The 72,089-nt window shown below is 35.4% G+C and overlaps 1 non-coding gene and 2 pseudogenes across 1 annotated transcript; all 3 read left to right on the top strand.

Moving 5' to 3' along the window:
• Positions 1–15,508: 15,508 nt before the first annotated feature.
• On the top strand, positions 15,509–15,667 carry LOC113919151 (annotated as a pseudogene).
• A 21,009-nt stretch (positions 15,668–36,676) lies between these two features.
• Positions 36,677–37,481, top strand: LOC113915862 (annotated as a pseudogene).
• Positions 37,482–67,708: 30,227 nt separating this feature from the next.
• LOC113919045 lies at positions 67,709–67,810 on the top strand. Its single transcript, XR_003518788.1, has one exon. It is a non-coding gene; the product is annotated as a U6 spliceosomal RNA (small nuclear RNA).
• The last annotated feature ends 4,279 nt before the right edge of the window (positions 67,811–72,089 follow it).

Consider the following 72,089-nt stretch of genomic DNA (forward strand, 5'->3'; position numbering starts at 1 on the left):
AAAAAGCTAAAAATACTAAAAAATAAAAGAAATAAAGTCTTCAGAGGAGGATTGCTCAAATTTTTAAAAAAAACAAGAAGTAACAAAAAGGAGCTGACTCCTGCAGAGCATGATTTACATAAAGCTTATAAACAGAACATTACAAAATTTTTATTTTAAAAAGTTATCATTATTGATCCAAACAATGGGAATGGGCGATATCATTATTCTTAATCAAATTCACTGGGACAAGTTAAGCAAAATTGCTGCAACTTCTAATCGTTTGATAAAGATTTCATTACTGATCAAAACAACAAGATTGAGAAAGAGAATTTTCATATCAGATGTGCAACAAATGCAACTCTGGCCTGCTATTTAGAATATAACAGAAATTAAATTCATAAAAACAAGAAACTGAGAAAAGAAAAATAAAACCTCTAGTTATTATGCTTTTCAGATTATGATTCTGGAAAACACCTATCTCATCACTCTCATAGTATGAGAATGGTTCTAGTTAAACACGATCTGACTCAAATTAAAATCTGATGAACAGGTTTTTGGATGAATGAAGAAAATTTAACATTTTATTAGACAACAAAATTATTTCAAATGAAGGAAGGAAATACAGAAGTTGAATGTTCTATTTCAGGTTGTTGTTACATGTTTTGCAGGTAATTTTTGAGATTCATTTCGGCTGAAGTTGTTACTGGAAACACTTTAGTTTTCAATTAAAATACGAAACTTCACTTACACAGAGAAAAGCGCATGCTCAATTACAAGAACTAATATAAAGGGGGCTAAAAATAGCAAATGATCAGTAGTGTTGAACAAATGTAAAGTATAATATGATGTTCTTAAAGAATATGTTATTTGGCCAATAATTAGCCAATCCTAATAATGCTTTTCAAAGCACAATGATTATAGAAAATAATAGAAATCTGGTTTAGTAGAAATCATTTCAAAATTGGTGTTAAAATGGCCAAACATGTACAATATATTTCTTCAAATATAACTATCACTTAGAGGAATCAAAATCAGATGATTAACTTAGTGGATAATAAAGTGAGAGAAGAAATTTTACAAAAATTAAAAAGTAAGTACTATTTACCAGTTCAACCAGATTGCACAGGAAAATGAGAACCCAAGCTGAAAATGATATTTATTGTGCGTATCACAGAATTATCAGGGGGCAGAAAACAAGGAGGTTGAAATTATGAGTATTTTAATGTTTTTGCACTTGTTATTTTAAAAAGTCCACATTTTTACTTAAAAGAAGAACTGAAAAAACAGCTGGCATTTTTAAGCCTTGAATAAAAAGATTATGGAGGACAACACTATGAAAATGTCACTAGAATGATTAAGAAAGAGGCTTTACACGATGATCCTGAAACATTCTTATGACATGTGCAGCACATAGTTTGAATTTGTTATCAGGAGACCTCAAGTGGACTCAAAGAAATGAAATACTTTGGAAGAATTTGAAATCTATATGTGCTATTTTCTGCATGTGCCTAAAAATGTAATATCTTGAAGAAATATATCAATTTTACAAACATTCTTGGAGGCATGATAAGAATGCTAAGTACTGTTAAAAAGATCCAAAATTAAAAATGCACTTGAAAAAATAAACAAAACCAAAGAACCTCAAGCTAAAGGAAAATTTGGTCTTCCATAAAAAATGCAAGAATGCTGAATTTGCATAATTCAAAATTATTTGATATTAACTGTTGAAAATTTTTAATATTTTCTTAAAAGTTACAAAAATAATGTATATGTTTGTTTCACTTTTATAAGGATTAAAATTTACATTTTTAAAGGTTTATAGAGAATGTTCTTCCATAAAAGAAATTGCCTATGAAATATATAATAAAAGTGGTATTCCAATATAATATAATGCAACTAGAATAAGAAAATATTTTTTGCATGACTATGTAGGAAATAATAGATAGATGATAGATAGATAGATAGATAGATAATCCTAAAACTAATGTTAATAGAGACTAATTTCTGGCCATTACAGATCAAGGTATAGTCCCAAATTTGCTGTCTTCTGAATTCTTCATAATACCACAGCACAAAAGTTTTAAAAGAAAAAATATTTAGTAAATATTCTATCAAACTAGATATTACTTTAAGAGATGGTGAGATGCATTATATAAATGATACAGATTTATATGATGAAATTAAAATATGGTAGTATCTGAAATAATAAGTTCTTAGTTGTAGCCTCATAATGTTTTAAGACAAGGTAGCTGAAGGGACCCCATGAAAAGAAGCCATTTCTTTTTCTTTCTCCTTTCCTGCTTCTATTCTTTCTAGGACCTGCACCCTCCTCCTTACAGATGCCTTAAGATATGTCCTCCTTGTAAAGGCCAAGGAATTAATGATTTCCTTAGAGTCTTCCAGCATACTAAATGACAGCTAAGGAGTGACAGGGTGAGGTTGTCATGAATTCATGAACGCTCTCCAAGACCATTGACTCCAAACATCTTGATGCCAAGATCCCTGGCTCCAGGGCATAAGTGACAAAGAGGACACCTGAGCACTCGTCCTTGTTCAGCTAGTTCCTGAATGCCTGAAAGGGCACATACACTAGACTACCATCCTCAATAAAAGCTCCAGACCCCCAAGCAAAGATGAGACTCATCTCATGCTCCTTTTCCTTTCTGAGTCTCTCAGGTGCTCTGTCTGTATCTGCTCTATGTCTTCAACAAACTCTGCCGGCTCGCATTTGATTTCCATCCTGCATAAAGCCAAGGACCCTCTTGGCTGGTCCTGTGCGACCCACTCTGGGTCCTCAGACATGGACTGCCTGCATCATCTTATCATGATATAAAAAATTTATGGTTTATTTCTCCATCTTAGTTTTAAGAATTTGTTGACCATTCTATTAGCTACTGACTCAACAAAATAAAGCTCCTCCAAATTCAAATAACATTAATCAGAAAAAATTATTTTGGCATTGATGTTAATAGAAGATAAGTTACTTGAAGATATTGATTATGAAAACATAACAAGTGAATTTCCTAAAAAGGCATGAAAAATTAATTTTATGAAATTTATGATTTATGAATATCCTAATTTTATTCTCATCCAAACATCACTGCCCATCAACAAAACATGCAGACAAGTACAATATTTAAAATCATTCATCTTTGGTATTTTGCCAACTTTCAGTCATAAAATACCACAAATGCACACACTTATTGATAATGTTGTTATGAAGGTATATTTGTCAAGATAAAAGAATAAGCTGTATTTTAATAATTTTTAGCTTTATATATATATATGTATATGTATATATATCTTTTTAATAATTAGACTCATGGCATGTGGGCCTCCATTTGTACTATGCCCCAGAGTCTGAAAATGGTTTGTTTTAGGATTTGTTTTGTTTTTTTCAGAGTCTGAAAATGTTAATGGCAGTCCTAATCATTGGTGTCTCTTAAAAAAAAGTTATTTGCATTCTGGGGCTGCCTTGGGAAGGAAGAGGTTTTGGTAGAGAGAAACAACCCAAAGGAACCCACAGGACTAAATCCCGGGGAATAAATACTTAACTGGCTCTCTTTCTTCCCTCATATTTTTTGTGAGACTCCCATTGGATGAAAGCAATCATAAACCAGAGGGCAAGAGAGCTCATTGACATAATCCATATAGATTATCCTCTCAGGACATAGATTAGGGTAAAGAAGGACAGAGAGTAGATCTAGCGGGGGGGGGGCGGCGGGGAGAAGTTATCTGGTATAGTACATCCTTTCTTCCCTTAGAGTCCACTCTTATCCTTCATCTGTTTGAATTTGTATTCGCCACATAGGAGACATACAAATATCACCAGGTACCATATCATTGTGGTGATATTAATTTGGCCATATGCCCAACCTGAAACCTAAAATATTAACTAAAACTCATATTCTTCATTTAAAAAAATGGAAGGAAATAAGTGGAGGGGTAATTTAACATTAAAATAGCTGTAACATTCTGCTTCTATAGCTGATTCAAAGCCCTGAGTTAGTAAACGTAATTGTTTACCTCACAACCTATTCCATGTTCCCTTACACTCTCAGCAACTCCACTCAGACCACTCTTGACACGTATTGTCACAGACTGAGTACTCTTGAAAAAAAACTCTGAGATCATGATTTATGTACAGAAAGTTTATTTGGACATGCTCAATATCAACAGTTATGAAGTGAAGAAGCAGAACTGGGCAGAGGGAGAATCTGAACAGTGACACAGTCTCAACAGACCTTAGATGATTCCATAGCTAACTTTAGAGCTGGGATGGTTCTTCTGAGATGTTCTATATTGTGGCATGGAGGCAGATCTTAATGCATGTATGACCAATTATTGAATTGTATCTGTATGACCAATTATTGAATTGAGCTCTCTCTAGGAAGGGGGCATGCCTTTAGGTAGGTAGAATATCTTCAGCTAAGACAAAGTCTTGGACAAGAACTCAACTGAGAACAGCTGGTTGCCAAGACTCCCAGGAGCAGAAGAAATGAACACTTCAGTCTTAGAGGATAGTCACTGGATCATGACCTCTATACAGCCACTCTTTCAGGACCACCTTGGGAGCTGCTGTCTACTAATAACTGATGCTGATGTAACAATCAGATCTACCCGTAAACCATGTTCATTCTTTTTCCTTCTGCATGGTGGCAAAGAAATGGAGGAAGTACCATGTTCAACTGATTCATTCATTGTGCTGTTTACTGTGTCTACGAAAGTAGCTTGGCTTGGGCTTAGTCTATTATATACCACCTCCATTTTATAAAGTAATGCTGCTGTTTATATCCAAATGTTATAGTTGGGCTCATTCTGGATAACATACAGCTAGCTCATCTTGGACAATTTGATTCACATAATCACAGGATTTTACAAGGTCAAGCATCTACTTTCTACCACAGTCCAGTGACAAGCTAGAAACAGTTGATAGAAGAATATGGAGAGTATCACATCACTCCTAAACTGTAGCTGCCTGGGCTATGATTTCTCTTATTTGAGTTTGGAAGAGTCTCATACAATATTGTGTCTGTCACAAATACTTGAAAAAATCATTGGGTATGTTAGGTTATTAGACCCAAATTATAAAATGGCTTGAGCCTAAACCAGCCTTGTTTCAGAGTTCTTTATAATTCAAGACATGTATCAATACTAGCACCTTTACTGGTCTGGATAAATAAACAGGTTAAAGAAAGAAGATGATTTGGAATATATTGCCTCCCAAATCCAAAAAGATCCACCACGCTGTGTCTCTTTCACTAGGTTAGGTGGAATAATTTGTTTCATTGTTTAGAAGGGCTATCTTATCATGAACCCCTAAAAATTTCACTGATGTGGCATACCACTTAAATTTTTCAGCATTTATCTACCATTCTCTGGCACACATATAGCTTACTCAGACATTTATGGCACTTGTAATTTCTTGTTCACAATTTTCAATTAACACAATGTGTTTGTTGTAAAGAATTGAGATGATTGGGGCACCTGGGTGGCTCAGTCGTTAAGCGTCTGCCTTCAGCTCAGGTCATGGTCCCAGGGTCCTGGGATCGAGCCCCACATCGGGCTCCCTGCTCGGCGGGAAGCCTGCTTCTCCCTCTCCCACTCCCCCTGCTTGTGTTCCCTCTCTCACTATGTCTCCATCTGTCAAATAAATAAATAAAATCTTAAAAGATAAAAAAAAGAATTGAGATGATTTTCCACACCCAGCCCACACCCCAGACTGAATCTAAATCTGCATTTTAAGGATTCCCAGGTGATTCACACGCACATTAAAATTTGAGAAACACTTCCCCAGACTACATCATGTAAGACAGCAGATTTGACACAGCCTTGAGGCAAAACAGGTAAGTACACTTTTGTCCTACCATGGAAATATCCCCATCCCTACATAAAAGTCCTATCCTTCCACACTATGGTCCTTATCTTGGTGTGAAATAATTAGCAAGGTCGAGTATTTCATTGATGTTTACAATCAAACCCTGTTGGTCTTCAGTCTTACATCTCCTATGAATTCATGAGATGAAGGATTCCTTCAAAACTGCCAAAAGGCCTTCCAGATCTCCACAGGGTTCATAATTGTCTGTTCATAGCTGGTATTTTCACTTTTCCTATACATACATCTATAAAACTATAAATTGAATCCAAGAAATCCAACAATCGTATAATCACTACCATTGCCATAACTACTAAGTGCCACAGCCACCAGATCTCCCTCCATCTATGCTTCATCTAATGATTTGATTTGATCAATTATAATGCCATGCTATGCCAGGGACCCCCCAGGCCTCAACCCATTGGGCAAAGAGTTATTATCCCTGTGTTTTTTTGCATATATGAATGATTCCATTCTAGAATTCCATTTTGAGAATCTGTTTCCTGGAGTTATTTCCTGAAATAATTACTATATTAGTCAAGACCAAATATGGCTAATCTAAGCCTCGGTATGGTCCCAGTAAGGCATACTCTATCTAGGATATTTTGAAAAGGGCTGAATAAAGTGAAACCATAAGGGGACACTGCATTACCCCAGGCCTAGTAACAGTGGACTGTTAACATGTCTGGGCAGGAGAAAGGAGGGCGGGTAGAGATATTACCAGTATCCAGAAGTGGAGAGTGTTATAGACAAGAACACCTTGAAAGAATTAGTAACTTTTCGTTAAGTGTCACAGAAAGCACATAAGCATCATAGGCACAGGGAGGAATAATAGTCTGACCCCTTAATTGTCCTGCCCTCTTATCTACTATTAGGGCTTTTCCACTGGCCGAATACAACAAGAAGCCAATGGACAAAAGAACCCATTGATGTATAGTATTTAAATCAGTCACTTGGGGCAAATAATCAGGTGCAAAAAAAATGGAAAACACATCTGGGGGGAAACATAACTATACAACACATCACAGTTCAATATCTAGGATACAATGAGAGATAGGAGTGCCAAGAGCTGGAGAGGCTTAAGTCCTCAGCAGAATATTTTCTGCTGGAAGGCAAATTACCACAGGAAGGGAAGGGAAATTATAACCAGAAATTTGCTTGATGAAAAAAGAAGTAAGAACAAGTATGTTCATTAGATTAATTTAATGATTATTAACACTAAGTTGTAATAACCTGATGTACTCATCTTCACTATAGTGACAGTCTTCATTCCTTTTTTTAAATAAGGTTTTGAATTCTGCCCATGTCTTCAAGGAGCTCACAGTGATGTGAAAAAACAGTCACAGATAATGTAATGCACCACAATAAGTGCTATGTCAGAGTTAAACACAAAGTGCATGAGACCTCAGGTAAAGTCACATAGACTAATGGATCAAGGGAGTTTCTTGGTAAGGATTATCTGTGCAGAGTGTTAAGGATTAGTAGGTGTTAACTAGGAAAGAAGAATGAGAAGTATATTGAGCAAAAACAACATTGTATGCAAAAGTAGTATGGACTACATGGAAAATTTCAAATTGCAATCTATTATGTCTGGGATGTGTGTGTAATCAGTGTGACAAGGGATGTTCATGTAGCCAGGAACAAAATCAAGCCAAGGCTTTTACATGCTAAGAAATTTATACTTTACCCTGGAGTTAACTGGGAAGCTATAGAAAAAATGTAAAGCTTGAGAATAGCCTGAATCCTGAAAGAAATCCACCCACTAATTAGCTATTCTTTCTCCTAGATAGTGTTAAAGACATTCTGGCAAATCTTTGTGCTGCTTCAGGGTCTACTTTTTTAGAATAAAAGCTAATGATTGCCCTTCTGTTTATATGTTCTCCTTTCTGACAGTGGTTAACTAACTTGTTAAATTTAATTTTCTGTTACAATCAATTTCCAAATTTTCTGAAGTAACCTTGACTGAAAATGGATATCCAAGATCTCCTCAGTCACATAATTATGTATTTTTTTCCATGGAGTCAGTTACTTACAGGATAGCGTACCTCTGTCAGTCACCCCAAGAACACATTTCACAGATTTTATTCTTAGGTAATATCTTTCGGGTTTAGGATTTAATTGCTCTTATTCTCAGGTATTTGTTAAAATTAAACGAAGAATTCAGAACATTAGATCAGCTCTTTAGGAAGCTTATCTCTGAATGGAAGAAAATATTTTTATATTCTTATTATATCATACCATAAGAAGTATCAGAATTATGAATATATACATTATAGATAGACATTATTAGATGGATGGAGAGATAAAAGGATATACAGAGATTGAGACTGACTGCTTCCAAATGGGAAGGAACTTGTGGAAGGCTAAGATTGACCAATATATGAAGAGACAAGTTCACAAAATAAAAAATTAATTTTGTATATAAATGAGAGAAAAACCAGGGCAAGAAAAAAAAATCTCCATATATCTTTCTCTGAGAAATAAAAAAACAGAAGTAGCAAGTGAAGATATAGAACACTTCTAAAATATGATGTAAAACAGAGCAATTTCTCACAACAACCTTTTTTTTAAAGTTTTATTTATTTTAGGGGGGACAGAGGGAAAGGGAGACGGAGAGAATCTCAAACAAGGAGACTCCCCACTGAATGCTGAGCCGATCTCAGGACCCTCAGATCACTACCTGAGCAGAAATCAAAGAGTTGGGTGCTTAACCCACTGAGCCACCCAGGTGCCACTCTCACAACAGCCTTATCTGTTGCCTATCTCAATCAACAGCCTTATCTGAGCTGATCTCAATCAAATGGGAAAATAAGGTTATGCTACTAGATAATCTTATCATCTGAATAATGAATGTAACACAACAAAATAGAAGTACTGCGAGATACAGAAACATGTTAGTAGGGAATATAAGAACCTAATATTAACTAAAGCATTATTGACCAAGAGTGAAAAAGTTGACTAAAATTAAACAGAATAACCTACATTCAACCTGCAGTTAATTTTCTCTAGCAAGCTGTAATAGCAAGAAGCTAAACTAGAAAAAGGCGGTAAATAAATTAGCCTGGTATGTAAGGTTAGAAAAGAAAATTTTAAAGATATTTTAAAAAATAAATTTCATTCTCTTTTAATTATAAAACAACAGCAACAAGCAACCTAGCTTTCAGTCTGAGGTCTTATATTGGGGAAATAAAAGTCATAATTTATAGGATAATACAGAAAAAAATTCAGTTAAGGAATGAAGTATTATCTACATCATTGTCTTTTATGTTCAAAGATAGTTATTAATACAGTGGTTATCCAAAAAGAATGATAAAAATGAAAGCTACAACTGATGGGGTCACAGGCTTTTTCTCCCTTTTCAATAACAAAAGTGATATACTGTGAGGGTCAATGCTTTTACAGAGTAATACCAGATTGTTTCAACAACTATGTTCTTCAAAATGAGTGTCTTCATTGAATATCAATATGCCCGTGTTATGAGCTGAATCATATCCTCATAAAATTCATACTGTGAAGCTCTAATGTCCAGTATTTCAGAATATGACTGTATATGGAGACGGGGCCTTGAAAGAGGTGATTAAGTTAAAATGAGGGCAGAGGGTGGTCCTTAATCCAGTCTGACTAGTGTCCTTATAAGAGAGAAAATTTGGGCACACAAAGAGATACCAGTGATGATGCACACGAAGAAAAACCATGTGAGGACACAGCAAAAAGATGGCCATTTGCAAGCTGAGAAGAAGGCCTCAGGAGAAACCAAACCTGTTGACACCTTGATTTTGGACTTCTATCCATAACAGAAAGAAAAGAAATTGCTGTTGTTTAAGCCACCTAGTTAGTGGTATTTGGTTATGGCAACCCTAGCAATTAATACAGATTTTGGTACTGAGAAGTGGGGTGCTACTGTAAAAAATATTTAAAAATGTAGAAGTGGCTTTAAAACAGAGTAATGGGTCAAGGTTGGAAGAATTTTGAGGTGCATGTTAGAAAAAGCCACAGTTACTTTAAAAGAGAGTGTTGGTAAAAATACAAAAGATGCTTCTGGTCAAGTCATTCAAATGAAAATGAGGAACATGTATTGGACTGATGGAAGGGCAATTCTTATTAGAAAGAACTTGTCTGAATTGTGTTCTAGTTTTTGTGGACGATAGAATTTATGAGCAATGAAACCCAATGTTTAGCTGAGGTGATTTCAAAGCAAAATGTTGAAGGTATGGGCTGATTTCTCCTCATGGTTTGTAGTAAAATACAAGAAAGAGATGAACTGAAGGAATTATTAAACACAAAGAGAGAACTTGAAGCTTTGAAAAATTCTCCACCTATCCATACTGCAAAAAATGAAAAACTATATTCTGAAGAGAACACTAAGGGTATGGCTGAGCAATCATTTGATAAAGAGATTATGGGTGTGACTTACATGTGTGAGTCATATGTGTGAATCATATATGACTCATATATGGTTGTATCCAATAGAACATCTTAGGACATTTTAGGAATTTCCAATTCTTTATAATGGGCTACAAGAAAGCCTGCTCCACCTTTGCTCTTTGGAGAGATGCATTATCTTTATTATACTTGACAATAAAGAAAACTGTCCTCTGCTCTACAGAAATGATGCTTTCTCTATCTTGCAAGGCTGTTTCACTATCCATACCTCCTGAAAAAGATAGTTTTAAAAAACTGAATGCCTCTACTTGCAAGATGTTCATAAATGAGACACCCATGGAAAATTCTCTCCCAACAACAATTAGTAGAAAAGTTTTCTGACTTTTGTTCTGCACTCTTGAATTCGTGCTATGTTTGTTTCTTTAGGTCCTTTCTGGACAATTCCTCATCATCAAAGCCATTTGTGGAAGGACGAAAAAATTAGTCCTCCTTTTTAAAGTCTTATGTCATGAAATCATACCTGGTTTTCCTCTGAAGCTTTGGAATTTGCCTCCCCGTAGCTGTATTTACCCAAGTAATTATAATCCAAAGAATGAGGTAAGTGCTACATGAGTGGTACAAATTGTGATAAAAGAACCACAAAAGGAAAAAGTAATAATAATTTACATGGAAAGGATCTGGAATGTCTTCTCAGAAAATAGGGTTTAAAGAAGAAGGCCTGAAAGAACAGTTGAGGCATTGACAATCTAAATTTCAGCGCTAGGGAGAGAATTACATGAGCAAAGAAAGCAGGTTGTAGGAAGCAAGGTGGGTACTTAGAACAGCAAGGAACAAATCTGCAAGGTTAGGTCAAAGCAATAGGATATGAACATACTTTTTCATATTGTTTTGTGATTCAAATTCTGTTCCTGCTAAAATGTCTGGGACATATTGTGTGTACATTACGCAGAACAGGAAGGAAAAGGCAGAGTCAGCAAAAAGAAGTCCAAGATAGCCTGCTGTGACAAGCAAAGCAAATGAGAAGCTTGTTTGACAAAAATAGATTCTACAGTCCAGTGCCTGTTCCTGATGTTGATAGAGGCAGAGGAGATGTGCATAATATAGAGCATTTATCAAGGTGATGTCAAAGGATGGTGGTTCCCACCTGGGTACTCGGTCTAGGATTATGATTTACGAAAGGCAAAGAAAGAATTCTGAATGTGTAGTTCATTGCAAAAAAAAAAAAATCTATCATTTAAATTTATCATAATAGAATTTCTTAAATTTTTCACAAAATTTGAAAGCTATCCTAAAAAGTGGATGTTTTGAAATTATGTATAAAAATTTTTGAAGGAACTTGAGGTAAAAAAAAATCTTCCAGTTTTACCAGGCTATGACAAGTATGTAATAATTTCATTAACTCTATAGTCTCATAGAAAATCTAGTCATATGATTTTTAAGAGCATTGCAAGTTACATATTAATATTTAATTCCCTTCTTTTTATATCTGCATGGTTATCTTATATCATTTCCATATGCAGTAGCTATAAGTCTCAATCCTAAACTTGAATGCTCAAGAAATAATACTTCATTTTCTGCAACTCAATGTTATTTCTGATTCTAAGTCCCTTTCCCTTCAGATACTCAGCCTTTCCCCCATCCTTCAGGCCGTTCTATAGTTCTTATATCTTGACTCCGCACCAAGGCATTACAGGAGGCGAACCAATCATTTCCCTTCATAGACAAGCTCTTATTCCTGATTACGTGGCTGCTCCAGGACCATCAATTCTCTTCAGCTCCCATGCCTTGATTGCAACCCAGTCACTTTGAAAGGCTGTCTTTGGTTCTTTTTACTAGAATCACCACATAGTTTTCTTTTTCTCACTTCATTAATGCCATAATTGTATGAGTCTGTGAGAAAAATGCCTCTTCAAAATGCTCTAGCTAGCTCCTTCCCTTCTCCTTTCCTGTGGAAACTCAGCTGTGCTATGGCGTGAGTCACTGGCTTGTGAGCTGGAGAGGAATATTTAGTTAGCATAACTGGCATGTTTCATAAGGTCGACACTAAGGAAACAGTCCAGAGCATTGCAGGACTAGTTAAAGTCAAGCAAACTGACCAAATAAGTAAATCTATTCAGAATAATAGGTGTTAGGGTTCTACTGTTGGATAAAGAAGGTACAAATATTAAAGGGGACAAAGGCTAGAGCAAATCTGAGGTACCCATGTGAACATATGGTTTTTACATAGAAATAGATACAGATACATGTATGCGTACATTTGTGTGTCACCCTGGAGGTAATGAACACACATTTGGTTCCCAGATTGGGGTTTCTAAATCCATTCTCCAGTTAAAAAACAACAACAAAATGATTCCAGGGCCTCAGTTAGGAAAGTATAAGATTAACCTAAAACATTCTGTTATGACAGAAAAAAAGGGAGCTTATTCAAAGATTGATAGGGATATTTCAAAAGAATAGAGGAGTTGACCTTAAATTTGCCCTACTGACTAACCCTGGGAAAAAAATTAATATCAAAATAAATAACGATAGTAATCTATTGTAGCCCATTGAAAATTAAAAATGGAAGAGAAATCTCTACCTTATAGTAGAATGCCAACTAACAAATATAGAAGGCATAGTGAAATTAGAAAATCACCATTCCATGATCATCATCATAATAAGTGATTCAGGAAAGAATCATCAATGGATGTGAAAATTAGTAGATCAATGTTTGATGCAAAACAGGATATTTACATAGTCTCAAAGTATCTTCTTACAAAATATTTTTTATTTATTTATAAGTACAGGTTACTTATTTATTAACCTTAGAAAGGAAAAATCTGGCAGACACAATTTTAAACAAGTGGTAAAAAATTTTTCTTTTTTAAGGATTTTATTTATTTCTTTAATTGACAGAGAGAGACACACACAGCGAGAGAGGGAACACAAGCAGGGGCAGTGGGAGAGGGAGAAGCAGGCTTCCCACTGAGCAGGGAACCCAATGCGGGGCTCGATCCCAGGACCCTGGGATCATGACCTGAGCCAAGGGCAGTTGCTCAACCAACTGAGCCACCCAGGTGCCCCACAAGTGGTAAAAATTAACCTTACTAACTGTAGGACAAACTGTATGCCCTCCAATAAGACAGACTAAGAAGAACACTATATTACTTTTGTGGTATTCCCAAAATGCACAGCTGGAAACAAATTATAAGAAAACATTATAGAATACATACACCTTAAAAAAAAAATCAGGCCATGAAAGATAAAGATTGAAAGAGTCTAAAGACACATGGCCTCTAAAGGCAATGTGTAATCTGGATTGGTTTATAGACCAGAAAAGAAATGAACAAAAATTTAAAAAAAATATTTTACTCTATAAAGGTCATTATCAGAAAAACTGATAAAATTTGTATGCGTGGGGATTGGATGATAGTATTGTATTCATGTTAATTTCCTTATTTTATTGGGTATACTAGAATTATGAAGGACAGTGCCTTTGCTTTTAAGAAACACTGAAAATTTTGGGAATCCAGGTCATTGTATCTACAACTTATTCACAAATGGCTCAAGACAGAAAGAGACAGAGAAGGAAATGTAAAGTGCTAAAAATTTTGGAATACAGGTGAAGGTTTGTGTTAGTCAGGATTAGTCAGAGAAAAAAGAACCAATAGTTTATAAATAGATACGTAAGAGGAGATTTATTATGGGATTTGGCTCACATGATTATGGAGGCTGAGATAAGCCATCTGCAAACTGGAGCACCAGGAAAACCAATGGAATAATTTAGTCCAAGTCTGAAGGCCCAAGACTAAATTCTATACCTGAAACTAATATTACACTGTATGTTAGCTAACTGAAATTTAAATGAAATCTTGAAAAAAAAAAAAATGAAGGCCCAAGAACCAGAGGAACCGATGGTGTAACTCTCAGTCCTGTCAAAGTCCCAAGAACTAGGAGCTCTGATGTCCAAAGTGGGAGTAAACAGATGTCCCAATTCAACAAGAGAGAGAGAGTTTACCCTTCTTCCACTTTTTTGTTCTTTTCAGGCACTCACCAGCTTGGATGATAGACACCATGTTAGTGAAAGCAGATCTCTTTATTCAGTCCATTGATTCAAATGCTAATCTCTTCCAGAAATATCCTCACAGACACACCCAGAAATAATGTTTACCAGCTATCTGGGCATTCCTTAGCCCAGTCAACTTGACACATAAAGTTGACCTTCACAAGGTTGTATCAAAGTTCTTTGTACTGTTCTGAGGATTCTTCTGAATTTTTAAAATTATTTTAAAAGTAAAAGTTAATGCCAGATACTGTTATTGCTCTGCCCTGAAACCCAATCTCTTTTACCTCCTTACTGTTCGTCTTAATTATCCTAAGGGCTTACAAGTTTGTAAAACACATGCCAGGAAATGTTGCAGACAACTTTTACTTTCTACCCTTCCATATAGCTCTTCTCACAAGACGCATGTTATCACATGAGAATCTTTTCCCTTATCTTAGCCATTATATAAAACAAGTATATAAATCTGTAAAATCTATAGAACACCAATTACTGGGTTATAATATTTTGTAGTTAGAAAATTAAGATATGATGAAAAATAACAGAAAAATGCTTAATGAGCAAGTATTAATGTCAGTATTTGATTGAAGATAAAGCCAAAGTCAAATAACAACAACATAGGATAAACTTCCAGAGTAAAAAAAAAGAAAAAAAACACAGAAATTTTATTAAAATTAAATAAATAAAATTAAAGTTTATTATTAAAATTTTACTGGTCAGAGTTCTGAATTTTGACATGACCATGAAAGAACAATTATTTTTCGACATACCGAACAGTTAGATTGCTCCTGTAGGCACAGTAATGTGCACTATGAAGCTAAACATACGCTTACTTTCAACTGAAGTCATTGAAAAAACAAGATAGTTTTTGGCTCACTCTGGTACTATATATGTTACTGCTGATGATGAAGTCAGCCCCCCAGGTTATTCATCATTACTTTTTTTTCATATGAAATAACAAGCACTTATTTTTCATTTCTGGACTCAAGCATTTGGTTGATGGTGTGATGCAATGTCATTGAAGCGATCCCACAAATTAAAGCTTTCTGCAATACTGAGGATGCCTTCTGATTATTTTCAGAAGCAGGTTTAAAATAACTGCCCTCAAAGATAAGCAATTCTGGAATGGCAGAGTAAAGAACTTCAAAATTTGATTCCTTTTTATAAGCAATAAAAACACTGGATGAATTGTCAAAATCAACTTTTTCAGAAATCTAGAAATTCACATCGCTTCTCGGCCTTTTGGCTAAGATCAAGTGTAGAAATCTAGAAATTCACTAAATGCTTAGAATAATCCAAGGAGCATTTATCAAGAAAAAAAGGTGAATCTTGGTAAGAACAGTAGTAAGTTTTGAGGCACTTTCACTTACCCTACTCCCAGTCTCCTTTCCCCGGTTTCATGAGAACCTTGGAAATCAGCAATCTCAAACATGGTAGCTGTGGAAAACAGCAGATTAACACTCAATGGGGTAAGTATAGAAGACTTTTGGAGTCTCCCCCAAAGCTGCATCATCAGAGAACTTTCAGTGTTTGACCTATCAAGTAATTCCCTGAAAAGTCCCATTCACAGGGCTTCTCTTCATTTGACTGGACTAAGAGCCCCCTCAGTGTGAAAAGCACTTTCTCCAGGGCATTTCTTTAAAAACAAAACAAAACAAAACAAAACAAAACAAGAAAAAAGACAAGACAAGACAAGAAAAGAAAAGAAAAAAGCTTGGGCAATTACATAACATCACAGCTGCCTGAAGCAGCAATACCAATTGGGGCAAACAACAGACCAAAAACCATGAAAGAAAAATATAGGCAATTAGGTAATTAAAAGTAATAAAAAAGACATTCAAATTGAAAAGAAGGAAGTAAAACTATCTCTATGTACTGATGATATGCACTTGTATGAAAAAAAAGAAAATCCTAAGGAATTTACAAACAAACACTCTGTGCACTCATGCCCATGCGCACACACATACACATAAATGCTGTTAGAACTAATAAATGAGTTCAGATAAGTTTCAGAATCAATATACAAACAGCAATTGCATTCCTATACACTAGCAATGAATACTCTAGACATGAAATTAAGAAAACAATTCCATTTACAATAGCATCAAAAAGAACAAAGTACTTAGAAATAACTTGAACAAAAGAAGTGCAAGACTTATACACTGAAAACCACAAAACACTGTTGAAGTAAAAGATCTAAATAAATGGGAAGACATCATGTTCATTAGTTGGAAGACTTGATAGTGTTAAGATGACTGTACTCCTCAAACTGATCTATAGATTCAACACAATACCTGTCAAAATCCCAATTGCTTTTTTACAGAAACTGAGAAGATAGTCCTCAAATTCAGATGGAAATGCAACAGGCCTAGAATAGGTAAAACGATCTTAAAAAAAAAAAAAGTTGGAGCACTCATTCTTCCTGGTTTGAACTTACTACAAAATTACAATAAGCATGACAGTGTGGTACTGGCATAAATACATAAAATAGATATAATGTGTGTGTGTATATATAATATATATGATGTGGGAAACAAAAGCAGAAGAAAAATTATTACATTTCCTTACTATTTACAGCCCATTGACAAGTCCTTGAAATAGGCAGAGTGACATTCCTCTAGAGACTCACCTGCCTCAATGTTAATACTTTGCTACAGGCAAAAGGCAATCTTAGCCCAAACCCCAGGATCCTGTAAGTCTACTTTAATATATAAAAATTCCTTTGGAAACTTCCTTTATCTCTGCCCCCCCGCCCCACCAAGATACATGTTGGCAATCATCCCCCAAGCATATGACCCACTGATATACATCTGAAGGGTCTCATGACTAAGGTTTTATTAGACATTAATAAATGACCTTTTCCCAACAACAGCTAGCCCCCTCAAGGCCCTGGAAACCTTGCTTCCAAAATTCCTTAGAGACTTACACTATCCCTAACCCCCTCCCAACTTGAAAGTATATAATGGGCCACTCCTCATGACTCCAGTGCAGCTCTTTCTACCCACAGGTCCTATCCCCTTGCTTTAATACAACTACCTTTTTGCACCAAAGACTCAAGAATTCTTTCTTAGCAGTTGGTTTTGAACCCTAAGGTCTTTCCTACATCAATATATATACAAAATACATAATATACGTAAAATACATAAAAGGAATAGGATTGAGAATCCAGATATAAACCCATTTTGTTAGGTTCAACAATTTACATTTATTGTCAATTGATTTTTGACATGGGTACCACAACAATTAAAGAGGAAAGGATACTTTCAATTCCTGATGCTGGGATAACTGGATATCCATATAGAACTCTCTCTGTCAAATAAAAATAAATAAAACCTTTAAAAAATATCTCACATCACACACAAAAATAAACTCAGTATGGATTATACACTTAAGAGCTAAAACTATAAAACTCTTAAAAAAGAACATAGAAATAAATCTGTTACCTTCTAATAAGCAACAGTTTCTCATATATGACTTCAGAACTATAAGCAATATCAAAATTAAAAATTTATGTGCCTCAAAAAACATCTTTTAATTTTCTAATTTTTAAATTTATTATTTATTGAAATATATTTGATATATAACACTGTGTAAATTTACAGTGTACAACATGTTAATTTGTTGCATTTATATATTGTAGTATGACAGCCATTGCAGTGCTAATTAGCACCTCTATCATGTCACATAATTATCATCTCTTTTTAGTGGTTGGAATAATTAAGACCGAGTCTTTTAGCAAGTTTGATAATTATAATACAATATTATTGATGTCAAAGAACATCATCAATAAAGTAAAAGACACTCCATAAAATGTAAGAAAATATTTGCAAATCATATATCTGCTAAGGAACTTGTACCCAGAATTATCAAAAAAACACAGTTCAACAATACAGAGACAAATGATCCAATTAGAATAATGGGGAAAGAATTTAGATAAACAATTCTCCCAAGAATAAATACAAATACCTAATAAACACATCAAAAGATGTTCAACATCACTTATCACTATGGAAATGCAAATATAAACCACAATGAGCTGCCACTTTACACCTACAAGGATGGCTAAAATAAAAAAGACAGACAGACAGTGAGTACTGGTAAGTTGTGAAGAAATCACAACTCTCCTACATTGCTGATGGAAACAAAATGGCAGCCACTCAGAAAGCATTTTGGCAGCTTCTCAAAATATTAATGGAGAATTACCATATGACCAGCAATTCTGCTTCTAGGTATAAACCCAAGAAAAATGAAAATATGTCCACACAAAAACTTGTAAACCAATATTCATAGCATCATTAAGCATAATGGCCCAAGAGTGGAAATAACCAAATATCTCCCAACTAATAACTAATAATGGATAAACAAAATGTGCTATACCCATACAATGGAATATTATTTCTTATTTTTAAAAAATGAAGTAATGATTCATGCTGCAACATAAATAAACCTTGAAAACATTATGCTAAAATGAAGTCAGTTATAAAAGGCCACTTATCATATGACTCTATTCATATGAAATGTCCAAAGTGGCAAATCTATACAGACAAAGAGTAGATTAGGGGTTGGCTGGATCCAGGGGGGAAGGTTGGAGGGTTGGAGAATGACAGTGAAGGGGTGCTGGGGTAATGAAAATGTTCTAAAATCGACTGTGGCAATTGTTGCACAAGTCAGCTACCATACTGGAAGCCACTGAGGGGTTACACTTTAAGTGGGTGAATGATATGATCAATGAATTATATCTCAATAAAGCTGTTAAAAAAGAAAATTTCAAAAAAAATTATAGCCCGCACTTACATTTTTATTTCTAATGCTTTTTAAATGTACATGCAACCTCATAAGATGCCTTGAGAAAATTCTGCTCTTAAATCTTGGATCAGGAAACATGGCCTGAAACAATGTGACTGGATTTCAAGGTAACAAAATCATCTTAGAATTTCTCTCTGTAGCTCTGCTTTCCTTACCTATACACCAATTTTAGCATCATTCCTAGAAAGGATTAATAAGTGCATCCTTACTACAGGTGACATGTAAGAAACATTGACAGTTCTATCACTTCACAAGCAAGTTCCAGCCATTGTATTCTGTGGACAACTACTGATTATGTGTTGCTATACTGATAATGTTAACTACAATATATAGTGTAAGGTTTTCCTTGTTCAAGCAGGAATTTAAAAAAACATTCACTGAGGTATAATTCTCTCTCTTCATGATTCAGTCTGAGAAAACTGTTTCTAGAAATTTATCCATTTCTTCTAGGTTATCCAATTTTTTGGCACATATTTGTAACATGTAAAGAACATCTGAAAAGTCATTGAAAGGGGAGACAAACCATAAGAGACTATGGATTTTGAGAAACAAACTGAGGGTTTTAGAGGAGAGGGGGCTGTGGGGATGGGTTAGCCTGGTGATGGGAATTAAGGAGGGCACATATTTCATGGAGCACTGGGTATTATACGAAAACAATAAATCATGGATCACTACATCGAAAACTAATGATGAATTGTACGGTGACTAATATAACATAATAAAACAAAATAAAATAATAAAATAAAAAACAAAACAAAACAAAACAAAATCTTTCTCAACTTACAGTGGGGTTATATCCTGAAAAACCTATTGTAAGTTGAATATATTATAAGTTGAAAATGCATTTAATAAACTTTATCTTCCAAACATCATAGCTTAGCCTAGACTACTTAATGTGCTCAGAACACTTACAACAGCCTACAGTCAGGCAAAATCATCTAACACAAAGCCTATTTTATGATAAACTATTTAATATCTCATGTATTTTATTGAACACTGTACTGAAAGTGAAAAACAGAAATAGTTATATGGGTATAGACTGTTGTTTACCCTCATGATCATGTGGCTGACGGAGTTGTGGCTTGCTGCCACTGCCCAGCATCATGAGAGTATCATACTGCAGATTGCTAGTTTAGGAAAATATCAAAATCTAAAATTCAAAGTACAATTTCTATTGAATGCATATTGCTTTTGCATCATTGTAAAGGCAAATTATCATAAGTCGAACCATAGTAAGTTGGGGACAATCTGTACCTCTAGTATGTCATGTAGCTTGTCTGGCTTAAGGTCAGTTATCTGGTTATCTTATGGTAGGTAACAACTACTCTGTGAACATATAATTAATGAATATGAACACACACATAAACCTTCACATTTGCTATACATCAGTGACAAAATTCATGACACTTTCCATAAAGCTTTTCCATTCTTGAAATATACTTTCAATCACACTCAGTGCAATGTAAACTGTAAAGACTCAGAAATACCTAAGCAATGGGTAAAGCAGAAGCACAGAATTAGTCATTATTTCATTCTGCTCTCGAATTCAAACTCTTGACTGAATGTTTAGCCTCCATATATTCGATCTAGAAGGAATTGTCTTCTTAAACTATTTGTTTAGAATCTATTGTTTTGAGGTTTAATTAGTGAGAAACAACTATGTTTCAAATGAATGAAAATAATTCATTTTCACAAGATGTGAAAAATTAACGAGAACTTTTTCTTGAAAAAGTCATGTCCTAATTGTAAGTAGTTTCAAATCAAAAATATTATTAAAGTACTTTAATGCTGTAAATGCTATTCCCTTACTTTACTTACTTGAAGTTCTCAATCACTTCATGCATCATCAATTAGTGATGTATTTTAACTTTGAAATAATCTATACTTTTCAATGATTAATGGATTTTCAACATAGAAAACATTTAAGGGTATTTTCCACTCCAACTGATATCTAGAATGTTCTATCCATCTAAAATGCATATTCAGATGTCAAAAATAAATTCAAATGATATACCTGCTTGTGTTCCTGAAATTAACTGAATGTGATGATAACCTCTGTGAGCAAATTAGCTGGAGATGAAAAAAATGACATGGTATTAAACATTCACTATTTGGTTTCAGAAATACTGAAGTTGAACCCAAGGCTGATGAAATATTTGTGACCAGTCACTGAGACCAGAGTTGAACTTTGGTGCACATGAAGAAAGCACATACAAAGCCAAGGTAAAAGCATGTCACCCAATATTCTTTGAAAACTTGCCAGGCATTAGCACGGCCATCCAGACATTCCAGAGAATGTGTGAACTTTACAGTTTGCCTGAAACAAATACACATACACAGAGAGAGGTATTTTTAATGTTCTTTACTTAAGGTAGCCAACATCATTAATATTTATTTTCTTGCAAAGACACAAAAACTTGCACATAACATCTGTTTTCTCTTACAAATCTAGCTTTAAGAGACAATATATTCAAACTGCGACAAAGACTTTTCAAACTAATCTGTTCCATTTCTCCATTAACTGCCTTTTTTATTGTATTTCACTTAGTTAGTATAATTGACTGGTTCACATCAACTGAGCTATTGAAACAGATATCTGCAGAATGTAACCGGATGTGGCACTCTTTACATTCACATTGAATATGCAGGGAAATTCAGAACTTAGTTGTTAGGTTTCCAAAGAGAAAGTTAAATATGTGAATCAATGTGATTTACATGGTTTTGAATATATTTTGGAGAAGATATTTATTCTATGTCTTTTGTACACCTTAAAACTTTGGGACCTAAATACTCCTTGTTGGCACTCTCCTTTCTTAACCATGTTCACTTTATGCCCACGTCTCTCTGAAGAATGTGTCATTTCTACTGACGTCGAAGCAAGTTCTAAACCCTGATGCATTCTTCAGTCTGGGGATGGAGGGGCAGCTTTCAGTAGAACTCCTTTCTCATAGGTTTCATCATAAACATATTTTATTTCAAACTCAGTCAATATTTAAGGCAAGGAGAGAAAAATTCCCAGAGTAAACTACATCTTAAACTATCTAAACCACGAAAGTGAACATACACGGAATAGATCTATTAAAGTGTTTTGTCAATATCAGCTTTAGTATTGCCACTGGGCTTTATAAAAATTTTAGGACTTAGTAGTTTTTTTTTAAAAGAGAAGCGTTGGAGCTAAATTTAAGTTATTGTTATCAATTTGAGGGTGAACGTATTTTTAAAAGACTAAGTTATCATTTGACAAGAGTTTAAGAGTTATAACTTGCTCCCCTAAGGATGTCCATGCAGATTTTCCCATTCCCCCTTTTGAATTCCCCACAAGATATATCCATTGTATTTTATTGCTGACCAAAACTCTTCCTGAGCTGCCTTAATCATATTTCCTTTGGCATGGAGCAACCCTGAAAAGGATATGGGATGAATAAAAAAACATTCATGAGTTTTTACAAAGTAAACCCATGGGTTTGTTTTAAAAACAAACACTAAATGTTGTTTCAGGAAAGTCTTGCCATTTCAGTAGAAGTTGTAAAGGAAAAATATTTGACATCACTATCACATATTGGGTTTATAGTGCCCTCTCCAAACATAGCCTTTATTATTTTCTCCTTTTAAGGAAAAAGATGCGTGTGTGTGTGTGTGTGTGTGTGTGTGTGTAAATATACACAAATGTATAAGTGTATGTTTAAAATAATATTCATTTAACAAAAAGAAGCATGAAACACAAACACTGAACAAATATATATGGATTAAATCAGAGTTTAGAAAAATAGTTCCCAGGGTTTTCAAGGCTCTAAAAAAAAGTCAAAGTTACGGAAAACAAAATTAGCCCCACACTGTCCCATTGAGTTTCTTAGCAAAGCACGTGAAATAAGTAACATATAAAGGAAGAGTGTGGAAATGGGTCAGTTTGAGAAGCCTGGTAGGCAATTTTATCACACAGTTAAGTATTCAGGAACTACAAATTAATTTACTAGAAAATAAAATCTTATAATGGAAGACCAACTAAAATACTCACTTACCAGTTCTAATGAACTGGAATGGCCATGAACTAGAGTTTAGAGATGTTCTTCACACAAAAGATTTCTTTTGGAATTTTGCATCCTTACTATCTCTTACGAAATCTACATGACAGCACTCGAGTTACCTTCTCTTCCAAGAAATGTTATCTGATTCTTAGTCCCTTTCTGTCTGTCCCTCTACCACCCAGTATAGGCCTTCATCATTGTATTTCTCAACCTATAATTTTTGGTTTAACTCTGTTTTTTTCCACTAGACTACAAGTACATTGAAAGCATAGGTATGTTGCCTCCATTTTTGTGTATCCAGTGCATAAACCACAGTAGCGTCTCGTTCAGGGTTTTTTGAATGAATGCCATGAGTAGCAATGTCTGGGAAAGATGAAGCATATAGGAACTACCACTGATAGTTTGCTTACCTTGAACCTAGCCCAGTACTAGACAGTTAAGTATTTTACTCATCTATTTCTCACATCAACACAGTAAAGTGGCTATTTTATGTATGGATATGCTCAAATTTTAAGAGATTGAGTAGCATGATCTGGTCTTCAACAAGAAGTTATAAACCCTGCAATTTAAATCCAACAATTCTTGATTCCAAAGATCCCTGCTTTCTTCCTGAACCCTGCTGCTTCCAAGGAGCAGAGTCGAACTTAGAAAGTAGATTATTCAGAACAAAAAGTAAGATTCTGTGGAGACTGCCCAGATATAGCTTTACATTCTTAATCTCCATGCTGCTGTTTCTTGTTTATCCTTGTGTCATCGAGATTATCTTTTTAAATACTTCCCACTTTTTGATGTAGGATAATTTCTTTGACTCAAGCTTAGATTCCCTTCTCTTTCAAAGTTCATCAGAAGTCCATTCTTCTACTAATTTCAAAAGGACTCTGGTGCAGAAGGTTGACTAATCATAGCACTCATTTCATGGTACATTATCAGCACTGGCCCACACAAACCCACACTTGCTTTATTCGTCATTCCATTATATTCCCATAGCCCAGGCCCTTCCCCCTCTACCACAGGCAAACATTCTAATGGGTTTAACATGGTTTTGTTGGTATGTGTTCTTTCAAAATGCTTCTTTCTTGTATGCACATATTTTTAATTTATATAAATTATGTTTTGTTGTACATCATATTCTTTTTATTTTTTTGTGAATGCCATATTTTTTGTGAACATTATTTTATTGGTGTGTATATATTTAACACATTGCTCCATAGTGTGCATCAAATTTTCTACCAGAACCACCTGGAAACACTCACCCTTACTTCCTTATCCTATTTGTCAAAGCACATGGAAAAAAAATAAATGGGAAAGCAAATCAATTCAAGGTCACCTAATCTTTCACCAATGGAGATTAAAGTAAAGTATATATAATACATTACATTAATGAAGTACTTTAAGTTGCTTATACTACACCTGCTCAGAACATTCACATGTTCATATTTAGGAATTTTGTGGGGTTATTGCTTGATATGCAACATATGGGATGAGGTAGAGAAATTAAAAAGAATCTGGGATAATAAAATGATATGAATTAAAGATGGGTTATGGAGTGGCTATGAGAACTAAAATAAAAGAATAAAAATTTTTTTAATCACTGATGAATAGTATCATTTACTTTGAAGACAAGGAAGTATCATCATTTATAGATTCTTCTTTACAGTATCCTTAATTTCATCCTCCTTCAAAAAGTAATTTATGGAACACTAACTATGAGACAGTCATTTTAATTTAAACAACCCAACAAATTTGAAGTTACTACCCTAATTTATTAAAAAAGAAGCTAAGATATTGAGGAATATGCAAAAAGATGTAGAGTTAAGGCAAGGCTGGAAGGAACTGATTCAATCCTCGAGTTGGGTGAGCACAGGTTTTGGTCAGAAATACTTGGCTCAAATCTCAACCCTGCTATTTAACCATTCTCTGACATTTTGCAAGTTACCTACACACTCTGCCTTAGTTCCTTATCTGAGAGTGAAGTTATTGATGCCTACCTAAATAATTGCTGTGGATATTAGAGATGAAACATGGAGAGTATCCAAAACAGTGTCTGGCATGTAGCTGGTACATATGTATGTTATTTCCTCACTCTTACTAAACTCACATATTTCATGGAAAGTGGCATTAGAACCCACATTTGGGGGCATAAATTCAGAACCTGTCCCAGGAAAATAGTTATATCTTTAATTAATCAACATATGATATACTTCAAAAGCATCTGATGTCTAATCTATTTTGTGTCTTTACTTGCCTCTCTTTCCAATACTTATTGACCAGAGTAGTCTTCCTTTACTACCAGAGCAATCTTCCTTCTGGCCTTTTGCCTGGATCATGTTAGTAATTTTCTCAAGAAAGCACCATATTTAAAATCCTTCACAACCTGGACTCCACCTACTTTCCAAATTCATCTGTTTCTATTACCTGGGCTACAACTTGGGAAAGGTCTTGTCTTTATTCTGCCTTCATTTTTACTTATCAATTGCCTTGCCCCTACATAGCAATCTCCCTGCTTCTTCATTTCAAATTTTCATCTATCCTTCAAGGCTCCAAAAGCCTTTACTTCCCTATAATTTGATGTGTGTAGGACAGAGCTCCTCTGAACCTTTGAAGTACAGACAAAGCTTTTTCCTCTTCTCATATGGCATTTATATAGAACTTCAAATTGTAGATATTTGTATTCTTAACTCATTCTCCATGGTTAATTAAAGCCTGTTGAAAACAGGAACTGTCTTACTCATTTCTCGTCAGCTGTTCCACCTCATACGTAAGACCTTACACACAGTTGGTGCTTAGCCAATATTAGTTGGACATAATTAAAGAGCCTGAAGGTTTTCATTCCTGGGTTGTTGGAACTGTGTTTCTGAAACTAATTTAATTTTCCAGGTAACTTCTATAAAAGCAAAAGTAACTTTCAAGAAGATGATAGAGAACAACCGATGAATAAAAGAGTTAAACTTTCAGGAAGCAGTGACAGCATTCATTTGCTTCACCAGCTAAGACAGACTCAACAATGCAATTAAGAGCTATTGAAGTGAGCTGGGATCCTTGGTGAAACAACGTTGCATAATATCTCACAGTGGCTCTAAGTCACCACAGTGCAGTGAGTTAAAGCATTTTCCACTTGGAATCCAAGGCAACTTAAAAGGGTTATTGATTTTTTTCCTCTACTTATAAATGAGACTCACATATTAGGAGTGAGAACTGCAGACACAACATAATGACCTTTCTACTTGGCTTCTTTTTCCTAACATAAACAGAATCACTTTCAGTGGCTAAGAGGATATTAAGCAGTAAATCTTGTAATTATGTGTATGACTGTCTGTACCTTGAGAGCAAAAATTAGCAGCCACATTTTTAATTTTAAAAATATCAGTTCTGTTCACTTAGTATTAGAAATCTCAACATCTAATTGTGTGTTTCTCTTCCTGCATTGGTGTTGAAAAGTCCTATGTTTGTTCACGCCTCAGCACTAATACACAAGTCCAGCTTCAGTTTATTGAAGACATAAGACCTTGCATGACCTTGTTTTAGATGTAAGATTTAAAATAAAGTTATTGATTCCCACCATTTATCTTTAAGAGAAAGATTCTAAAATATGAAACAGTGGGGGAGCCCTTATTAAAGCTGTCCCAAAACAAAAGCTAAGAGGTTGGTAGCTATTAAAATCAGATTTGTTTTGTACCTGTTGGATTTTGCTGTCATAATTTAATTAGGGACTTTTGGAAAACAAGTTGAGGCTTGATGGGTTTCGTGTTCTTTGGTCTAGTTCCTTTCTCAGAGATTTAAAATAACTATTTTCTCTAACTTTTCACTCTTTGTTGGTGACATATTTAAGTTATTTCTGTTTCATTTCAGGAGTTTTGTTCTCTGTTTGGGGTTTTTGTTGTTGTTGTTTTCTTTCCTGGGTATTCAGTGAGACCTCTTATCTCCTGTAACACTAGAATGGCAAGATGCTCCTGTGTGGCCAGCCAGCCACACCGCACTACAGGTAATCAGACATTTTCTTGATTTTAAAGGTACTAGGTAGATACTTACTCTATCTAAACATACTCCCCCGTCCCCAACATGCACATACACTGCCTTTTGTTATGTCTACAGGTCTCCCATCGAAAATCTATTCAGTTCAGTTTGTTCAGCAACAAATACAAGTTTCAGAGATTATTAAGAGTCATTCTGTTTGACATCAGAGTGGCAAAAATGACAATATTCTGCAATTTAACCAGCACTAATTGTGTGCCGAGCACAGACCTGAGAGTTTTATATCTATATATTCTCTCATTTCATCCTTACAACATCATAATGTGGTAAGTTTTATAACCCTCATTTTCCATAGAAAGAAAGTGAGGTTCACAGAGTTAAGTACTTAGCTGAGGTCACGGAGCCAATCAGTGCCAAAATAAACAAGTTTTTCTGATTCCAAAGGTTGGGGTCTACCTGAAATTCTGTGAATAAGAAAGTCCTCTAGGTGACTGAGAGGGAGAAAATGGAAGTAACTCTTAAAAGTTTGAAAAAAAAACTTTCAATTTTGGCAAGGATTCCATTTTTAAGAGAAGAAAACAGGTTCAGAGAATGTTTTTAACTTTCTAAGCTTATAAACCCAATGTGTCAGTTACCAGTTTGTAATGTCTCCGCTACACATCTGCTCTTCACTGCTGTTCAGTAATAGACATAGACCCTGTGTGTTAGTTTGCTAGGGCTGCCATAACCAAGTACCACAACCTGGGTTGCTTAAACAACAGAAATCTATTTTCTCATAATTCTGGAGGCTAGAAGTCTGAGATGGATTCTCAGCAGAGTTGGTTTTATTCTGAGGTCTCTCTCCCTGGCTTGTAGATGGTCATTTTCTCCTTTTGCCTTCATGACTTCCTTTTGTACTGGTCTGTATCCCAACCTCCTCTTCTCATAAGAACACCAGAAATGGTGGGTTAGGGCCCACCCTAATGACCTCATTTAACCTTAAAGACCTGTTTAAGGACCCTATCTTCAAATACAATCAATTCTAAGGGACTAGGGGTTAGAATGTCAACAGATGAACCTGGGAAAGCCCAATTCCACTCATAGTACCCTGTACATATGTCTTCTTTGCAGGCTGAATGGTATTAAGCTTTTTCAGTAAAAGGTGCTGACGGTACACTGGCGGGGAGGAGTTTCTTCTCCTGGTTCTGATGGGCTCCTCTAAACAGGCTCCTGGAACATATGCAACACAGCTTCTGCAGTACCAGACTCCTGCAGCCTGTGTGGCTTCTACAGCACATGCTTCCAACAGCACCCACCGGGCTACAGCATGTGGCAATTCCCTATGGACAGCTTCTTCTCTGGGGGCTTGTTAGTGAAGAGTCACCAGGATGAAGCTGCTGGGAACAGCTTCTCCGGCATGCTCTTGGGAGGTGGCACGGCAGAATGCTGTTAACCCCGTGCTTCTGAGGGGGAAGGTCATTGAAAAGAAGTGACCACCAGGTGACCCTTGAGCTCGACCTGGGAATCAGAGGCTCCTCACCCCCCTTCCTGTCGTTGGAATAGGAGTTCCACTTGCCTTTTCTACTCCCAGAGGCTGTTCCAAGGACACATAATTATGTGGTATTGAGAACATCTGCTTGATATATATGACTGAACCCAGTTAAGGCCTCTTTATAAGCTTTTAAGATTTGGCAGGCAGGTGCAGGGAGCCATTTGTCTTGCTGGCACTCAAGACAAGTCTCATGTGTAAGTTCCCTTTTCTTATCAAAACTGCCACCTACCAACCTGGAGTGACCTGCCTCTTTCTTCAGTCTCTCCCTGCCCAGCAATAGAGGGGCCAGTTTCAGATTACACCAGGGAAGCCCCCAAGAGAGTTGTGAACCAACAACTTCCCCATAAAAGGCTTTCCCAGGCACACCCAAGGAGCAGCTTCACAGAGAGTTCTAAGGTGAGCATATCCCCAGGGCAGCTTCCCCCAGCACCCTACGGAATGGCTTCCCAGCCAACACTGCCAACATGGTAACTCCCTGTGGATGGCTTCCTCTAGGATCCATCCAGAACACTCTTGATGGCCCTGCAGCCTCAGCCAACATCTTTGCTGACCAGTAAGCCATGGCTGCACTCTCTCCAATGAAGTTTGGATCTCAGTCCTGGGTTAGGAGGGGTCTCCTAGATTTTTTTCCCTCCTTGGGTATTCTTTCTTATCCTTGTGGATGGTGGCTGTTTCCTATACACGCTATTCCTCTACTCTTTATAGTATTTTACTCCTCAGTAGTCAATCTCCTGTTATTCCAATCCCCTGTTAATAATTGTTTATATTAATTGTCAAATCATTTTTTGCTTTCTGCCTGAACTGATAAAACTGGTAAATGGCAGACCCAGTACTCAGATAATCCTACAAGAAAGAAAAATGCATAGATGCTCTAAATACTGGCAAGAAATCTGTAAAACTGTCATTCTTTTCACAGGATAAGATCATCTATCTAGAACACCCCCTTATGTCCCCAGAAAACATAGAAAATGTAGAGGAAAAGGAGTAATTTATTCTAACAACAAATTTGTAAAGAATCTAAGAAGTAACCTATCATAGAACACATAAGATCATTACATAAGAATTTTAAATAAAAGATAAAAAATATGACATCAATATATGGAGAAATATATGTTTATAAATTATCTTACTAAACATTTTAAGGAATTCAATACTCCATAAATTAAATTCAATACAATTCCATATGGAATCTCAGAAGAATTTTAGGGGAATTTGGAAAAATTATGTTGAAATAAAAAAATAATGATTGGCAAAGTGTTTAATCATCTTTGAAAACTAAAACAAGTAAGGACAGATTTTAAAATATATTGATAAAACTGAAATCCAAAGCAATTAAAATAATATGATATTGTAGAACAGATAAGCAGACCACTGAATATAGAGGTCAGAAATAAAACTATATATGTACAAGAAATTGATATGTGGTAAAAGTAAACCACAGGGCAAGAACAGAATACATTTTTATATAGATAACTTCACGATTGCTGGCATACTCTAAGGAGAACTCATGCCTTATACTATGAACAAAGAAAAATTCAGAATTATTGAGCTACACATAAAAGGTAAGTTTATAGACCCAATAGATGAACATGTAGTAGAAAACTTTTGTGACCTATGGTTGAAGAAAGATTTCAAGAAGCACAAATGATAAAGAAAGCATGATTTGACTGTATTGAAATTTAAATTTTCTATTCAAAAAAGGCCATAATAGATGAAGTGAAATACATAGATTATAGACTGGGGAAAATATTTGCAGTATCTATAACTGACAATGGGTTAATAGCTGAAATATACCAAGAGCTCCTGAAAAATAAACAAAAATGATAGAAAACACAATAGAAATTATAGACAAGGGATATAAATAGGCAATTTGTAACAGGAGATGTCCAAGCATATTACAAGATGCTCCAAATCACTAATAATCATAAAAATGAAAATTAAAAGAACATTAACATGCCACTTCATATCTATCAAAATGGCAACAATTAGAAACCTAATTAATACCTTGGTAATACCAAGTATCCTCAAGGATATGAGGAGATGGGAATTTTTATGCACAACAGGTGAGAATATAAAATGACAATTATTGTCAAAAGCAATCTGGATTTTTTTTATTAATTAAGTTTTGAACTATGATACAATGATCCCATTCTTAGCTAAATATATAAGAAAAATTGTTGTACAAGTCTATTAAGAGGACATATACAAATATTTTCACCTAGAAAGTATTTGCATCAATAGGAAATTAGAGATAAACTAATTGTTTATTCCTAAGGAAATCACTAATTAAATTATGGCAGATGCATACTTGAGAACATCATGCAGCAGGTAGAAGCAACACAGTCAGCAACACAGAGAGATCTTAAAATTATAGACTTGAATGACTATAGTAAAAACTGAATGAGATTATAATACAGTACTATTTATGAAAATTTATAAACTAAGACTTTATTTTAGGATAAAAGCATTGTCAGAGTATATATGAAACTTGTGAAAATAAATGCCTTTAAAACACTGTAATCAAACAGTATGGTACTGGCATAAAGACAAATAAACCGTTGGAATTAAATAGAGAGCCCAGAAACAAACACTCGTGTATGTAATCAAATGATCTTTGGCAAAATTCCAAGACCATTCAATAGGGAAAGGACAATCAATAAATGGTATTGGGAAAATTGAATATCCACATGCAGAAGAATGAAGTTGAAACTTTATACCATATACAAAAATTAACTCAAAATGTAAGACCTAAATGTAAGACCTAAAACTATAACTCCTAAAAGAAAAAAAAAGAAAAACTTCATGATATTGGATTTGGCAATGGTTTCTTGGATATGACACCGAAAATATAAGCAACAAAAGCAAAAATAAACAAATGAGACTATATGCAACTTAAAAATTTATATACCAGAGGATACTACCAACAGAGTAAAAAAGCAATCTATGGAATGGGAAAAATTATTTGGAAATCATATATCTGATAAGGAGTTAACATCCATAATACATAAAGAAGTCCTACAACTCAACAACAACAAATCAAATAACCCAGTTTAAAAATGGGAAAAGGATGTTTCTTCAAAGATGGTATACAAATAGCCAACAAGCAGATGGGAAGATGTTCAATATCACTAATAATTTAAGAGAAATGCAAATCAAAACCACAATGAGATAACACCTCACACCTATTAGGATGGCTACTAGACAGATGATAGAAGAAAGATAGATAGATTGATTGATAGATAGATGATAGAAAAAATATCAAGTGTTGGTGAAGACATGGAGAAGTTGGAATGCTTTGTACTATTGATGGGATTGTAAAATAGTGCAACTGCTATAGAAAATAGTATGGAAATTTGACAAAAAGTAAAAACAAAACTACCATATGAACCAGCAATCTCACTTCTGGGTATATATTTAAAAAAATTAAATCAGGGTATCAAAGAGGTATCTGCATACCTATGTTCACAGCAGCACTATTCAAAATAACCAAGAAGAAAAAGCAATCCACATGCCCACCAGTGGATGAAGGGACAAACAAAATGCAGTATATACATGTGATGGGATATTATTCAGCCTTTAAAAGGAAGAAAACCCTGTCCCATGCTACAACATGGATTAGCCTTGAAGATATTATGCTAAGTGAAATAAGCCAGTCACAAAACACAAAAACTGTATGATTCCACTTACATAAGGTACCCAAAGTAGTCAAATTCATAGGGGAAAAAAAAAAAAAAAAAACAGAAAGTAGAACAGTAGTTACCAGGAGCTGGGGAGAAGGGGATAGGGAAGTTATAATTTAATGAGTGTCAGGTTTCAAATGTGCAAGATGAAAGTCCAGGAGATCTGTTACACAACCATGTGGCTATACTTAACACCACTGAACTGTACACTTAAAAAATGGTCACGATTTTGGGAGGCGCCTGGGTGGCTCAGTTGGTTGAGCAGCTAACTCTTGGTTTGGGCTCAGGTCATGATCTCAGGGTCCTGGGATGGAGCCCTGCATCCAGCAGCTGCAGTGGGCTCTGTGCTCAGTGGGGAGTCTGCTGGGGGGGGGTGATCTCTTTCTCCCTCTGCCCCTACCATCACGTGTGCATGTGAGCAAGTGCTCTCTGCGTGCGCTCTCTCTCTCTCAAATAAATAAATCTTTTTTAAAAATGGTGACAGTGGTAAATTTTATGGTCTCTGTTTTTTTACCACGATAAAAAGAGGAGGGGGAGAGCACAGAAACACAATGAAAAGAAAGAAATAATAATAAAAAGCAGTTCCTCACACAAATAATGATAAATGGTTATAAGCTTAGAATATGACTAATTTACTTTCTCTAAAAAATTTCCCCAAAAAAGTGTAATGAAATAAGGTAAAATAAAATCAAAGGCTATAGGAATGAATATGATCACCTAGAGAGAGATTTTTACCTAGAGGGAAGAATGTTGATCACAATGAGAAATGGAGTAGAGAAGGAATAGCCACCAAAGAGACTGAAAAGAAATGAACAAAAAAGTAGAAGGAAAATTGTGAGTGTATGATGTGGACTCCTAAAGAACAGGGGTTAGCAAAACTATAGTCTGTGAGTCAAATCTGACCCTTTTTCCACTTCCTGCCTCCAAATTTTCACCCTGCTTGTTTTTGCACAACACCTAAGCTAAGAACAGTTTTCCTGCTATAAGAACAAAGTTGAACAGCTGTAACAGAGACTGTATTTTAGGCAAAGCCTAAAATATTTATTATTTGGCCCTTTACAGAAAAAGTTGATGATCCCACAAATAAAGAATGATTTTAAGAAAGGAACTGGTGAGCTATATCAAATGCTATTGTGAGATGGGATAAAAGGAGGACAAAAATATGACCATTAGTTGTCTGGGATTCTGTGTCTATTGAATGTGTTACATCACTAAATTGCAGATGTGTAAAAATCTAACCTCTTTCTCCCTAAAACTGAATTTTACCAACTCTTGAGCTACCATTCTCAAATTCAAGACATAATCAGTCACATTTCCATTGTGTCTTGCACAGATTCTTTTGAGAAAATATTCAATCCATATTAGAATCCTCAGATTCTTCCCACCTAGGGATGATTTAAGCTCCAGACAGATTACTTAACATTCTAAAATTGAGGAGAAAGACTACCTGGTCCACAACAATTCTTTCTCCTCCACTGACCTCCACCAAGATACATATTCCTCACAGAACTTTGGAAAAGAATGTCCTGGACCATGAAATGATTTATCTGATACTAGTGACTACTCCATACCTCCTTAACACTAGCTATTAAAATCATTTGACCAACTCATCTTCCTCTGATTTCTATTCCTACCACCAACTTTCTAATTATCATTTGGTTTGCATATGATCTGCCTTTCAAGAGAGTATACCCGACTAGTGAACTCTGGTCTCTGTTCCGATTTTTATTATAAATTTTAAAATTAGCATTAAGTTTTACATTTTCATTTATTATAACTTTAGCCAGTTAAGCCCCAGGGCCCTCTAATTTCTACATGTATTGACTCTCATATTTCTAAGACTGAGACCCTCACCCTGAATTGCAATGGCTACATGGAGATTCTACCACTTTAGAAACATACAGCTATCTAATTGCTTACCTTCAAACTGTAACAAGCAGCATAACACATATTTGTTCCATTGTAATATAAAGAAGTTAGAGGCAGAAGATATATCTAAGCAAAGTAAATATCTTAAGACTAATTTCCTTGTCATGTACTCTGAACATAGGTAAAATTGCATTGCACAACACAGTAAGAGTAATGCAACTATTATGTTTTTTAAAAAAACTTATTGGGGCATCTGCATGGCTCAGTCAGTTAAGCATTTGACTCTTGGTTTTGGCTCAGGTCATGATCTCAGGGTCGTGAGATCAAGCCCCACATCACATTCTGCGCTGAGCATGGAGCCTGCTTGAGATTCTCTCCCTCCCTCCCAACTGCTCCCCCCATTTGCACTCTCTCTCTCTAAACAACAATAAAAAGTTATTATATGTATTTGTATTTTATAATTGGCCATTATAGAAGAAGACATCTAGAAACCTGATGACCTAATGAGATATATTTCACTTTTTTGTCCCTCTTAGTATTGAAAAATGACAAAAGCAATATATTTCCAAAAGGATAACTGTTTTACTTGAATATATTGTCCATGTTGCCTTACTGTTTAAATAATGTTAACAGACAAACATTATCATACCCTCTACAAAAAAATCAAACATTTAGTCTCCCTTAATCAATTTATTTTATTAAAAAAAGAAAAATTATTTTTATAGTTCCATCCTCCATTGGCTCTTTTTCTTCCTAATTCCCATGATATCTTTAAGGGCATGTTTTCATTAAGGCCTTCCACACATTAGCTTCATTTTAATTTTTGTGAAATTTTAAAACATATGTAAATAATATCAAGCATGCTTTTGCTATTTCTATATTTTGAAGCTTACAAATGCAGTTTGAAATAACAAACTGCCAGAGATTGCAGGGAAAACAGAGAACATACATTGAGTTGTTTTTCATCAATCATATTGACATGATGTGCATATGCTCAGAGAGGCATAGTAGCATCCTGCTAAATAATTCTAGGAAAAAGAGGTAAAAGTGTAATAAAACTTAATGAAAATATTTTTTCACCTATTCAAAGACTGATTAGGGGCACCAGGGTGGCTCAGTTTAAGGCCAACTCTTGGTTTTGGCTCAGGTCATGATCTCAGGGTCATAAGATCAAGCCCCACATCAGGCTCCATGTTTAGTGGGGAGTCTGTTTGAAGATTCTCTCCCTCTGCTCCTCTCCCCACTCACTATCTCTCTCTAGAATAAATAAATCTTTAATAAAAAAAAGAAAGAAAATGACAACCTATTGCCTCCAGAGTTGTTAGTATAATACCCGAAGAAAGAAATATGAACATTTTGTTTAATGAGTGGTGATGACCAGACAAGGGTTGTGTTTTTTTTATGTGACCTATGACATAATATGAAATCCAAAGATAATAAATTCACAACTGTTATACTTTCATATGAGAAAATATAATTTTTATCCTCAGGAAATTTTGGAATAAAAAACATTTAAAATTCATAATTTAAACAAATCTATGCATTCTCTTTCTCCTCTTTGTCAATAAGTCTACATGTATCAGCAAACTTAAAGGAGTTTGTGAAATAAGAAAATGATGAAAACTATACAAAGAAAAGAACTGTCTCATGTCCAATTTTGAGGAAAAAAATATTCACCTCAAAGGCCAAATGTGGTACTGGGAGACAGTACTGTTATTTTAGAATTTGCCAGATAAGCTGGGGGTATTGCATAAGGGTATTTACATCATAGGACCAATAAAACTCACATTCTCAGATTCAATCAGCAATTAGCCCTGCAAATTTGAAGTGCAAGCTTAGGGTGAACAAAAATACATACACAAAAGTTACGCCACACCATGCTGAAGCAAAATTTAATCAACAAATAATGGGTGTTACATGGCTGGAATTTCCTCCATTTCGTTTCCAAAATAATTACTCAAATCTCAAATGGCCGGTTTAAAATGAGAGAGCTAAATACTCCATCTAGATGTGTCATGAACTGCAAACCCATCATGCTGAAAATTAGATTCACTACACATTCATTTAAAAATTATTTTGAGGGCGCCTGGGTGGCTCAGATGGTTAAGCGTCTGCCTTTGGCTCAGGTCATGATCCCAGGGTCCTGGGATCGAGTCCCGCATCGGGCTCCCTGCTCCTTGGGAGCCTGCTTCTCCCTCTGCTTCTCTCTCTCTCTCTCTCTCTTTCCCTCTCCCCCTCTCCCCCTCTGTCTCTCATGAATAAATAAATAAAATCTTTATAAAAAAATAATAAAAATTATTTTGAGAAGTATTATGTTTGAGGCGATATGACTTTTCCCCTTCCCATTTTCTATTGTCTTATTGAGAAAACATAAATCACAGGACAGTAGACAGGCCAAATACTTCTGGTTGTTATATACACCAAAGTTAGCTACTTTATCACACACTTCTTTATATTCTTTATAATTATGGACATTATTCAGCAAATAATTGCACAAAATAGCCTGTTAACATGGCCTGTTGCCTTCAGTCCTTCCTATGCCTTTTTGTTTCAAAAGCTTCCCATATCAGTAAGGTACAATTCCACAGGTCTCTGCAGAATCTCTACACTTGCTCTCCATTAGTGCTAGGATTTTTATTGACAATAGAACCAAAAGGACATAATTGTCACTCCTGGAAAGAGGTGACTTTGTCCACCCTGGAAATGAACAGAGCTCTTCTCATGAACTTCCTGATGAGAGGCTCTTGGATGACAACTGGTACAATGTTTGCAGCCATAATTGGAGCTGGAACGCTGGTACAATCAGTATTATATGACCAGAGCCCAAGACCCAGAGCAACTTGCTTAGTTCCTATATTCCAGTTGAATGGTGCCATACTGGCTCCTCTCACGATATTGGTGATGGGGGGTGGGAGGCTCTTCTCATCAGAGCTGCATAGTACACAGTGGGCATCAGAAGAGGTCCCTCCACTATGGCCACGTGGGCACTCAGTGGGAAATTTCTGAACATGCGACCACCTCTGGGAGTGGGCCTGGGTCTCATCTTTATATCCTCACTAGGATCTATGTTTCTTCCACCTACCACTGTGGCTGGTGCCACTCTGTATCTGTGGAAATTTATGGTGGATTAGGTCTTTTCAGTGTGTTCCTTCTAAATAACATGCAGAAAGTAATCAAGCATGCAGAAATAGTACCAATATATAGAGTTCAAAAATATGATCCCATCACTCCAGTGCTGGGAATCTACATGAATACATTAAATATATTTGTCTGAGTTGCCAGTATTCTAGCAACTGGAAGCAATAGGGAAAAGTGAAGTGACTCAGCTTTTGACTCTTCCAAATAAGCACACACATTTCCAATTTTCATGTTTGAGTAATTCTAAAATGCTATAATGAAGATGAAAACTAAGGTTAGTGCTGTGAGAATTATTTTATCTATTTTTAAAATTTATTTGGTTAAGCAAAAATTAGCAAACTTGTGTTTACCTGTATATTTTTTAATGCAAAATATTAACAAGTAATGTCATAAGTGAAGTAGAGGTTTGGTAAAGGGACCAGAGAGAAGTAAAGGTTACCTGCCATCTTTCTTTGAATACTTAGCACTTGTGTCATTGGTGGTGAGCCAGTATGAAGGGCCTGGCTATTTGGAAACAAACAGGTCATGCTGTTTTTATAATCATCTGCTGAACTTATCAAAAGCATTGAGCATAAAACAAAGACAACAGTGATTCATTCTCCCACCATTCCTTCTCTGTGCTATCTTTGCAACACGATCACTGACGTAATCATGTTTGGCTTCTCATTGTTTGACACTGTTAGGACTGTACAGAATGTTAATCATACAGAGAATTCCTGATATATAACACACACATAGATAGTGTGTGTGTGTACTGGTGTGTAAGTTTTAATTCTGAATCTTCTAGAACAAAATATCCTTAAAACTCTTGTCAGGACAAAATATTCAAAGCGTGAAAATAGTTGCATTTTTAAGTATTCAAATACTATGTTCATAATTACTGATTTTTTGCACATTTATTGAAATGTCTAATAGAATACATGCTTGTCTTATCTCTTCAAGCTTTGAAGGTTTTATCAGGAAAGCCTGTTTGTGGCTTACACTTGAGATTATGAAAGCAGTTTTTCTCCTAAGACTTGGTTTCTTGCATTCCCTTTCAGACTAAGCACTAAGAAAAGAAGGCAAAGCTAATCTTTCTTCATGAATTATATCAATCAAAAATGTAACAGGCAAATACTTCATTAGAATTTCCCCTAGCAGAATTTTCCTTCTCTCCTGCACACACTATTAGATTGTGTTTATATTTTCTAATAAAGATACCATACCCAACAAAAGAACTGAGAGTGGAGTATCATTTAACTTTATTTATTGCATCATAATCTGTAATGATCAATTTGTGTTTACAGAAGCCACAGAGGCAAATTAAATAGGGATATGATGTTACCAACTCCTCTCTCCACAGTCCTTTAAATCTTTCATGATGGCACTAAGCTGGGCAGCTCCTCTGGGGTTGCACTGTTGCTTCTGAATTTCTGTTTTTGCTGGGAATAAGGAAGCAGATCAAGGGGAATCCCATGAGGCTTCCTACAATAATAGCCTCTTATTTCACAGCTCAGGAAATGAATTTTCGAGTTCTGCTGGTCGCAAAATATACACTCAGTGGCTAGGGAAGTACACTCAGAGTAGACATATGGAACATGGGATTCATCAAGAAACTGACTTGGGCCAGTGTTCTATTTACATCCTGGACTCCATAAGCCCCTACTTCATCTAGAAGACCATAATGGCATTCTGGGTCATCTGGTAACTGTGTAATCTCAGATCTTTATCCAAACTGTGCTCATAGTCTAAGTGTTTCTTGTCCCCAGAATAGTTACCTTGGAAATAAACAGCTACCTAGGAAAAAATCTGAATTTCTCACTTAAATTTTTGTGTTGATATTGCAAAGATCTTTCTCAGTAGAATCTGACCTATTTTCAAGCAATGGGTACTGGGTGTGTAAACTTATATCTGAAAACTGAGTGAGGCACTATAATTTTTCAAATGCAGAGTCTAACTTCAGACTGTTTCTCATCAGATATTGTATTTCTGTTTTTGTCATTGTTGTTGTTAATATAAGCCAGATAGTACTATATTTGGTTGATCATCTATCATGTACTGTGGGACACCATAATCTATTAGCTATGCCTGGAAATCACTGTGGAACAAAACACCCTGATTGTTTTCCTCTAGCATGCAGACTCTGCCAGCACAGAAAATTTGGGAAAATCTGGGTATTCAATATTCTCAATTCTGCTGCCTATTTTCAGTATTTATATCTAATTTGTCTCTGCAAGTTATGTGCTTCAAGCTGGTGTCTAGCCTCATTGATTCCCAATATTCTCATTTATTCTAGGGAACCCAGTCTCATGGTTTCTTTTTATACTCCTCACACCAACCTACAGATGATTGTATATTCCTCACTGTACATTTCTTATTGTCTAAGTTAAGGGAATGTCCTCTGGGACCTGCTGGGAAACAGCTCTCTGGTCCTCTGTTTCTCAGGTCTTATATAGTAAAAACATTCAGACATTCTCACTTTCCTGAGCTTTCTGGCCCTTTCCTTACTACTATGTCAAAGCAGTCCCAATATCTCCATTTTATTACTGTGGATCATTGTTTTTTGTTTTTGTTTTTAAAGATTTTATTTATTTATTTGACAGAGAGAGACACAGCGAGAGAGGGAACACAAGCAAGGGGAGTGGGAGAGGGAGAAGCAGGCTTCCCGCAGAGCAGGGAGCCTGACGTGGGGCTCGATCCCAGGATCCTGAGATCATGACCTGAGCTGAAGGCAGATGCTTAATGACTGAGCCACCCAGGCGCCCCATTGTGGATCATTGTAATATCCAAACTATGAGGAGCCATCCCAGAGGTATATCTAAACAGGTTAGACTTACCAAAACATTAAAACATGGCCCCCATGTCAATAGGTTTTTCCCTACCCAGGCTTATAATTTATCCCTTGAATTCTACCATCCTCAAGATCCTACATAATTTCCTCTGGTTCCTGACAGCATATGTTAGCCAAATCTTGTGATTCCTTTTGTTTATGAAATATTCCCTCCCATAGCAAGAATTTCATTTTCTTTTTTTTTAAGATTTTATTTATTTGTTTATTTATTTGTTTGAGAGAGAGAGAGCATGAGTGGGGAGGGAGGAACAGAGAGAGAGAGAGGGGGAGAGAAAGAATCTCAAGCAGACTCTGTGCTGAGCACAGAGCCCAACACAGGGCCCAGTCTCATAACCCTGAGATCATGACCTGAGCCAAAATCAAGAGTTGGACTGAGCCACCAATGCCCCAAGAATTTCATTTTCTAGCTCAGGCCGTGTTGAGTTCTTATCATAATGTGGGGTGGAGGAAATGGGGAAAGGCAAGAGCAGAAGTTGTGGACTACAAAGCATCGTGTTTTAAGTTGCTGGTCTTGGTTGAGATTTTCACAGGTTCTCCAAACAAGAAAAGTCTTTTTTCATGGTTCGTCTCCCCCTCCAATTTGCCCCGCCTTCATTCTTCCCCTCCTGCTATCTTCTTCTTTTTTTTTAACATATAATGTATTATTTGTTTCAGAGGTACAGGTCTGTGATTCAATTCACAAACTGAGGGTTCTAGAGGGGAAGGGGGTGGGAGGATGGGTTAGTCTGGTGATGGTATTAAAGAGGGCACGTTCTGCATGGAGCACTGGGTGTTATTCACAAACAATGAATCATGGAACACTGCATCAAAAACTAATGATGTAATGTATGGTGATTAACATAACATAATAAAAAAAAGAATAGTGTTTTTTTCTAGTATGCAGATTCGTTGCTAGCACAGAGAATTTAGGGAAATCTGGCCACATTTGCAGTCTTAATGTCTCCATCCTAAGTCTCAGGCTTATAGTTCCTTTTATGAAGATCTTGTCTCCGACATAGGGAACTGTTAAGGCTATACATTCTTTATTGGTCTGCTACACTTATAATTAGATGTTGGGCCTCCTTTCCAGAATAATATTTTTTGAAAATATAGGTGAAAATGTCCTCAGAAGCTGCCAATATAGCCCCTCTGGTTCTGACAGTATACTTTGATTTGATCATTACCTAAAATGAACTAGCCATTTTCTTTTTTCAGTGTATCCAAAGCAGTTTACAATAGCCAGACAACTCCACAATTCTTAAAATTTTCATTATCCCTTTCCATTCAAATGCAACAATTTTGGCATAACCCAACACCTTCTCTTCCTTCATACCTTCATTTACCTTTTCACAGATGTGTAATGGTTAGCTTTATGTGTCAACTTGGCTGGGTCATGATGCCTAGATATGTGGTCAAACAAGAAATGAGAAAAAACACATGAAAATGGGTAAAAGGAATACTTTATCCATATCACCTATCCCTCAAGCCACCATGGCACAATGCCTAAAATGACTCCACAGACCCACAATTTCTCCTATAAGGGAAAAAGGGACCAAGATGAACATCCAACTTCTTTAGCCTTTGACACTGTCTTAGTGGGCCCACTCCTGTCTCCACTCATGAAGAATGGAGGAATTATGGCTAGACCACCTGGGGACAGCTAGGAACAAATAAAAGGAACAGGACTTCTAGATGCCAACAAGTGCATATCCTGGCATTAGCCCCTTGACCTCCACCAGTGGCTTTACAAGCCCTGTGTAACTGCTGTCCCACCAAGTCTTTACCAGGTTTTCCCAACTATGGGGCCTCCCCTGGCTCTGCAGATGCCATAAAATCAAGAGCTCCCCCAGTCACCCTGCCCAATGACAGAGGCTGTCAGAAGTCTCTGTCCCACTGGGCGGTCCTGCCAGCATCCCTGCAACTAAGAAGCATGCTCAACTAGCCCTGCCCAATCACAAAGACCTGTTAGGGACCTCAGGACCATAGAGCCCTACTTACTGGCTCTGCCAACCATGCAGTCCCAAAAGATCATGGCCCAACTATAAAAGCTTCACCTGACCCAGGAGCCCTGCCTATCAGCTCTACCAAGGAGCCTCATCAGTAGCCTTGCCCCACTTTGGAACCCCACCAGTATGACTATGGAGCCTGGCTACTGGTCCTGCCCAACAAACAAAACCCCATCAATATCCTTACTACACTGTGAATCCCTGCCAGTGGCCTTGCCTAACTGCAAAGCCTCTCTAACCAGCCCCTCCCGACTGTGGGGCCCCAACAGCAGGCCTGCCCAACCATGGAACACCGATGGTTGGTCCCATCTGACCATGGACGCTGGCAACAGATCCTGCACAACCTTGGAATCTGGCAGCAGGCCCCATTTATCTGCCTGTGCCCCCAGTAAGAGATTCCAGGTGACTACAGACACGACAACTGGCTCATCTAGAATCCTACACCAGGTGACTGGTGAATGCCTTTCTCTGCTAAAGCCAGCCTGTAAAGACCAGAAAAAGTGACCATATCTTCAAATGTACAGATACCAATACAAGTATCATGAAGAATCAGGGAAACATGACACCACCAAAGGTAACTAATAAAGCTTCAGTAATTAACCTTAAATATATGGAGATATATAAACTACTTGACATCAAAAAGAAGCTCCATGAACTACAAGAGAATACAGAGAGACAACTAAATGAAATCAGGAAAACAGTACCTGAACAAAATGAGGAGTTCAACAAATAAATAGAAGCATAAAAACAAAGAGCTACCCTAGAACTGAAGAAATCAGTGATTGAACTGAGAAATTCATTACAGAGCTTCAACATCGAATTCAATCACGTAGAAGAAAGAATTAGTGAACTCAAAAATAAGTCATTTGAAATTATCCAGTTAGAGGAACAAGAAGAAAGAAGGATGAAAAAGAATGACAATGGCCTACAAAATTTATAGGATATCAAAAGAAACATAATATACATTATGGGAGTCCTAGAAGAAGGAAGAGGTAGAAGAGGACAGAAAGACTTTTCAAATAAATAATGGCTAAAAACTCCCCAAATCTGTAGAGGGAAATGGACAACTAGATTCACAAAGCCCAAAAGTTTTCAAATAGGTTGAATATGAAGAGGTTTTTGCCAAAACACATTATAATCAAATTATCAAAAATCAAGGATAAAGAGAAAATTCTGAAAAAAGCAAGAGAAAAGTGACTCATTATATTCAAGAGAATCCCCATGAGACTATTAGCAGATTTCTCAGAAGAAATCTTGCAGACAAGGAAAGAGTAGGATGATATGTTTAAAGAACTGAAGGAAAAAAAATACCAACCAAGAATAGTATACACGGCAAAACTGTCCTTCAGAAATGAAGGAGAGATAAAGATCTTCCCAGATAAACAAAAACTGAGGGAATTTTCCACCACTAGACCTACACTCCAAGAAGCAGCATTGCCAGCCCCCATAATCATATAGGCCAATTTCCCAAAATAAATCTCTGTATGCATATATACAACCTATTTGTTGTTTCTCTGGAATTCCTAACACAGATGAGAGTACTTTTATAGTACTACAGGACAGAAGATATCTCCATCCTCTTAAGACCAGGAACAGGATTATTATTACCTTTTTAACAGCAAATGATCCCACTCCAAAATCCGATCCAGAGTGTGTGCTTTTAAAGGCCACTCCCAGAACCAGTTGTCTTAGCAGGGGTTATCCACAAATCACAGTCTGGGACAGAGGTGTGTGTGCAAATAATTTATTTGTGAAGTAAGTCCAAGAGGTAGGAGTTAAGTACAGGGGTTGTGAAAGAGGAGAGTAGGTAATGTTGAACAATGGCTTTGGCTACCCCTTCAAGCAACTTATTGTTGTTTCTTGCCAGACTATCTGGCAAATCTTATGAAATGAGTCATTTAGGCACTGACTCTCAACCACTGTTGGCTAAAGAGTGGTCCTATGGGCTTGGAGTACCCACGCATCTGTGTTCCACACGTGTCAGTGCTGGAAGGATTCTCTGTAGCGTCAGTAAGCTTTGGCACAGAAGGCAGAATTAAGCACATAGCTGAAATAAAATGCTCCCAGGTTGCATCTGCATGAGGTTGGTGGAAACCTGCACATAACAGATTGCCAGGGCAGTGGCTGGAGTCAAATGTGGAGCTGAGATGTTTTAAAGTACTATACAAAAGACGTCTGTAACCTTCCAGAGACCTAAAAGAGAATCAACTAAAAAGGTTTTAAAATGGGAACATGGACTAAGAGGTAGGATAGGAATAAGGAGGAAGGATTTCTTCTGAGACCACAAAGAATCCTTTACATACCTCTCTGAGAAAAATACATTTATTCCACTTTATTGTAATTATTGTCTTGTCTATATCTCTCACTAGATTGTGAATGTTGATCTCCTTGGGGATAGAGATGTGTGATCTTAATGTGTGTAGCACAAAGCAAAATGTTAACATTGAAAGCTGGATACTTTATTATTTTTATGGCTGAGCAGTATTCCATTGTGTGTGTGTGTGTGTGTGTGTGTGTGTGTGTGTGTGTGTGTGTATCACATCTTTATCCATTCATCAGTCACTGGATGCTTGGGCTGTTTCCACAACTTGGCTATTGTAGATAATGCTGCTATAAACAAAAGGGTGCATGCATTCCTTTGAATTAGTATTTTTGTATTCTTTGGGTAAATACCTAGTAGTGCAACTGCTGGATTATAGAGTAGTTCAATTTTTTAAATTTTATTTTATTATGTTAATCACCATACATTGCATCATTAGTTTTTGATGTAGTGTTCCATGATTCATTGTTTGCGTATAACACCCAGTGCTCCATTCAATACATGCCCTCTTTAATACCCATCACCAGGCTAACCCCCCCACCTCCCTCCCCTCTAAAACCCTCAGTTTGTTTCTCAGAGTCCACAGTCTCTCATGGTTTGTCTCCCCCTCCGATTTCCACTCCCTTCATGTTTCCCTTCCTACTATCTTCTTCTTTTTTTTTTTTTAACATACAATATATTATTTGTTTCAGAGGTACAGGTCTGTGATTCATCAGTCTTACACAATTCACAGCGCTCACCATAGCACATACCCTCCCCAATGTCTATCACCCAGCCACCCCATCCCTCCCACCCCCCACCACTCCAGCAACCCTCAGTTTGTTTCCTGAGATTAAGAATTCCTCATATCAGTGAGATCATATGATACATGTCTTTCTCTGATTGACTTATTTCGCTCAGCATAATACCCTCCAGGTCCCTCCATGTCGTTGCAAATGGCAAGATTTCATTCCTTTTGATGGCTGCATAATATTCCATTGTGTGTGTGTGTGTGTGTGTGTGTGTGTGTGTGTGTGTGTGTGTGTGTGTGTGTGTGTGTATACACACACCACTTCTTTTTTTCTATTCATCTGTCAATGAACATCTTTGCTCTTTCCATAGTTTGGCTATTGTGGACATTGCTGCCATAAACATTGGGATGCACGTACCCCTTCGGATCACTACATTTGTATCTTTGGGGTAAATACCCAGTAGTGCAATTGCCAGGTCATATGGTAGCTCTATTTTCAACTTTTTGAGGAACCTCCATACTGTTTTCCAGAGTGGCTGCACCAGCTTGCACTCCCACCAACAGTGCCAGAGGGTTCCCCTTTCTCCACATCCTTGCCAACACCTGTTGTTTCTTGTGTTGTTGATTTTAGCCATTTGGACAGGTGTGAGGTGATATCTCATTGTAGTTTTGGTTTGTATTTCCCTGATGTTCAGTGGAGCTAGAGAGTATTATGCTAAGTGAAATAAGTCAGTCAGAGAAATACAAACACCATATAATTTCATTCACATATGGAATTTAAGAAACAAACAAGCAAAGAAGGGGAAAAAAGAGAAGGGGCAAACCAAGAAACAGACTCTTAACTATAGATAACAAACTGATGGGTACCAGAGGGGAGGTGGGTGGGGAGTGGGTTAAATAGGTGATGGGGATTAGGAGGGCACTTGTGATGAGCACCAGGTGTTACATGGAAGTGTAGAATCACTATTTTGTATGTTTGAAACTAATTATACTGTATGTTAACTAACTGGAATTTAAACAAAAACTTAAAAATAAATTTAAAAAATTTTAAGTCGGATACTTTATAAATGTCAGTTTCTAATTGTCATGCCTAGTTTATAATCATCATGATACTAAGCTATGTTACTTTTCAGGATAATTAGAGTTTAAATTCTTTTCTTTCTTATGTTTGTGTAGATGGGTGCTTAATTCTGAAACTACATAATTACAGTTTCCTTAATACTTATGTAAACTTACTTTAATTAATATTTTTACTCCACTTATTTAATATTCATGTTCATAGACGTCTTCTCTGTAACTATTACATTGACTCATTTTTTTCAATTTTTTAAATGTTGACTCATAATTCCCTTCTCTGACAATCCTCATCATGTTTAGTAGCAACATATTAGAACTTTGATCTTATCCTCATATCTAAAAGACATTTACTTTAAATTTTATTTTATAAATATTTTCAATACTCAAAGAACAGCACTGAAATCTCAACAAAGATTCCACTATCCCAGTGGGAATAAATCTCTACAAGCTAGAGCTATCTGAATCAAAGTAATTTTCTATATATGTCCCTTCATAAGTAAATACATTATTTTTACACTGCTCTACCAGTATTAGAGAAAATACTTGAACTCCGCTGCCTTAACATTACTCTAGGCATGAAACAAGAGAAAATGTAATCATAATATCAGCAGCTCTGTTTAAATCTCCTTCAAAGAAGTTTGGATCAGGTCTCACACTGTGTCTGAAAGTAGATATTTATAAATTGCTTTGAATTATATGACACCTTTCTTCTCCCAAGGAGCTTATTCTGATAGTATTTATTCTGTGGCATTTCAAATAATTGATTTGTTTTGGCGTGCATGTCCAGAGGCCCCAAGGACATGGCCATGTTTTTCACAGACCTAATAAGTAAAATTAACTTGGGGCAAAAACCAATGAAGGTACGCTAATGCAATCTAGTGGGAGGAACAAAGACTCAGCATGTTGTATGTCATTCATCTTAGGGACTATTTTTCTGTGTGCTGCAAAAATATTGACAATATATAAGTTATTGAATTTTCTATTTCTATTCCTGGCCCTATGCTGACTCAGTAACTGACCATGGGCAAAAAGTCACTAAACTTTTTGCAGTTGCAATATATTTATTTAGTAGAAACTATGTTATTGGCCAGTTGTGTTTTAACAGCATTACCTGCCAGCCATTACAGTGATGGATGAGATCATATTGTATATAACTTTAAATTCCTTAGATGGTGAGAAGTAGCAAATCATAGCTCATATCTCTTAGAGGACAAAAGAGACCTCCTGCTGCTATTCCACCTTCATGTTACTTGACCCATGAAAATTCCTTGGATTCTCTAATAAACCTTTGTCTCAAGAGAACTTTATAATATTACCCGAGTTGAGGCACCAATGATCAAAGATCTTATCTAATAGAAACTGGAACAGAAAATGGTGCTAAAACTTCCAGTTTTTAGTAAATACACATCATAAGACATTAACACTGTTACTTAAATTTATAATATAACTATTTTCCATTCTCTTCCCTGATATAACTCTAATGTATAGTCATACTGGTTAAATTAGACTTGTATGAAACACTGTAACCTAAAAAAAAAAAAAAAAGAGCAAGCATTTTTCAGAAATCACCATTTATGCTGTTTCAGTCTAAATCTAGAGTCCATTTTTACTCTCAATAAAGTACTTCTTTTCTTTCATTTTAAACAGGTGTCAAAAGTTCATACATTTCCTAGAAGTACATTTCTTAGCATTATTGTATGTCCAAGCTATCATTGTCAGAATTAGAGAACAAGAGTAAAGGAGTGTAATGTGCATGTGCTCATTTATTTTGTATAAGTTAATGGTGACTCAATCCCACTTGAAATGAAATGCAGCTAATATACTAATATAAAATGCTATCTACTATTCTTTTTTTTTTTCTATCTACTATTCTTGGTAAAATCTTAACACAAACAAACAAAAAAAAAACAACAGCATTTAATAAAATCTTTTTTTTTAACATAGTCCATTTTCTTTTTTCCCCCTATTAACAGTTAAGAGTTCCATGGGATTTTGCCCAAGAGCTAGGTTTTGATCTCACATTTCTAACAAATTCTGCCAGTGGAGGCAATAGATTTAATGTTGCCTGCCAGTTCAGCTCAATCCTTCCTTCTACTCATATACATATGCCAAAGTAAGTTCTGTCTATCTCACAGCTTCATGGGCCTGAACCAGCTTCCACAACTAAGGAAATACTCCCTACACTAAGGCTCCTTTCAAATACATAGGTTTGAAAGGAACTGTATATTGGATTCACTTCTGAAAAGTTCACTGTGTCCAGTTACAAAGATAAAGATTATACAAGACTCTTCAAATTGTTCGATGTTAGCTGTTTTATTTTAACAACTTTAATATTAGTATTCTACCTTAATATATATGTTAATGATTATGGATCTTAAGGGGAAACGGTTGTTTTACTTGTGTTTTTCTCCAGTAATATTCAACTGCACAGGTGAAGATACTAAGTATGTGGTGAGTTGGATTTAACCTGTGCTACTATCTCCTAAAACAGGTAAAATAGAAAGGAAAAAAAAAAGACTTCAAATGAGTTGAAGGTATACACAATAGTATTAAAAATGACTGGTCCCTGACACTTTATAAATCTGAACCCACCTGAAACAGATGTCTCATTATGTCTAGGGTAGGAATACCATTTAAAAACTGATCTGGAAAAAAAATAAAAAAATAAAAATAAAAACTGATCTGGCTTTGTTTGTTTGTTTAATTAACATATAATGTATTATTTGTTTCAGGGGTACAGGTCTGTGATTCATCAGTCTTATATAATACCCAGTGCTCATTACAACACATATCCTCCCCAATGTCCATCACCCAGTTACCTCATCCCTCCATCCCTCTCCCCTGTTTTTACTTCTGCCTCCACCTTTACTCCAACAGAACAATGACTTCTGAGACAAGGGGAAAAAAACAAGGTAAGCCCTAAAATTGTCCCATTCTGCTATTTAGGGAAGTTTCCAGAACACAGCACAGGGAAAGAGGACAGCTACACAAGAGAGGACACCAGAGGTCTGCAGAGGGCTCCCTTTGAGCCTGCATCATGAGCATGAGCATGCAGAGTGGAAAGCTTCCTAACACATGGGGCATTGGGTAGAGTCCTTAGAAGGACATTGCTTTAAGCCACACCTAGAAAGGATCAACTTCTTTTGAAGCAACTTAATGCTTCCCAGAATAAAGTCCAGAAATATTAAAAGGATTGCAAATACTGTAGCACACCACATATAAAACTTACAATGTGATATCCAATTAAAAAAAAAATACCAGGTATGCAAAGAAGCAGAGGAAAAATCAATCAGTACAAACAGATGCAGAAATGACACACATTAAAGAGTAGAATGTTAGAACAGCCACTATAAATATGCTTTATATATCCAGGAAAGGATAAGAGTGGGCATAATAAGGAGAGACATGGAAAATTTTTAAAAAATTAAAAGCTAATAAAATATCTAAAGATGAAAAATACAACAGAATACATACTTTTTTGAACACTTAACAAAATATTTTGGGCCATAAAAGTTTCAATGAATATAAAAGTTTTCAAAACATAAAAACTATGATGTCTGATGACAATTAGAAATCAGTAACAAAAATATATGGAAAACAAAAAATTTTTAAACAAAACAACACACTTGTAAATAATCGATGCGTCAAAGAAGAAATCAAAAAGGAAATTAGAATATATATGAACTAAATAAAAATGAAAACACAATATGTCAAAAGTTGTGAAAAGCAGGTTAAACATTTATAGAGGGACAATTAAAGCTTAAATGCTTATGTAAGAAAAACAGAAGTGTCTGAAATCAATATACTAAGCTCCCACAATAAGAAATTAGAAAAAGAAAAGCAAGTAATATTCAAAGTGAGAAGAAAGTAAATCAGTAAAAGAATAAAGTTATATATACATATGTGTAGAGAGAGAGAGACAGAGAGATAGGGAAAGAGAATGAGACACAGAGAAAAAGAGAAACAAAGAAAATCAATGAAAGAAAAACCAGGTTATTTGAGAAGATAAATAAAATTGATAAACTTTTGGCCAGAAAAAGGAAAGAAGATACATGTTACCAATATCATAAATAGGAAAAGGAGACTCACTACAGATGCTCTAGACATTAAAAGAATAATAAAGGAATATCATGAAAATTACAATTATTTCAATAATTTAGATGAAATGAATAAAATTCCTTTAAAGAAAAAAACTACCAAAGCTCATTCAAGAAGAAACAGACAAACCAGAATAGCCCTATATCTATTTTATTTTGGGTTTTTTTATTTTTTATTTTTTTAGAGAGAGAGTATGTATGCATGCACAAGTGTGGGGGAGGGGTACAGACGGAGAGAGAATCCCAAGTAGGCTCCAAGCCCAGCACAGAGCCTGAGGTGGGGCTCAATTCACCATTCTGAGATCATGACCTGAGCTGAAATCAAAAGTCAGATGCTTAATGGACTGAGCCACCCAGGTACCTCATATCTATTTTAAAAACTGAATTTCTACTTAACGATTTTCCCAACAAGTAAACTCCAGGCAAAGTAAGACTTCACTGGTGAAGCCTACCAAACATTTAAGGAAAAATAACACCAACTGATATTTCAGCTCATTCCGAGGCCAGTGTTGTTCTGATAACAAGATTTCAAAAAACTCAAAACTACATATTAATGGCCCTCATGAACACAGACGAAAAACTATTAATCTCATTTTATAAAATGAGACTCAAATATATATATATAAAAGGATCATACATCATGGTTAAGTGGAATTTGTCTCAAAAATGAGTTTTATTTAACATTTGAAAATCAAACAATATAACTCACTGTAACACAGAATCAAATAGAAGTATCATATGGTATTATCAACAGAGCAAAAAAAAGCAGTTGACAAAATCCAGTATCCATTTATGATTGTAAAACTTAGTAAACTAGGAATAGAAGTTGTGATAGATTGAATAATTGTTTCCTTATCACTAGAACCTGTCAATGTTATTATACATGGCAAGAGGACTTTGCAGGTACGATAAGGTCAATGATCTTGAAATGAGATTATCTTGAATTACCTGCATGAGCCCTAAATGAAATCATGAATGCCAAAATAAGAGGGAAGCAATTTGGAGATACTAATACAGAAGAAAGAAGGTTTTGTGATGACCTCAGAATCTAAAGATTCTATGTCATGGGTTTTAGAAATGGAGGAAACAGCCATGAACCAAAGAATGCAAGGAATGGAACTCTAGAAGCTGGAAAAGGCAAGAAAATGGGTTCTCCCCTAGAGCCCCTGGACACTGATGATACCTTGGTTTTGATCCAGCGTAACTGATTTCAGACTTCTGGCCTTCATAACTGTTAGAAAATAAATTTGTGTTGCATAAGCCACCAAGTTTGTAATAATATGTTATAGGAACCTTAAGAAACTAATACAGAAAGGAACTTACTCAACTAAATAAAAGGCATCTAAGAAAAACCAGTAGCTGGGGCGCCAGGGTGGCTCAGTTGGTTAAGCATCTGGCTTGGGCTCAGGTCATGATCCCAGGGTCCTGGGAGGGAGGCCCGCGTCGGGCTCCCTGCTCAGTGGGGAGGCTGTTTCTCCCTCTCCCTCTGCCCCCCAGCTGGTGCTCTCTCTCTCTCTCTATCTCAAATAAATAAAATCTTAGAAGAAAAAAGAAAATCAACAATTAACAACATACCTAATGATGAAAGACTAAACACTTTTCCTATAAGACTGGAAACAAAACAAGGTTGTTCACTCTTACCATTTCAATGCAACATTATACTATAGACACTAAATATAGACTTCAGTAAAGGAAGAAAAAAAGGTAAAAACTATGATAGAAAAAGCACTAACACTATTTACAGAAATCAAGTAGGTTTAGATAGAAAATCTTAGAGAAGCTTTTAAAAAGCTACTATAATTAATATGTAAGTGTAGTAAAATCACAACTCAACCTCAATATTTAAAAATTAAAATATATAACAAAAAAAACCTAGAAAATGAAACGGAAAAAAATACCACTTACAAGAGCATCAAAAATATTAAGTTCTTTGAAATAAATTTGACAAAGATGTAGACTATTTGTACACTAAAATCTATAGAATATTTACAGAATTAAAGAAGACTTACAAAAGTGGATAGAGCATGCTCAGAAATCAAAAGATTAAATGTAAAGTGCAAACTCTTCCCAGACTGACCTGTTTAAAAAAAAAAAAAATTCTAGCTGGAGGGCAGCACAAAAACAGACTGAAAGCTAGAATTGACACATGGGCTATAGTTCCCAAACTCTTACTATAGATTCAATGAATCCCAATGAAAATCCCAGCATGCTTTATTATGGAAACTGATATAGAAATACAAAAGTCCTAACATAGCTAAAGTTTGAAAAAGAAGAACAAAGTTGAAAGACTTATACTACCTGATTTGAAGACTTATTTTCAATCTCTGATAATCAAGTTAGTATGTGATTAGTGTAAAGCTAGATATATAGATCTTTGGAACTATAAAGGAAGTCCTCAAAAAGACCCATGCATATATGGTCAATTGAGTTCAACAAAGATGCCAAGGCAATTCCACAGAGATAGGATAATCTTTTAATAAATAGTGCTGGAACAATTTGGATATCCATTTGGAGTAAGAAAAAAAAAAAGCAAGAGTCCTTAGCTTGGGGAAAAAAATTTAAGAGTAAATCTTGGGTTAGGCAAAGATTCCTAAATAAAACACAAAAACCATGAATTTAAAAAAAAATCAATAAAATGCTAAATTTCATCAAAATGTAGAATCTATGTTCTTTGTAAGACAGTGTTAAGGAAATGGAAGGAAAAGACACAGCCAGAGAAAATACATTTGCAAAGCATGTATCTGGGAAAGAACTTTCATCTAGAACAAGAATCAGCAAAACAAGGCCCATTGGCTAAGTCTGACCTGCCATTTGCTTTTGTAAATAAAGTTTTATTGAGACACAGCCATATTCATCCATTTTGGTCTTATACGTTGTTTTCATGATACAAGACCAGAGTTAAAATTGTTGCAACAGAAATCACATGGCCCTAGCACGGTGAGCGCTGTGAATTGTGCAAGACTGTTGAATCACAGATCTGTACTTCTGAAACAAATAACGCAACATATTTTAAGAAAAAAGAAAAAGAAGAAGATAACAGGAGAGGAAGAAAAGGGGAGTATGTCAGAGGGGGAGACGAACCATGAGAGATGATGGACTCTGAAAAACAAACTGAGGGTTCTAGAGGGGAGGGGGGTAGGGGGATGGGTTAGCCTGGTGATGGGTATTGAGGAGGGCACGTTCTGCATGGAGCACTGGGTGTTATGAACAAACAATGAATCATGGAACACTGCACCAAAAACTAATTGATGTAATATATGGTGATTAACATAACAATAAAAAAATTAAAAAAAAAAAAGAAAGAAAAAAGAAATCACATGGCCCATAAAGCCTAAAATATTTACTCTTTGGATCTTTAAAGAAAATGTTTGCCAATCCCTGATCTAGAATATATAAAAAAAAAGTTTTTCTTGGTATGTGTAGCATACCAAGACAAACTTCCACTTTTCAAAAATTAGAAAACATGTGACCAGGCACTTCACAAATGAAGATATATGAATGGCAAATAAACATGAAAACCTGATTGACATCACTAGTGATTAGAGAAATGCAAATTAAAGCCATAATGAGATACTGTTATATAACCACTAGAAAGATCGTTCATACCAACTAAGCAAGTGGGAAGGGAGCAAAACGAATCCTCAAGCATTGCTGGTGGGAATGTAGGATGATACTATCACCTCTGATAATTTGATTATTTCTTAAAAAGCTAAACATACACATGCTATACAACTCAGTCACTCTTCTCCTAAAGAAACAAAATATGTCCATTCAAAGACATGCCTTTGAATAAACATAACAGTTTAATGTTACAGGCCCAAACTAGAAATGACACAAATGTCTATCAGCAGCTGGATGGATAAACACATTGTGGTACAAGCATTCGATGGAATACTACTCAGCAGTAAAAAGTACATGCAACTCAATTATGAGACAAAAACGCAATTTTCAAAAATGGAAAAATGGATGAATTTCATATCTATGCTGAGTGAAGCTAGATAATAAAAATTACATATTATACTGTATAGTATTTTATATAAAATTCTGGAAATGAAAAATAATCTAAAATGACGGAAAGCAGATTAGTGGATACATGGGGTGCAGAGAGGGGAAATCAAGGAAAGATTACAAAGGGGCATGAAGAACATTTGAGTGATAGAAATGTTCATTATCGTGCCTGTGGTAATGGTCTCATGGTTATATACATGTTGAAACTCATCAGATTTTACACTTAAAAATGTCACTTTGCTGTACATCAATTTCAGCTCAATAAAGCCATACAAAAATGGAAACTTTTCTGGACTAGTATTTCCATAGCCACACTTTCTCCATAGATACTTTTAGAGATAGATATTTTTAGAGTGTTACTTGTAAGGGGAAAATAATTATAGTGACATTCGGCCTGGCTACTCAAATTGTTGTCTAAGAAGCAGCAGCTTTGGCACTGACTGAGAGCTTGTCAGAAACACTGAATTCTTTCACTAGCCCAGCAACCACCCCAGAGATTTTGATCAGAATATGCATTTTGAAAAAGTCTCCATGTGACTTGTATGCACTGTGAAGTTGAAGAAACACTGTACAAGAGACAGCAGCTCTGGTTCACTTGAAAAGTAAAAATCAATACAAATATCCCTCATCACAAATGTTATTTAAAAGATTCCTTTAGGGGGACCTGGGTGGTTCAGTTGGTTAAGCGACTGCCTTCAGCTCAGGTCATGATCCTGGCGTCCCGGGATCGAGTCCCGCATTGAGCTCCCTGCTCAGCAGGGAGTCTGCTTCTCCCTCTGTCCCTCTCATGCTCTCTCTCTCTATCTCATTCTCTCTCTCTCAAATAAATAAATAAAATCTTTAAAAAAAAAAGATTCCTTTATCATGCTTTGGGTATTACTAGATAATTCTAAAATACCCTTTGATTCTGATCCCACAGTCCTAGGTCATTGCCTATTTTCTACTGGGTCTGCCACCACTTTTCACACACGTATTTTCTTCTACTATTCCCCTCCTTTGTATTTTCCCCATATGTAAGCATAAATCTTCATTTTTTTTTTTTAAGTTGACTCCATGCCCAGTGTGGAGCCCGGCACAGGGCTTGAACTCATGACCCTGAGATCAAGACCTGGGCTGAGATCAAGAGTCAGATGCTTAACCAACTGAGCCACCCAGGCAGGCACTCCATAAATAGTCATATTTTTATAGGGAATGAAAAGTGTTTGTAATGTCTTTAAAATTATATTGGGCTCCCTTGCCTCCATTTCTATTCAGGATTCTTGTGCATTGTGGTAAAGTGGGACAAAGGGTGGTTTCAGAGAGTTAGTCTCCTGACTTGAGTCAAAATCTCTGAAATGAATGCCAGAAATTGACAGAAATAAACAAAGAGAAAACACTTAACCATGTTAACAACTGTCCATTTAATTCTTAAAAAAAAAAAAACTTAGAGTAAAATAAGTACAACTCAAAGAGATGAGATAGAAATAAACATTTGAAAAGAAACTCATAATATAAAGCAAGTGTACTGAGAAAAGAACACACACTAAGAAAATAGTACCTTACTCTATACAACTTTTTACAGATTTTAGTGTGCTTTCACATTCATCATTTCATTTAATCTTTTCTATGAATCTATGATATAAAAAGTCAAGTGTTATTATCACCATTTTCCAAACAGTTATATTATTTATCCAGCCTCACTCAGCTGGGGATTCAAATCCTGTTGTTTCAACTTCCAGCTTACCAGCCCATACTGCATGTATGAAACATCCTTGCAAGACACACTAAAGATCTCTTTCAAGTTTCACATATAAGTGGTTCAGTTAAAGACTAAAACAAACACTCTGGGGCATTTGCTCTCATGATGAGCCAAAGTCTGAAAGAGTTTGATATTAAAATCAAAATTGCCTTTGAGTTACAAAAGCACATAAACACATCTTTATCTCCAAAACTCTGAACTGTCTTTTCACCTAAAATGAAATAGCAGGCAGTTTTGTTTAAAAAAACAAAACAAAACAAAACAAAACAAAAAAAACTTCTGGTTAAGATTTTTTTTTTTTAATCTGGAGAGGTTTTTTTTTTTTTTTTTCCCATCAAGTAGTTAATTCTAGTGAGTTCCAGATGTCATATTTTAAAAGGCACTGTTCTCAGACTTCTTTCTACTAACCAAAGAAACCCCCTTCTTTAGGTAAATTTACTGTATTTCTACTACCTTTTATCTGGAGTCAACCATCTACTGTATTCTTTTTTCCTTTTCTTTTCTTAAATGAGGGTTCTCCTTGATTTCTTATCAAAGGGCTTGACAGAAATAGATAAAAATGACACCTAGAAAAGAACACTTCTGCTCCTGGGAGTCATCAGATTTCAAATTGAAACTTGGAAAAGTATCTGAAGCAAGCCAAAATGAGCAGAGCAAAAGCACAAAGACAAATGTTCCTTTTTCTCCTTCTTTTTTAGTTTGAGGAGAAGAGATTATTTTGTTTTGTTTTGTTTTACATTTGGTCGCTGGCACACTACAGTTAATTTGAGGTTTTTTTTTCCCCTTTCCCATTTCAGTTACTTTAGATGTGTCCTACATTCGCTTTTCTTTAAGTCTTGAAGGGAGTTGGCCTCCATTCCCCAACTGGAACAATAGTTTCTCTCGGTTGACAGTGCCAGCTACATATATTATTTGTCCTGTTCCCAGCAGGAACATTCCAGTGACTGCCTAGAAAAATTAGTCACATGGATTTTTAGATTGGGAAGGGGGTGGCTAGCTTCAGTTGTCATCTTTGTGAGAAAATTGAACTGTTTCTCTCTTTCACGTCTCCCACTTACCTATTTTAGACTTTTATAGATGCTACACCTTTTCTTCATGACAGTCAAGAATGAGTCCATCTTTGGAATCCTCCAAGAACTGGGGGCACATTTAGCTTGTTAATGCTTCTTTCTTGGCCCAATTCCACTTGGGCTAATTACATTCTGTTCAAAGAAAAAAAAACTCTTTGCATTTTCATTTGGAGATGAAAAAGATTGTTTTTCAACCTCTTCTTCTAAGCTCTAAAACTCTACCCTCAAAAGCCCAGCATGGATCCATCCAAAGTTGCCTAAGGACAATTCCCAGAGTGTGGGAGAATCCAAAAAAATACAGCCATTCCCAGAGGATAAAGTGGCCATCCTTGCACCCAGTCTTCAAAGAAAAATATATGATTTTTTGGCTGCAGAAGGTTACCCTTTGCTTTAAAAGACATACTTCTTTATCAAGGGATAGTGATGACATACTTGAGGATCCACACCAACTACCATCCAAGAGAGACAGGAATTCCCTGGAAACACATTGTCTGTTTCTTTTTTGAAAGGAAAAACACTGCAAAGTAATCCAAAAAGCCAAAGTCCTACAGTTTCTAACCACTTCTTTGATGCTACATATTGCACGGTCCAAATATGTCTAGCATGCTATAGACATTCACTGAAATATAATACACCTCTTACCATAATGTCTCTTTTTTTGCTACAATCTTTATAACAAGGGCTCTTCACTTTTATTTCAATTGAATGAAACAATGTGACATTTGCCCTTGTTATTTTAGCTTTATTTCAGAAATTTCTAAAACACTTGTCTCTGCAAGATTTCCTTGATGTTAAAGCACAGGAAATTGCTCTAGGCTCTGCTGACTCGACATTTACACATTTTTCTTCTGATGAAATATTTGTTTGCTTTAAAACCAAATGATGTAATGCAACTAAAACAATACAGAATTATACTAATTATGGTCTAAGTTGACAGATTTAGATGGAATCATACTTTATGTCTGTTCTTGTAGTATATATAGTCATTATCTATCAAGTATTCACATGTAGTTTGGGAATTTTCACACCAACTGTCAAAACTCCAACAACTTAAAAAAAAAAAAAAAGGAAACTTCAAAAGACTTACAGGTTTAGTTACAGTACCACCAAGAAGGGATCACGAACAAATTCATTTTGCTAGTCTTTGTGACTAGAAAGTTCCCATGATTAGGCACTGGGGAAGGGGAAGAGGGTACATTTTTTTTTTAATTTTATTAAGTTTTTTTTTTTTTACTTTAATTCCAGCATAGTTAACATACAGTGGTATATTAGTTTCAGGTGTACAATATAGTGATTCAACAATTCTATATATTACCCAGTGCTCATCATGGCAGAGGTACATCTTAATTTTAAGATTCTTGGGCAGGCTAAAAATAGGTTCAGGGGAGGTTTACTGTTGGTGTCACTACTTTTACATTTTCTATTACAAGTTTTGTATAAATGTAAAATGATGTTTGTTTTTGTCTCATAAGTAGCCTTAATAGATAGGAATGAATCACAATAGATTTTCTTCCCCAGGTATCAATGATGACAAGGCATTAGGGACTATAGTTTTAGGTGACAAGAAAGAGGGGAGACACTGAGAAACCTCCCAAGTTTCAGTTAACAATAAGCTTTCTTATAAAAAAAATCACAAGTTGCAAAAAAAAAAATCTTAGTAAGCTCAATGAGAGGGTAGAAAAGTGGTAGTTGAGCTTCCCTTTTGAAAAATGAAAGATACTCTATTTGTGATTATCATACATCACAGATCATATAGACTGCTCCTAGAAGATAATCTACTAAGGAAGGGTATTTTTTTTTTAAGTTGCTTTGCTTGTGTAACGACGTAAGTCCTTGACTTTGGCAGCTCTGGAATCTATATTTTAGGAAAGCCAAGTTAGGTGTGTTCATAGAAAGGCATTCACAATGAACAAATGATGAACTGACTTCTATTTAAGGATAGAAAATTTAGGTAACTTTATCTGAAAATGTAAATTTATTTTTAAAAGGGAGCTGAAATTAAAAAAATACTTAAAGAATGCAGAAAGTCTTAAAATACTGGACTTAAACGTCACTTGATAGTTGAAGGGAGCAGGATTAATAAAAGATAGTTAACAAAAGGAAGAAATACTTTTAAAAGTGTGTAGTAAATCTCTGATATTCATGACTCCAAGAAGTGGAAAATATCCTGTGCTCTGGATGAATGTGGATTATTACCTTAAAGATAACTGCAAGCAACAGAGGCGGGTAAAATAAGTTTATAAAATTTAGTTGCAGTACTGAGCCTTTTATATCTGTATTGAAGGTCAGTTATGCTCAGCTTAAATATCTTAGTTTTATTATGAAGAAAAAGATTTGACCTAGGATAGCTTAAATTTTTGTAGGATTCTAGTGCTTAACCTGTAGTACAAAAATCTGATAATGGAAGCACTGAAGAACAACAGGTGAAGGAATATAGAGAAATGCAGCATGCTTAAGAACAGAAATTCCAGAATGCTGTAGACTCCACCGAATCTTTACTGCTCTCTCCTCATCACTAGTTCTTACAGCACTTTTGGAACATGGAAGAGTCCCAGATCCTTCACAGACATACTTTCTTTCACTATCCAAATTATACAGTGTCAAGGACTCTTTCAGTAGTCCTGTCCGACATTTTTAAGTTTCTAAGAATACATAAAGTGATAGCCAGTCTTCTCTTCCTGATATAAAGTGCCAACCTCCCTCTGAGAGACCAGAGTCTACATAGATTGGTTCTTAACATTTTCTGTTACTTTCTCTCAGAATCTCACTAAAGATAACAAAATGAGTGTCTAGTAAGACTAAAGCCATATAGGCTCTTTAGTGATTTTCTTAGTTACTTTGACAAAAGATAAATTTTTTCTTCTCCTACTGGAAAATTTGACACAAAGAACTAATTTCTACTTCAACATGTAATAACAGTGGAAGAAGCTGCAGGTTATTTGTTGATCTTCTCAGCTAGTTAGGACTCTTTAAAATGATGTAATTTTGATGGCAGCAACAACCCAAGGGGACAAAAGAAAATGTTACAATGCCAGTGACCTCTGCTACTAGGGGAACATGAAAATTTAGTTTTTAAAATGCCAAAATGCTTTAAAATGTTATAGTCACCCTGTTCTTAATTTCACTTACTTGCTCAATTTTAACTATATCATTTAGCTGATTCTACACAATAGCAAATGGAAATTTAAACAGTGCCACTTGGAACACACTAAACTATCTTTCATGAGTGACGTAATTATTCCAAATTCTAACTGTACAGCAAACGATATACTTGCATGAATGTTGGCTTGAATGTTTTGGCTTCAATTTCAACTTTTGTAATAGCTGCAGCAAAATTTTCCTATCTAAATGTTTTTAAAGGCAGAATGTCTTCATAAATGAGCAAAGTATCTAGATAATTCCCTGGAAGCAAAACACAGACAAGTGTCCAAATGCAAGCTTTCTCATTTATATGTAGTGGAGTTTGAATATAACACAGCTGTTTAGTTTTGAAAGATGTGGGTATAATTACTCTTGTTAGGGCTCTATCACTCTACCTGCTTGGCATATAGCATTATGGGCCAGTTGTGGGAGAATCTATGAAGGAAAGTTGATAAAGCAACCCCTGATGTTCACATGGGTTGATGTGGTTCAGCTGTTCCTGGCTTATAAAACCCAAGAGGGACTGTATTGAGATGAGGATAGAAAAACATGGAGAACTCATACACTACATGCATAAGGACTATGGACTGGCAAACCACAAAATCGGCATTTTTGGTAAAGTGGCATCTTGGAAGACTGTATAGACAAGAGAGTAAAAGGCATAGTCAAGTGACAAGCTTAAACAGAAAAAAAAAATATTGAGAAGAAAAAAATGAATAAAAAACTGCATGTAAGGGAAGGTGCTAGCAGTGAGCTTCCCAAAAAGTAGAGGTAGCGAAAACCTAACGCAGAGCAGTCAGAAGCACATGGAAAAGTGGTAAGAAAGCTAAATTAAATTATGATATAAATCAGTTCATGGAATTAGTCACTAATAATTTTCTTTACATGGAATGGAATGGGTGACAGCCTCTGTTCTCCTTCCCACTTTGGAATAACTCCTTGAAGGAAAAAGGAGAAAAGGGAAACTAACATTTTCTGATGACATACTATGAAACTGGCAAGACGCCATACAGACACCATTCTGTCTTGTTCAATCCTCATGATGACAATGGGTAAGGATGCTTCGGAGTAGTCTGTTGAGGTAGAAGATGCACTGTGCAGAGATTCTCAAGAATGCCTATTCCCCATCAGAAGTGAGAAGTGACTGATGATTTACCTGGATACATCAAATATGATGGGTTAGAATGTCTGTTTCATTCCCTGAGTAAAATTAAGGAAGGCGGTGCAAACTGATGAATCCTACCTTTAGAAATGAAAGTTGAAAACAGAAATCTAAAATGGATTTCAAGACAGCAAGAAAGGAAATGGGATCTCTAGAAGAGGCACAAAAACTACAACAAAATAACATTTTTAAGCTTTCCGATTTTCCTACGACCTGCTTTATTTGCCCTTTCTCATCTACTTTTACAAAGTGATTTGCTTTAAAGCAAAAAAAAAAAAATCCTTGTCCTTTAAATTATAAAATAGATTAATAGTTGGAGAACCTGTGTCTAATTCAACACAGGCTGAGGAAACACATCCCCTAAAGCAACCCAACAATACCACCAATGGATATGTTAGGTTTTGTTTGCTACATGGTAGGGGAGAGTTGGACAAGGAATAATGAAGGGAGAGAGGAAGGAAGGGAAGGAGGGGGAGAAAAAAAGCAAAAAGAACATACCTAGGGTTTAAGACTTTGTCTAAGGTCTGAATAGAAAAATCTGTGAACTTCGGGGTAACCAATGAAGCTGACTCACACCACATTTTTGTTGAGAAAATTTAGGCTCATAGAAGTTTTGTGATCTGCCCAAGGTCACACAGCTAGTAAATGGAGTTGGAATTCAAGAACAGTTGTGATTCACTCCAAAGCCCATAATCATGTTCCTTCATCACAATGACTGGCAGCTGAGAATTTTAAGCCAAGAATGAGAAAATGGAGCCATAAGAAATAAAGAACAATAGGAATATGCAGCAAAAAGGTTATTTAACATATATTAGTGTAATCACTTTAATTGGGAAAGAAAAATATTACAGAATTTAATAAAATATTATTGCATATCTTTTAGTCCAATGAAGTACAATTTGTATAAGAATAAAACATCAGTGAAGTACCTTAATTTAACTTGAGAAAAAAATATATGCATGAAATAAATAAGCAAATACTCTTGAGGAATAGGTTGAGAAGAACTAAATTTTGTTGTCACTGAGTGGGGTCTGTATTACATAGCCCATGTTTACTATATCTGAGCTTTACTGGACATATTCACTGTAGTTTGGGGAATACAAAAGAATACTGGACTAGGGTTCTGAGGCTTAGCTTGTTATAAGATCTATAATAAATCACTTCAAGGAATGTATGGCCCCGAGTTTTCTAACTTACAAAAATGAGGCACTTGGCTAGATTAGTGGTTATCATATTTTGTTTTGTTATAGAACTCCTTTTTTCCAAATAAATTCTCCAGTTGATTTCAAATAAGTAATGCTGATAAAATTGCAGCATGACAAATACCAAAAAATGAAGACTTTTTTCCTTGAGCTCTTAGATTTATGTTTTAGAAAAGGCCTAGCCTTAAAACATGTGGAAAATGATATTAAAATGAAATATATTTCGGCATTTCACATATTGTGTTCCAAACCATCCTAGTTCTTGGAAGTAGTGTTTTAAAAAGAATTCTCTGGCTAATAATATCTTTGAGTGAACACTGCATCTCTATTGTGGAGAGTTACAATATATGTGTATCATGTTAAGATAGCAGTAAAATTCTGCCGCAAAATAAATTTATTTAACTTTGCTTATTCACATGCATCACAAGTCACCTCAGGTGACTTTTTTTTGTTTCCCACCTGAAGTGAATGTTCCAAGGAGCATGCTTTCTAATATAGTTTGCAAGTTCATGAACTTCAAGGACCCCAGTTTAAACCTATTTACAGGTTCTGAAATGGCACCTACTATACCTAAACACTCAATGGCTATCATTTCCATGAATTTAAAGTTGAATTCCACAAACACAGGGTTAACTGAGTACAAACCATGACATATGTAAGGTGTCTTTTAAAGGAGGAGGGAAGCTGTTGATGATACAAAGGATATTCAAAGCTCTTCAAAATAAACAAATGTGAGATGAGCAAATATACATTCAAAATAGGGAAATATCTTGAAAATTATTCTACCTCCCTTTTCTCCTTGGCTTCAGCCTAACTAAGATTTTGTCCTGTTGATTCATCTTCTCTCCACCTCTCAGCCTTTCCCTTAGTTAAGGTCAGAAGGAAAAAAAACTAAAGAAAGAAGTGCTACAATCTCAGTAAGCTGCCACACCTCCACCCTCCTCCTCTCCTAGACCTGGTGATTCCCACTGCTCTGTCTTTATCAGCTCTCATCCCAGATTCCATAATAAGAGCTTCTCCCATCTCAGAGCTAGTGCCTTTGGTGAAGCTCCAGCATGGCCTCTGACTGGTTTTCCATTGAAATGTGGACTGATGTTCTTTACACCCTTTTTGTATAAAGATTATCTTCCACCATCCACATGCACCTCTAAATCACTAAGTGAAAAAAAATAATTTTAAAAAATAAAATAAAATCACTAAGTGAAAGAAGAAGGGTAATGTCACCTAGAAAAAACTGTTATTGCCTTATTTCTACAAATGGCAAATAAATAATGAGAAAGAAAATTTGTTTTAGAAAAGGAGAGGAAAAAAATACTATTTTTCTTCTGTATTAGATCATGATGAACAGAAATTTTACTTCTAAGCCATAAATGGTGCTATGAAACAAAGTAGGGGAACAAAGAGGAAGGAAGGAAGGAAGGAAGGAAGGAAGGAAGGAAGGAAGGAAGGAGGGAAGGAAGGGAAGAAAAGAAAGAAAAAAGGAAAAGGAAAGAGAAAGGAAGGAAGGAAGGAAGAGGGAGGGAGGGAGGAAAGGGAAGGGAAGGGAAGAAAGAGAGAGAGGGAGGGAGGAAAGAGAGAAGAAAGAAAGAAAGAGAGAAAGAAAGAGAGAAAGAAAGAAAGAAAGAAAGAAAGAAAGAAAGAAAGAAAGAAAGAAAGAAAGAAAGAAAGAAAGAAAGAAAGAAGAAAGAAAGAAAGAGAAAGAAAGAAAGAAAGAAAGAAAGAAGAAAGAAAGAAAAAAGAAAGAGATAGATAGATAGATAGATAGATAGATAAATAAATAAATAAATAAATAAATAAATAAATAAATAAATGTCAGAATCTAGTGCCAAAAAGTGAGTTTTCTCCCCAACACCTCAGCTACTTAAATCACTAAACTGGCCCCAGTGGTACCCACAAAAATTAATTTAAAAAGTTTCCCCCTTCTTCTTGCTAAAAGACAGGATTATCAGGGAGACTTCTATAATTCCATCACAGTAAAAGAAGATGCACTATTACCATCTCAAACTGAAAACATATGGTTTTTCATAGAGACATTTAAGTATGCAGTGTTAAATTTCACAGCATTATTGACACAATACTTTTGGTATACAATGTGATTGGTGAACTAGCCTTGGGACTGAAACTCCAGCTGTGACGATTCCTATCCTTTTGGAACACAACTTGTTCATGAAATGGAGATTGCACTTATTTTCAGGAAGGAAAAGTACTGAGGTTTCTCTAATCCAGAATAGTTTAAATATAGGAAATGTTCCCAAGGATAGCAATCAAAATGATGAATGAGTTAGATTATTTTATTCATGTGGAAATATAAATGAAGCATAAATTACCCAAGACAAATTTGCTAGGAAAAAAAAAAAATGGGGGAAATTGTGTGATGGTCTGCAGAATGTGAAAGGCACAGACCTCAAGGCTAGAGAAATAACATAGTGTGATTCAAAAGCTAGTAGTACAGATAATGAGAATGTTCAGAGTAAAACAGAAGCTGCCTCCCCTGATGGAAAAGGAGCAGAGAAACTACACTAATTTGAATGTGGTGTAGGAATCCAAACCAGGTAAAGACTCAGGAATAAACTCTAATACAGTATTAATACTCATGTCAAGGAAAATAAAACTGTCTAATCATGTTATCTAGATTATCTAGATATAGAATTTGGCTCATTGGGGTCATCTTCTTTCATAAATATTGGATTCAACCAAAAAAAAAAAAAAAAAAAAAAAAAATATTGGATTCAACCATTTGGTTACCAACTTCCCACCATTGGAAAAGCCTGTTGGAAACATCAATGTTTAGGTGGCAAGTTGCTTGTGCTTTTCTCTGGGCATCTAAAAAATCAGTAGATGCATGATAAACAATTTAAAAATCACAATTAGTTTCTTCCCAGTGACAAATAAATAGCAATCTTACACATATCCTTAACAGTCTCCAAATTGTGCAACAGAAATATAATATGATAAACATATGTAATTTTAAATCCCCAAGTAGATACATTAAAAAAACAGGTAAAATCCATTTATTAATACATTTTATTTAACCCAATATATCGAAAATATAATTTCGTCTTGTGGCACTAGCCACATTCAATGCTCAGTAAGCACATGTGATCAGTATATCATATTATACAGCACAAGAACTAAGAGAAAAGTAGAGGTATAAGACCAAAATAAAAAATTGTGCACGGGTCAATGAAGGGACACTCTTTCTGACCCACAGTAATGACCATTATGATTATATTGAACACGACATGTAACTTCACTGAGAAGGGGAAAGAGGACCACAAGTACTATGTGTGTGGTGAAGTGAAAATCTCATTAAAATAAGAATTAATTCATTTATGTGATTTTGGAAATGGGTTAATTTTAGAATAAAATTATTTTCTTTATATCCTCCTAAGTGATCAATCAAAAATATATCAAAACATAATTTAAAATATTTTTATAACTGGCAACTGAATGATGTTAAGATACTGTGACAAAAAAATAAAATGTTATTATGAAAATTATTTAAAAATTGTCAAGGACAGCACTTATATTAAGCACTTAAAAACGTGGCTAGGACAGTTGAAGAATACCTATTCTAGGTTTAGAATACCAGTTGCAGATCATCATTCAGAAATATACCAACAATTTATTTCTTTATTCAATAAAAATTTCTTTAATATTCATTCTATTTCAGAAGCTGTCCTAAGCCCTAAGGATACAATGAAAACAAAAACAGGTAAAATCCATGCTCCTCAGAAGCAAATATTCTAAGATAGATACATAAATTCATTCGTCTACCAAAGCTTTGTTAAACAGTTTTCAAAGAACTTCCTTTTTCTATCACTAACTAATATGACCTAGAATTTGTTCTCTTAAGGGTACATATTCATTGATTGTCAGCCTCAAGAAGTTGGAACCTGTTTTATCTATCATCTAGTTCAGTACATCGCAGAGTGCCTTATACATTATTTAATGATGGTACTGAATCGAATTAATTGAATCAAATTGAAATAAATCAAATTTAATTTAATTAGAAGGCAAAAATAGGTGTTATTTCATTGCTAAAAATCCTAACCAAAAACCAGGAATATCTCCATTAAAAATTAATACTGAAACCAAATGAAGACAATAATTACAAGAAAGGAAAACTTCAGGCCAGTATCTCTCATAAACATAGATGCAAAAATCCTCAATACAATATAATCAAATCCAACAATATATAAAAAGAATTATATACCATGACTAAGTGGGATTTATTCCAGATACGTAAGACTGGTTCAACAAATGTTAATCAATTAATGTAATCAATCATATAAACAGGCTAAAGAAGAAAATTTACATGATCATATCAATTGATGTTAAAAAAATATTTGAAACACCCTAACATCCTACACTAATCCATGATAAAAACTCTCAGCAAACTAGGAATGAAGGGGAACTTAGTCAACTTGATAAAGAACATCTGTAAAGAACATATAGTTAACATCATACTCAAGGTGAGAAACCAAATCTTTACCACTTAGACTGAAAACAAAGCCAGGACATTCCCTCTTATAACTCCTATTCAACATTATACTACAAGTCCTAACTAACACATTAATACCAAAAAAAATGGAAATAAAGTGTATACCGTGTTTGAAGTAAGAAATAAAATTGTCCTTGTTTAGAGATGACATGATTGTCTATGTAGAAAATCCCAAAGAATCACAAAAAAAACCCTCCTGGAATAAATAAGTCATCATAGCAAAAGTGCAAAATACAAAGTTAATATACAAAAGTCAATTGTTTTCCTATATACCAATGATGAAAAATTTGAATTTGAATTTATTTTTTTAATGTTTTATTCATTTATTCATGAGAGTCAGAGAGAGAGAGACAGGCAGAGACAGAGGGAGAAGCAGGCTCCCCGCCTAGCAGGGAGCCTGATGCGGGGCTCGATCCCAGGACCCTGGGACCATGACCTGAGCCGAAGGCAGACGCTTAACGACTGAGCCACCCAGGCGCCCCTGGAATTTGAATTTAAAACACAATACTATTTACATTAGGACCAAAAATAATGTAATACTGCTCTCTTTGGGAGAACATATACCAAAAATGGAACAATACAGAGATTAGCATGGCCCCTGCTCAAGGATGACATGCAAGTTTGTGAAGCATTCCATATAAAAAAAAAAAGAACAAGAAAATAATGTAATAATCAGATATAAATCCAAAATATATACAGCATTTATATGATAATAACTACAAAAATCTGATAGAAGAAATTAAGTAATATCTAAATACATAGAGAGATATTCCATGCTCATGGACAGGAAGATGCAATATTGTTAAGACGTCAATTCTTACCAACTTGATCTATAGTTTCAAGGTAATCCAAATCAAGATTCCAGAAAGTTATTTTGTGGATGGATATAATATAATAAAGTCATTCCAAAGTTTATATGGGAAGATGAAAGATTCAGAATAGTCAACACTATATTAAAGATGTAAAACAAGTTAGAAAATGAGACTGTCTCACTTCAAGACTTAATATAAAGCTACAGTAACCAAAAGAACATGGTTTTGGCAAAAGAACAGACACATAGATCAATGAAACAAAACATAAGACCCAGAAATAAACCCACACAAATAAAGCCAACTGATCTTTGACAAAGGAGCAAAGGCAATTAAATGGAAACAAGATCGTCTTTTCAACAAATGGCACTGGAATAATTGAATATACATATGCAAAATAAATCTAGATTTGGGACTTACCCCTTTCAACTAATTAACTCTAATAGATCACAACCTAAATGTAAAATTAAAAACTATAAAATTTCTAGAAGATAGCACAGGAGACCATCTAGGTGACCTTGGTGTGAGGATGAGTTTTTAGATACAACACCAAAAGCATGATGATCACAGAAAAAAAAAAAATTAGTAAGTTGGCATCTTTAAAATTGAAAACTTTTGCTCTGCGAAAGACAACCTTAAGAGAATGAAAGTCACATGCTATGAGAAAATATTTGCAAAACACATATCTGACAAAAGATTTGTATCTAACATATGCAAACAATTCCTAAAGCTCAATAATAAGAAAACAACTCAATAAAAAAATGGTAAAACGATCTGAACATACACCTCATCAAAGAAGATGTACAGAAGGCAAATAAGTATATAAAAGATGCTCAACATCATTTTTCATTAGGGAGCGTCAAATTAAAACGATAATGAGGTATCATTACTAGAATGACTGAAATCAAAAAAGCTGACAATAACAAATGCTGACAACCAAGTGCAGCAACAGGAACTCCTGTTCATTGCTGGTGGAAATGTACAAGAAGGTACAGCCACGTTGGAAGACAGTTTGGTACTTTCTTACAAAGCTAAACATACTATTACCATACATTTCAGCAATCGTGCTCTTAGGTATCTACCTGACCGAGTAAAAAACATGTCCATAAAAATATCTGCACTCAAATGTTTATAGCTGCTTTATTTATAATTACCCCAAATTGGAAGCACAAGATATTCTTCAACAAATGATAAACTGTAGTCCACCCAAGCAATGGAATGTTATTCAAGGATAAAAAAAATGATCTATCAAGCCACAAAAAGACATGGAGGAACCTTAAATGCATATTGTAAGCGAAAGAAGTTAGCCTGAATGATGCTACATGGTGCATGACTCCAATTACATCACATTCTGGAAAAGATAAAACTAGAGACACATAAAATAATCAATGGTTGCCAGGGCTCAGAGTGAGAGTGAGAGGAATGAAGAGATGAACTACAGTGCTCAAATTTTAAAAATTTTAATTTAAAAAACATGCTGAAGAAGGTCAAAGAGACATAGGAGCCAACTAAAAGACCTCCCAATGGTTAAAGCTGGAACAACTGGAGCAATAAAATAAAGTAGTCCTGGACTGTAACCCAAAGGCTAAAATAAGTATCAATGAGTCCATACTGATATAAATAAATGATTAAATAAGTTAACAAATGAGAAAGAAGAGACAAATCTCCCATGCAGAAGAGTTCCACATAAATTATTTAGATACTCCATCCTAAAGGTTGAGGAAAATAACTCCCCATTTTTAAATGTAAGCTGCACATGGTGACTTCCTTCCAAAGAGTATAGTATGAAAATACGAAGAAGAAAGTAACAGTGAAGAACCCAGAAAAACATTCCTTCTGCCTGTTGACCAAGGTCAACATCAATGGTCACAAATCATGTAGATTGTATGTGCCCTTGATATGATTTGATAAAAATGATACACTTTACCTCTGTGACCTTCCTCCCCAAAACACATAACTCCTGTCTAATGATGAGAAAAACATCCAATTCCAGTAGATGGTCATCCTACAATATATCTGACGAGTACTCCCCAAAATTGCCAAGGTCATCAAAAACAAGGAAAATCTTGAAAATTATCAAAACCTAGAAGAAACTAGGAGACATGATCCCAGAACAGAAAGAAGGCATTAGGTAAAAGCTAAGGAAGTCTGAAAAAATTATATACTTTAGTTAATAATAATGTACCAATGTTGGTTCATTAATTGTAACAAACAGGCTATGCTCATGTAAGATATTAACTATAGGGGAAACTGTGTGGGGTTGCTGTGGGAAAAGGATGTATAGGAATTCTCTGTACTATCCACTCAATCTTTCTATAAATCTGAAACTTTTCCAAAATAGTCTAGGATTCTATTAATTAGCTAATTAATTAATATTCTGACTAAGCTATTGACACATACTTTAATATAAGTAAGATTAATTTTTGGAACATCACTAATAACAAGACCATGGGCCTTGTCAATGCCTACTTAAATGCAGTGCCAAGAAATTCTAGTCTGAAGAAACTTGCCACCCTTACTCATTTATTATGAAAATTATAATACTACAATTACCTATGAAACCAATTCTTATCAGAATATAAACTATAGCTGATCCTTGAACAACCCAGGTTTGAACTGCATAGGTCCACTTATGTGGATTTTTTGATAAATACAGGACAATACTGTAAATGTATTTTCTCTTATGATCTTCTTAACATTTTCTTTTCTCTAGCTTATTGTAAAAGTACAGTATATAATATATATAACATAAAAAATATGTGTTAATCGACTGTTTATGTCACCAGTAAGGCTTCCAGTCAACAGTAGGCTATTAGTAGTTAAGCCTTGCTGGAGTCAAAAGTTATATGCAGATTTTTGACTGTGTAGGGATTGGCACCTCTAACCCTCATATTGTTCAAGAGTCAACTGTACTCAAGTCTCCTCCATAGTTTTACAACCTAATCCAGACACTATCCTAACTCTTTATTCCCATTCACAGCTATGTTCATTGTTTCTACTTCATTTTCCACTCATTGTTCACAGTAATTTGGTTCTGCCCAATTACTCTTCCAAAGTCACTGGTGGTCTCCCTAAACCAGTAGGCACTCACCTATTATTTTACTTCCTCTTTTGGAAGTATCTTACACATTATCCATTCCTTCCTTTTTAAAACACGTTCTTCCTTTGCATTCATCACATTTCATTTTCTTGGTTTTCTTCCCACCTCTCTTGCATCTTCTTGATGTGTGTGTGTATGTGCATATGTGAGATTCTTACCCTGTCCTTAAGTGATATTGTCCTTAAAGTTCAGTTAAGCAAATTGTTTTCACTTTTTTAAGTTTTTTTATGTTCAGTTAGCCCACATACAGTACATCATTCATTTTTGATGTGTTCGATGATTCATTAGTTGCGTATAATGTTACTCTATGAGTGTACCTTAACTTCCATGGCTTTAGTAAACTACTACATGTTCATGTATACCAAATCAAATATTATACTACTTACACTGCTATTTCCACTTTGCAGCTCTACTCACATTTCAAAGTCAAAATGTCCCAGAATAATCTACCATGCCCTCTTCCCCAAACTCCTTATACTCTATATTCTCTATCTCTATACATGGTATCACCACTGTCTACTCAAGGCAATAGTCATTATAATCAATTTCATTCTCACTTCAAATGTTAAATCATTCCTTAATTCTCAGCATACCTTCTAAAAAATTTCTCACTTCCATCAAATTCTGTCCATCCATAGAACTACCATTCTAGTTCAAAACACTATCATCTCCTACCTAGATTTCTAAAATCACCCCTTACAGGTGCCCCACATCTCCATGCTTTCTCCCTCCAGTCCATTCTCCACTCTATCTCATCATTCCCTAACTCAAGACACTTCAATGATTCCCCTTTGTTGTTAGTTTGAGATCCAAATGATTTAATTTTGACTATAGTTCATAATTAGGGCCCTGCTTAATACTCCAGTCTACACTCCTACTTCTTTCTCCACTTCCCTACTTCTGCCTCACACCATGCTAAACTGCAAATGTGTATGCTGCTCATTCTGCATACATCATTACTCTTCCCTACTCTCACTGTCACTCTAACTTAGGAGTTCAGCTTAGATGGTCTT

Source organism: Zalophus californianus, chromosome 1 (genome assembly GCF_009762305.2).
Source record: "Zalophus californianus isolate mZalCal1 chromosome 1, mZalCal1.pri.v2, whole genome shotgun sequence".
Classification (NCBI taxonomy): domain Eukaryota; kingdom Metazoa; phylum Chordata; class Mammalia; order Carnivora; family Otariidae; genus Zalophus; species Zalophus californianus.